This window comes from Herpailurus yagouaroundi, unplaced genomic scaffold (genome assembly GCF_014898765.1).
Source record: "Herpailurus yagouaroundi ecotype Mexico unplaced genomic scaffold, PumYag 187, whole genome shotgun sequence".
NCBI lineage: Eukaryota > Metazoa > Chordata > Mammalia > Carnivora > Felidae > Herpailurus > Herpailurus yagouaroundi.
Window position 1 is genome coordinate 25,731,263 of NW_024412418.1, and position 72,089 is coordinate 25,803,351.

General features: G+C 36.1%; 1 pseudogene; it reads left to right on the forward strand.

Moving 5' to 3' along the window:
- Positions 1 to 7,718: 7,718 nt before the first annotated feature.
- On the forward strand, positions 7,719 to 44,988 carry LOC121043742 (40S ribosomal protein S6-like; annotated as a pseudogene).
- The last annotated feature ends 27,101 nt before the right edge of the window (positions 44,989 to 72,089 follow it).

Genomic DNA, 72,089 nt, shown 5'->3' on the forward strand with positions numbered 1-72,089 from the left:
GCAGTCCTCAGATTGAGCCCCAAGGTGGGCTCCTCATTCACAGCATTGCTTGGGATTCTTTCTCTCTCTCTCTCTCTCTGCCCCTCCTGTTTGTGTGTGCTCTCTTGCTCTCAAATAATAAATAAAAAATTTTTAAACAACTCTGATTAATATGCTAAGGTTTCTCAAGTAGACAACATATAAGACAAACAGGCAATGTAAGCAGACAAATGGAAATCCTAAGAAAGTATGATAAAGAAACGTTAGAGATCAAAAGAACTGTGACAAAGATAAAGAATGCCTTTGATGGGCTAAGTAGTAGACTGGACATGGAAAGAATCTCTAAGCTAGAGAATTTATCAATAGAATCTTCAAAAATTGGAAAGCAAAGAGATCAAAGACTGAAAATACAAAACAGAATATCTAAGGTATATGGGACAACTAAAAATGTGTAATATGCTTAATGGAAATAAAAAGTATACAAATTGGGAAAAGGGAAAATTTTCTGTATTTGCAGATAACATGATCATCTCTACAGAAAATACATGAGAAATGACCAAAAAAATTCCAGAAAATTAAGTATTATTCAGCGTTAAAAATAAATGAGCTGGGACACCTGGGTGGCTCAGTTGGTTAAGCCTCCGACTTCGACTCAGGTCATGATCTCACAGTTCATGAGTTTGAGCCCATGGCGAGCTCTGTGCTGACAGCTCGGAGCCTGCGGCCTGTTTCGGATTCCCTGTCTCCCTATCTCTCTGTCCCACCCCACCCTCATTCTCTGTCTCTCTCTCTCAAAAATAAATAAACATTAAAAAAAATTAAAAAAAAAAAAAAAAAAAAAAGGTCAAGCCTAAATGCATATTGCCAAGTGAAAGAAACCAATCTGAAAAGGCCACAGACTCTATGATTTCAACCATATGGCATTTGGAAAATGCAAAACTATGAAAGACAAGCAAAAAAAAAAAAAATCAGTGGTTTTGGGTGGTAGGTGTAGGGCCGATAAATAGGTGGAGCACAGAAGAGTTTCAGGGCTCTGAAACTACTCTGTATGATACTGAAATGATTGACTGATACATGTCATCTTCCATTTTTCCAGCCCCATAGAATGTACAACACCAAGAGTCAATTTTAGCATGAACTGTGGACTTTTGGTGATTATGGTGTGCCAGTGTAAGTTCACCAAGTGTAATAAGACCACTTTGGTAGGGGATGTTGATAATGCATGAGTGGGACCAGGTGCTAAATGTGAAATCTCTGTATCACCCTTTCAATTTTGCTGTAAACATTAAACTGCTCTAAAAAAAAAAAAAAAAAAAAAAAAAAAAACAAAAGTATTCATAAAAAAAAAAAACTATTAGAAAACTAAAAATAGAAGGAAATTTCTTCAGTTGCTAAAGAACATCCATTAAAAGAAAAAACTAACAAAAAAACCCAAAACTACAGCTAACATCATACAGCAAAGACAAAAGGCTTTCTTCCTATGATGAGGGACAAGGCAAGAGTGTCCACATTTACCAGTGCTATTCAACAGAATATTATAACTTCTAGCCAGTTCAGTATGTCAAGAAAATAAAATGAAACAGTTACAGTTTGAAAAGGTATAGCCCCTACTTGCAGATGGCATGCTTGTTGATTTAGAAAATCCCAAGGTATCTACAAAAAAAAAAAAAAAAAAAAAAATCATTGAGTTCAGTTTTTCCACAGGATAAAACCTACCTATATAAATTGTACTCCTAAGGACAAGCAATAATCATTCCAAAATAAAACAACCAGTTGTGAATCTAATAATAGGTGTGCAGGACTTATATCCTGGAACTTACAAAATGTTGATGAAATAAATTTAAAAGGACCTCAATTGGAAAAACAGGCAGTGTTAGATTGGAAGGTTCAATATAGCCAAGATTCTCCCTAAACTGATCTATAGCTTTCTACACTGCTCCTGTCAAAATTTCAGCAAAGTTTTTATAGAAATAGAAAAATTTATTTTAAAGTTCATATTGGAAGAAAAAGGCCCTAAAATAGCTAAAACAAGTTTCAAAAAAAAGAAAAATGAAGTGGGAAGAAACACTCTTCCTGATGATATAATTACGACTGTGTAGGAATTGGCTGAGGGATATACATATCTACAGAACCAAATAAGGCTCTCAGATATGGAGCTATGCAAATATACCCAATTAATATTTTACTAACAATCTGACATTGAAATCAGTCTGGTGGGTCATATTCCATGATATTGGGTGCATTTCAACTTCCCAATTCTATCACAGATTTCCTTCTTATTTTATTCTAATAATAATGATGTGACACAAAGTCTATTTTAGATAGCATTGTGTAGCAAAAAATCATATATAATATCATTTTAGCATTTTATATGTATATACTACATACTAGAAAAATGCAGGACAATTTTAATACTTACATTATTAGTAGTGATGAAACCTATAAAGTAATGAATGGTTAATAATTAAGCAAGTGCTACTTTATGCAAAAGAAAAACCAACTAAGCCACAAACTTTATCCAGTTTACTTGCCACATATGTATTTATTGTTGCATTGCCCTAAAAAGAAAGCTGTGTCTTGAAGATAGACAATGGATGTTGCTGGTGATTGAAGGAGGCTGTTTTTCTGTGTGCAAGCCTGTAAACTATTTCTCATGAAACCCTGAGCTACTGCATCTATTCTCTCACTCTGGATAGATGGGTCCAAGATTGTCATTGTAAATAAAGTTATTTTAATTAGCATGCCTCATATCTGATAGGATTCATTGAGTGTGCCAAGAACTCCTACCCTGTGAGCATTCTACTTTGCACTCTGGAGTTTTTTCTAGCCGCCAACAATGGGGGTCACCTTCAATCCTGCTCCAGGTTTGGGGGAGAGTTTTATAAAAGCTATCTAAGAGAAAGCTTGAATCCTCTAGAGAATTCTAATAAATATGAGGGTGGGTTGACTTGGAGAAAGATTAGATATTGATGTACTCTCTGCCAGTGTTTATTTTAGGTTCTGCTTTTCCACTTACCTTCTAACACCTTAGGTCAGCTCCCAGCATCTCTTTCCTGAATTGTTACATTCAACACTCTAACTCTCTTTAGCTATTTCTCTAACCTATCTCAAATCAGCCTAACAAGGTTTTGTTCCTAAATCAGAGATTTTATTGTATTAGGTAATACACAAAAATGGAACCAAATTGAAATAAATAAGACAAAAAGTACTCATTTTCTTTCTTTTTTTAAGTTATTTATTTATTTATTTATTTATTTATTTATTTATTTTGAGGTGGGGAGAGAGGGGCAGAGAGAGGGAGAGAGAGAGACAGACAGAGAGAGAATCTCAAGCAGGCTCCACACTGACAGTGCAGAGCCTGACATGGGGCTCAAACTCACGAACCGTGAAATCATGACCTGAGCAGAAACCAAGAGCTGGACACATAACCGCTGACCCACCCAGGTGCTCCAAAAGTGTTTATTTTCTGTCAAAACTGATGACTTCGCATTTCCCTATAGGATAACATCCAAACTTTATAATCCAGCCTGCCTACATTCAGAGCCTTCTATCCAAGAACACTATTGCTTCCGGTCCCCATAACTACAGTGCACTAAATGCTGGAGACTCAGCATATCACTTGTTCTCCTATCCTGTCCTGCAAGTTCACCTTTGCAGGACTTAGCCCAGGTACTCTCTAAGGTGGTCCACATGACTATTGACTGTCTTTTCATGAACAGTTTAAAGGACAAATCCCTAAGGCTAATTAACTTCTGTGGAGTTGAAAGGTTATAGGCATCCTTTTCAATCTGCCATTTCCCCTGGTCCTTCCACCAGAAAATATGATCACAGAACCTTAAAGTAACTTCATGTAAATGTAAATGTAAATATTTTTGTGCATAATGCCAAAGAAGAGTAGGGGATTCTTGAGTTCCAAAAGACTGGGTGTGAAGGAAAGAACAAACACCTCAAAAAAATGACAGTGCCTTCCCTACTAAGAAAATATCCCACACTGGCTTTTCTAGTTTTCCATATTTGAGCAAAGGGACATTTGGAAATCTGTGTGCTTTTTATGGCAAAATTGTAAAGAAATGTTTTGACAAATTCTCCATGCAAATTCTTTTCTTGTTTGTACCTGGAATGATGAGAGAGGAGGAAGGTAAGGCAAGATAAAAAGATGGACGATAAGGTGCCTGGGTGGCTCAGTTGATTAAGTTTCTGACTCTTGATCTCAGCTCAGGTCTTGATCTCAAGGTCATGAGTTCAAGCCCTGCATTGGGCTTCATGCTGGGTGTGGAGCCTAGTTTAAAAAAAAAAGAAAGAGAAAGAAAGAAAGAGAATTAAAAAAAAGATGGTGAGACTATTTTATTTAAAAAGTGAGATGAGATTCAGAATTGTGGCCAACATACTCACCTTGATAAATGATAGCAAAGGCATGATAAGATTAGTAGCACTGCAATTAAAAACAACAATAACAGGGAGCCTGGGTGGCTCAGTCACTTAAGTGTTCAACTCTTGACCTCAGCTCAGGTCCTGATCTCAGTGTCTTGTGTTCAAGCTCCACATTGCGCTCCATGCTGGATGTGGAGCTTACTTTAAAAAAAAAAGAAACAAACAAAAAAGAATAACAACAACCAAAGAATCTGCACTCACCTCTTTAGAAGCACAGGCTTATTTATTATATTGTTAAACATGAGCAAAAGCATAAACAAGAAATGTAATTGCCCCTAATACATTCTTTCCTTCATTCTCCAACACTGACTAGAATAATTAGTAAATTTTCACCCCTTTATTTCTGCCTGGTGTAATCTATTTAAATATATAACCCTTGGTTAGATGCAGAGAATGTCTCACATAAAATATTTTAAGACAGAACAAGTACATGCTATTGAACACATTGGCCAATCTAATGTTCAAGTTCTAAAATCTACTTTGTGCTAAATTTGTGGCCTTGGGGGGCACCTGTGTGGCTCAGTCAGCTAAGTGTCTGACTTTGGCTCAGGTCATGAGCTCATGGCTCATGGGTGCTAGCCCTGCGTCTGGCTCTGCGCTGACAGCTCAGAACCTGGAGCCTGCTTCAGCTTCTGTGTCTCCCTCTCTCTCTGACCCCTCCCTGCTCATGCTCTCCTCTCTCTCTCTCTCTGTCAAAAATAAATAACCATTAAAAAAATTTAATTTATGTCCTTGGATAAGTACTTAACTATTTTACACACACATTTCTTCTGTATAAAATAACGCAAACAATTCTACTGTCCTCGCTATTTGGTAAGTATTACTGTCTTGTCTGAATGTATTGTCATATCTCTTGGAAAAAAGGTAATTTCTATCATTCAAAGAGTTGGCTAATATTAGGCAATTCTAGTCACAAAAATACTATCAATGTGGTGAGAAATATCTCGAATATTTAAAATGCTGGTCATGAGAGAAGAAGGGCTAGACGTAGTAGGTGTTCCTTCACAGATTTATCTAGGATAATGGAGTGGGCAATATGGAGAAGATGGATTGAAACCTTTACCAAAGTAGCATTTCTCCAATTTAGGTGTATCCCCAAATGGAATGAACCATCTGAGGGCAAACTGAAGTACCCAGCTTTGTAAACATTAATGCCAAACCAGAATAGCTCCCCCCAGGGCTGTCAGATTCATGTAATTGCTGGATTCAGTCATAACCCAATCCACCCATTACCCCCAGCTCCCTGCCTCACACACACCTAACTTTGAGACTCTGTCAAATGGTATGAAAAAAAAAAGTTGGCCATGTTGATCTGCTGGGTGCCATAACCCAAAGGTATCTCCTAATATTTGATAATCATAGTTTGCTAGGAGAAGAATAACTGACATCAAGCTGTTGAAATTTGTCCTGTTCACATATAGAAAGTTATATCCTGCTCATATTTCTTAAGTGATTTATTTTATACAATGAACTAAGAAAAAGGATAAGGAAAGTAATGACAACAGAAATTGAGATTCAACAATCAGTTAAAGTACTAGGTAGTTTAATACACATTATATATCTTATTCTAACTAAAACTCTGCAAAATGTATATCAACACTATTTTAGAGTTGATAATTGGGCTAAACATTATAGGTAAAAGATGAATATATAAATGTATGTTTTACAGGGATCCTGGGTGGCTCAATTGGCTAAGGGTCCACCTCTTGGTTTCATCTCAGGTATGATCTTGAAATTAATTAACTGGAGCCCCACGGGGGGCTCTGTACAGGCAACGTAGAGCCTGCTTGGGATTTTCTCTCTGCCCCCCTCTCTCTGCCCCTCCTCCAGCTCTCTCTCTCTCTAAATAAATAAATAAATTTTTAAAAAGTCTCTTTTCCTTAAAGAAAATCAGTACGGAGAGTAAAAATGGGAAAGATTAAAAAAAACAGTAGTATTTGGTATGTTATAAACTAAAACTAATATGGAAGTTATGAACTAAATGAATTCAGTGAGAATTGCAACAATTCAGCACAATGGACTTTTGAATAGGAAGTTCTGGGTGTGAATTTTATTTAGAATTTCCTTAGGTATAAAATCAGTGTGAAACAATAAAATCAGTGTGATAATATTTATTGCAAGTTATCACTTGCTATCCATATGATATTGGGCTAGTTACTCAATCTCTTTGAGCCTTGTGTTTATTATCCACGCTTCTAACATGATGAAGGAAAGCACACAAAAATAGAACTCATTTCATGGGATTCATGTAAGGATTAAATGAAATAACACTAAAAAGTACTTAAATAGTTCCTGGAACATGCTACATTCTCAATAAACCTTATCTATTATCACTATTTTGGCATTTTTCCTTACGTACACAAGACACACATACACACACATTTGCTAAATGGTAGTTGTCTACCAATTAAGGTTATTGTGACCTGTCTAATTTATAAAAATAATTCATTATGAATTAATCTTTTCAGTCATATTTATGTGTATCAGATGCCTACCTCAGTACTTTTGCCTGTCAAATAAATACAACAAATATTCTCACTGTTGGCTAGAACATAATTAAATCATTATTTGGGGGTGGGGGGACACTTGGGTGGTTCAGTTGGTTGAGCGTCTGACTCTTGATTTCAGCTCAGGTCATGATCCCAAGGTCATGGGATTGAGACCTGTGTGGAGCTCTACACTGAGCACGGAGCCTGCTTCATTTTCTCTCTCTCTCTCTCTCTCTCTCTCTCTCTCTCCCCCTCCTCCCTCCCTCTCTCTTTCCCTCTCCCTTCCTCCTCCTCTCACTCTCAAATAAGTAAATAAATAAATAAAATTAAATAAATCCTCATATTCTTTACTTGCAATCCTTTTATAATAATAAATTAATGCATAATTTTGGATGCAATTTAAAAATGAAAATACCATCAATATATTTATGAATAAATTTCTTTCTACTCTGGAACTTCCTCTTTGAAGCAAATAATCTTCAATTATACTAAAACTTTATATGATTAGAAAGACAGGAAATAAATAAATGGTTCAATATTGGATGATTAATTAATGATATCACAATAACATGACATACTTTTAGTGATGGAGCATTTCTTAAAAATGTTTAGAAATATTAAAAATGTTTATAGGATAAAATGCAAATTGTTTAGATGATTACTATGACTATCCAAAATCAGCTGTTTATTGTAAAAAAGATTGGAAATGAAAAGATAAAAATTTTAATACAGTTATCTTTAGGTGGAATACTTCGAGGGTGATCTCTTAGGTAGACACCTCTACTGCTCATCATTTTTGCAAATTTCTGGGGACGTGTAATGACACCTTATATAACTGAAAATCTTCATGCTTCTGGAGGTAAGCTTTCTGAATACACTGATGAAAATCACAAGTGTTTTGATGCTGCTAAAGGGGATATCGGGGGTTGGACTGATTGTGCACTGATCATAGAACATGGACGTTCCGCGTTTTGGTAAATGTCTACTAAGAAGTAACCTATTCATTACTCATCACAGACCTAAGAGCCCAGAATAAGCCCTTTGTAATGGATACACTTTGGAATAACCATAAGATGGGGAGGGAGGCAGAAGAGAGAGGAAGGGAGGGAAAGAAGGAAGAAAGAAGGGTGAAAAGGAGGGTGGAAGAGGGAGAATGAAAGAGAAAATTAAAACTATCAAATTGCTCATTTCCTCCTGCTCTTTTTATTTCTATTCCCCCTCCGCCCTTCAGCTATGACCCTCTTCCTCTCCCTCGTTTTTTCATACTTAGCAAAGGAGGAGAAAAGGACAATAAAATTTAATCCACTAGCAGTAAATCAAACTTCTAATACGTATTAGAATAAAAATTCAACCTGGGTGGATCTGACTTGAAACTTCGTGCTATTTCTAGTCAGCAGCAACCAGACTCTGGGAAAATACAGCATCAGTTAAGGTAAAAATATGAGATTTGACATTAGACAGGCTTCAGCTAAGTTTTAGATCTGTTGCTTGATGATGTATGACCTTGGAAAAACTTAAGTACTCAATTTTAGTGTCATCGTCAGAAAAAGGTTAATAATGTATAGCTCATAGGATTATTGTAAATGATATATTTAAGGTAGGCATTTAATGTGCCAAACATTTAATATTAGTTCAATCTCTCTTTCTCTTTCTCTTTTCTGAATCCCCACTTCCTCTTTCCTTTCCATTTTCTCTTATTTTACATTTTTACGATTAAGTTATTTTTAAACTAGTGCATATCAATCTACCAATCTAGCTATAAGTAAAAAAAAATAGTTTTATAAGAACAGAATTATTCTGTCACTTTAAGAAGAAGTACAGCCATTTCTAAAAGCAGTGTATTTGCAAACAGGTGGCCTGTATACTTCTTCATATGTATATTTAAACCAGTATAGAGTTTGAGAACATAGGCTCTCCATTCTGCATCAATTTGAACCAAAGATTATCTTTCTTGAATACATAAAAAGTTGATATCTCCCCTTTATCCACATTAAACTAAGCAATATACTATAATTTTGAAATAATGAATCCACATGTATCTAGATATAGTAGGTCATTGATTAAATTTATGGAAGAAGTATTATTTATATTAAAGGAAACAAAAAATATGAAAGTAGTAAGCTTAAGAATTGAACAAAAGAGTACAGTGAAAGTCTAGGAACAGGTCATGGAAACAATTATCTTGATTAGTTAAAAATTCAGCTTGATTAGAAAAAGTACCTGCCTTTGGAAATTCACGTAATAAAATATGCAGTTTGATCAGGAAATCATGCACAAATTCAGCTGCTTCAACATGCAGCTTGCCCTTTTAATTATACGGGAGACCTAGGGAGGAGCACAGCTAGGTCTGTACATTATGAAATGGGATGAACCACGAATGCATCTTTATTAAAATGATTATACAACCTCTCTCCTACATACAAATCTCCACCAAAAGATATCAGAATGATCTGTTTATTTCTGTGCTTTTAGACAACAATCTGCCATCTGCCAAAATGTGACAGTCTAGCAACAAAAGTCTGCAAGGTAACACCAAACTCTTACATAAGTAAATAAAGATAAGTACTTACATAAATAAGGAAATCCCCCTAATTACTTACCTCTTTGCTGAGAAACAACACACAGTCCACGATGGGAGGGGTGTTATAGTGGTGTATTCCCAAATAGTCAGCGGAGAGCCATTGCAGTGGGGAGAGACACTCTTTGATCTGGATTTGAGTTTGAACCCCACCTAGTACCAGCTGTGAAAATAGAAGTTAAAAACAAATAGATTTCAAAACTTTGGTATTGTATGGAACAGTAAAATTAATTACCAATAACAAAACGAATAACAATAATTAGGTTACTAAGTGCAAAATTTGACTTTAAAACACTCTAAAGAGCAAACCCAACTACTACCTTTCATATGTTAACACTGAAAACACAAGATATATCCAATAGTAAGCAGTTTTTTATGGCATTACATTGGTTAAAACATAGCTATCAGTTCATCAGTCTAGACCATCTTATCTATCCTTTAGAATTTTTAAATTATATTTCAAACTTTAATATGCACCTGTTTGGTTTCAATGCAAATATCTCATTTGAAAATGTTTGTTGTGGGGCGCCTGGGTGGCGCAGTCGGTTAAGCGTCTGACTTCAGCCAGGTCACGATCTCGCGGTCCGGGAGTTCGAGCCCCGCGTCGGGCTCTGGGCTGATGGCTCAGAGCCTGGAGCCTGTTTCCGATTCTGTGTCTCCCTCTCTCTCTGCCCCTCCCCCATTCATGCTCTGTCTCTCTCTGTCCCAAAAATAAATACACGTTGAAAAAAAAAATTAAAAAAAAAAAAAAGAAAAGAAAATGTTTGTTGAATCTAATTTGTATTAAGAAGGGCAAGTACTGGGGCACCTGGGTGGCTCAGTCAGTTAAGCGCCCAAATCTTGACTTTGGCTCAGGTTATGGTCTCACAGTTTGTGGGTTCCAGCCTGTCATCAGGCTCTGTGCTGACAGTGCGGAGCCTGCCTGGGAGTCTCTCTCCCTCCCTCTCTCTCTGCTCCTCCCCAAGTCTCTCTCTCCCTCTCAAAATAAATAAATAAACTTAAAAAATAAACAAAACAAACAAAAACGGAAGGGCTTGTACCAAGAAGCTCTTTAACAGCTTATGTCTTGAAACAGACATAAGTAAAACCAATAGAGCGGTTAAGGTTTTGCAGTGATTTGTTGACAAGTCTTGGTTGAGTTTGTGCCTATCCTCCTTGTCTGTCTTACTTTGGTTCTATATGGCAAGAGAGGCACATTAAATTGATTCTAACTCATTTTCTGTAAAACCCTTAAAAAGCACTCCAAAATCAAAAGAAAATGCATAATTGATAAACAGAAACTACAGCAACTAAAATTGTCTATGACAGAGCAAATCAACACTCCATACCCACTTAATTAAGAGGGAGATGAGACTAGAAGCTGAAATTAAGTGTTTGTTTTCTAGAATTTACAAAGGAGAAAAAATCGCAACTCAATTCTAAGTTGCTTAGAAATGCGTGCTTTTTGAGACAATTTTTCTGTGATACCACCACCGATTGTTTCATTTATTACAAAGTGCACTTTAGTCGTGTTTATTCAGAAACCTTCAGATATTGGAATTAAATCAGGAGAAACAAAGAAGTTACAAAAGAAAAGTACGACTTTGCATGAAAGCAATAATCTGAGGCCAGTGGATGAAACCACTAAGATGTTAGACTAGGAATGAGTTTGGAAGTTTCATTCTCTTTCTCCATTACCTGACCTGCGGACCCTAGACAGTCTTCACTCCTTCTTTTCTCAAGTTTGTACTTAAATTATTATGTTTCTGAGATATACCTCTCCTATAGCTTCAAATACATGCACTTCTATTTGATAAATAATATTAAACATTTTCTATGACAAGTATGTTGATAAGTGTTGAAGGGAACATAATGATTTGTATACTCCACATTATCAAATTTCTTTCAACCCAAAACAAACAAACAGAGAACCTTTAAAGGTAATTAAAATTCTACTTATGAGACTTCTCACTTGATAAGATGATGAAGTTCCATGTCCATAAAGCACAGCTGTAATCTTTTCTTAAGTGTTTATTTATTTATTTTTGAGAGTGTGAGAGAGAGAGAGAGAGAGAGAGAGAGCACAAGAAGAGAAGGGGCAGAAAAGGAGACACAGAATCTGAAGCAGGCTCCAGGCTCTGAGCTGTCAGCACAGGGCCCGATGCGAGACTGGAACCCACAAGTTGAAGTCGAAGTCGTACACGTAACCAACTGAGCCACCCAGGAGCCCCATATGACTTGTAATCTTTGAATATAGTGTAAGATTAAGAGGGAACTCTGACAGGTGGAAAAAGGAAAACAAATGGTTAGTGACCCCAGGATTGGAGGAAGAATATGTCAGCAGCAGGGCATCATATGAATCCAAAATAAAATAAGGCACCCATTTTACGAAAATAGTACCTAAATATGCTAACCTCACCTGTTTGGTCTTAAGTAACAAACAAGCAAACAAACAACTGAACAAGGTATCCCTCTTGATTTATATTTATACAAGTTTCACTTTGTTGTATGTGGCATGCTTATGGGTATATTGCTCTTTCCTTGTTTTTTTCAATCTTTCTGTTTTTGTCCTCCTTCTGCACATTTGTGCTTTCTGTTATCCACTCCGAATATTCCCCTAAGCTAGGAAAACTAACTAAGCTGATTAAGCTGGAAATCAAGCTTTGGAGTGGCCTCTAAACTAGTAAATAAGCCATCACTCTGAGTTAGATGTTAAGGGTGGATCCAAGATCAGAAATGGGTAGCCCTTGTTCTCACAGAGATTATAAAAATCTCATTGTTACATAAATGACTTCAATACAAAGCAGATTAAATATTGCAAAAGGGAACAAAGAGTAGTGTTTTTATTTTTCAATTTTTGTTATTGAAATATAGTTGACATACAAAGTTATGTTAGTGTCAGGTGCACAATATGTTAATTCAACAATTTCATACATTATGCAGTGCTCACCACACAAAGTGTAGTCACCATCTGTCACCCTACAGTATTATTACAGTATTATTGACTATATTCCCTATGCTGTACTTTTCATCTCAATGACTTATTTATATTATAGTTGAAAGTTTATACCTTATAATTCCTTTCACCTATTTCACTCATCCTCCCCCACCTCCCCTCTAGCAACCACCAGTTTGTTCTCTGTATTTAATTTTGTGTGTGTGTGTGTGTGTGTGTGTGTGTGTTCATTTTTAAAAATTTTTTCCACATATAAGTGAAATTGTATGGTGTTTGTCTTTCTCTGTCTAGGTTTACCCATGTTGTTGCAGAAAAGCACACAGCAAAGGAAACCATCAACAAAGCAAAAGGGCGACCTACTGACTAGGAGAAGATATTGCAAATGATAAAGAACTTATACTACTCAACACCAGAAAGCCAATGATTTAAAAAAGGCAGAGGATCTGAACAGACATTTTTCCAAAGAAAACATACAGATGGCCACCAGACACACAGAAAGATGCTCAACATCACTAATCATCAGGAAAATGCAAATCAGAACCACACTGGTATATCACCTAACACCTATCAGAGTGGTTAATGTCAGAAAAACAAGACATAACAAATGTTGTGAGGATGTGGAGGGAAGGGAACCCTGTGCCCTATTGGTGGAAATGTAAATTGGTACAACCACTGTGGAAAGCACTATAGAGGTTCCTCAAAAAGTTAAAAATAGAATTCTGATATGATCCAGTAATTCCACTATGATGTTTATCCAGTAAGCAAAAAGGCTAATCCAGAGATGTGCACCCCTATGTTCATTGTAGCATTATTTGCAATAGCCAAGAAATGGAAACAAATTTTGTTTTGACTGAAAGGTTTAAAATCAAATCTATTTGGGATAATAAGAAAATTTATGTTGGGCTTTTTTTTTAAACTTTTAATGTTTTGTTTGTTTTTGGAGAGAGAGTGAGCAAGTGAGTGGGGGCAGACAGAGAGAGGGAGACAAAGGATCTGAAGCAGGCTGCACACTATGAGTGCAGAGCCAATGCAAGGCTCAAACCCATGAACTGGGTGATCATGTCCTGAGCTGAAATCAAGAATTGGCCGCTTAACCTACTGAGCAACCCAGGCACCCTGTATGTTTGGCTCTGAAGGATAGAACAAAGTTTGACAAATTTGGCAACAATGAGGGAGGGCATGCCAGGTAAATGAAATAACATGAACAAAGACATAGAGGTGGGCAAGTCAGAATTACAATCAAGAAACAGTATATTGGCCAATTTGGCTGGTTATGGGATAAGATGGGTATATACCAGGAAGATAATGCTTGAAAGGAAGAAAGGGGGTTCAAATGTTTAGCTAGTGAGTATGTACTTAAGTAATTCATGTGGAGCCAACTACATGTTTTTAATGGAGGTGTACGTCATCATTAGGTTCCTGACAGAATGATGTGGCAGCAGTCAGTGCAAAAATGGAAAATTGGAAATGGCAAAGATTTTGGTGGATGAACCCAGTTAAAGAGCTACTTCAGATCAGTAGATCTGGAAGGGCTGAATTAAGGTGTCAACAGTGGAGATGTGATAATAGTACACTTCTCTTATTTGGAGAAAGAAAGATTAGAACCTGTATAACTTGGGGGAGCCTAGGTGGCTCAATTGTTGAGTGTCCGACTTCAGCTCAGGTCAGCATCTCACAGTTTGTGGCTTTGAGCCTTGCAAGGGCTCTGTGCTAACAGCACAGAGCCCATTTGGGATTCTCTGTCCCCCTCTCTCTGTCCCTCCCCTGCTGTGCTCTTTCTCTCTGAAAAATAAATAAACATTAAAAAAAAAGAACCTGCATAATTTGGAAAAGTCAACTTAAATAGAGTCAAAAGGAAAGGGTATGTATTTAGTTTAAATTAAAAAAAAAAGATTTTAAAGCACTCACAACTTTCAGAAAAGATTGAGAACAGTAAAATGCAGAATGCAAGAGTCAGGGGAAGCATTTATTCCAACTAAAATTTATTTGACATTCAATAGGTTTTTCCTATGGCTGAAAAACTGTAGGTACATTTAGGGTATAAAGCTGGTAAGAAACAAAGAAGCATATGTAAACACTAACATTTAAACAATTTGTCTCTCCTGACATTCACAACAAAACTCTAGCTGCAAATAGGCTAGGTTAAAGAATGGAATTAAATTACATTAATTTGCATCAGAGCATTTGTAGCATGTTTTATTTTTGTTGAATAATCACGAAATGGAGTAAATAGTCCAACTTATTTCTCTAAATAATATTTATTGTATAATTATATTATAACTACCCTAAACAAAATTAAAAATAAAGCTCATCAACTATTTTAGCATTAGCTATTTTTATTTTTCTGGGTTGTCCATATCCTTATGTGTGCATATTTTATACAGGTATAATTATGATGCCTATAGTATTTTGTATTCTATTTTTACACATATAAATTATAAGTGTTTTTCATATTGCTTTGTGGTTTATACATTTATATTTAAAATTTAAAAAAATTTTTAACATTTATTTATTTTTGAGAGAGACAGAGATATAGAGCACAAGCAGGAGAGGGGCAAAGAGAGAGACACAGAATCTGAAGCAGGCTCCAGGCTCTGAGCTGTCAGCACACAGCCCGATGCGGGGCTCAAACCTGTGACATCATGACCTGAGCCGAAGTCAGACGCTTAACAGACTGAGTCACCCAGGTGCCCCTACAGATTTATATTTTAAATGTCCAAACAATATTCCATTGATTAAATTTGTGATTCAAATGTAGATTTATTCTTCAGTGGTTGAAGTGTTACTCTTTTGAGGTTTTCAATCATTAGAATTAATATTGTGCTTAACATCAATCTGCATACTACAAGCCTCTTCTCTACATCCTGTCAGTTCATCTCAGGTGTTTCCCTAAACCTCTCTGCTAGACTGCTAACTACCCACTCGGAGGACATTTTGCCTTATTCCCCATTGTATCTCCTGAACCTTGCATGTACTGTGCCCCTAAAAAGTGCTTGTATTATGTTGTTTTTGTTTTTGTTTTTGTTTCCTTTTCATCACTCATTAGAGTAGGGAGAAGAGGAAAATAAAGAACATGTACCGAATGGAAGGGAAGTGAATGTAGGAAACATCTACAAGTGATTGAGTACTTCCATTCCAGATTTTCCAGTTACAAATTTTTTTTTTTTTTCTTCTTCTATTCTTCCTTCCCAATCTTCTGGAACAGGCTTTGTTCTAGTCCTTTCCCAAGCTTGTCTCTCCCATTCTCTCTTACTGCAATATCCTGATGTTCTGTCAATAAACTCCTTTCCTTTTTTTTTTTTTTAATGTTTATTTATTTTTGAGACATAGAGAGGGGGTGGGGCAGAGAGAGAGGGAGACAAAGGATCCAAAGCAGGCTATGTGGTGACAGCAGTGAGCCCCATGTGGGGCTTGAACTCACAAGCCAAGGGATTATGACCTGAGCCAAAATTAGACCATCAACCAACAGAGCCACCCAGGTGTTCCAAAACTCCTTTGTTTAGTTGAACTTGTCCAGAATCAGTGTTTTTGCTTGTAACCAACGAGGTCTGTGTACATAATTGATCAAACCAATGAATCCAAATGAGAGAATTTGTTCAGCTGTGGAGAGTAACAGCAGTAACCCAGCTCAGAGAGTAACAGCAGCCTATCCAAGACAGATGGCTATATTACCTCATTTAATATATTTCTAAGATAAATATTATTGTTTTAATTTGCATACCTATGTTTGTTAATTGTATTATCTCCTGCAAATATTGTGTATTTAAGGGAATTATCCTAGCTTTTAATGGGGAGTCAGAAAGAAGAAATGTGTCCAGAATGTAAGGTGCCTTTGCCATTTTCATTTTACAATTTATTTATTTGTCATGCTGAGTTGAAGGTCCTTGTTAACCACACAGAAGACTAAAAAGGTTGAAATAATGACGCTGGTTTACAGAGAATGGGCAAGAATGGCAGGGTCACTTCAATCTTCAATTAACGCTACCCATTTAGCAACTGACAAGCCTGACTTGTTAACTTGTGTAAGAGCAGGAAAGTTATCGCATCCACTTGACAAGAAATAAAAAGCCATATTTAAGACATGGTGGCTGCACTAGGTGGTAACACTATATTATATAAGTGAAACTTGCCAAGACAGTAGAAAGAAAGTGATTAATGTATTAATTAACTAGATGGTGAAACCCTTTTATAATGTATCCATATATTAAATGACCATATTGTATACTTTAAGTGCTTAGAATTTTGTCAATAAAGCAGGAGGCGGAAAGCTATGTAAGAATTCAAACAAGGAGAAAGATTTATATACAGCTTCTCCATTCTCAGACTTTCTCTACAGAATGAAACATAAAGATAAAAAAATTAAATTTCCTTAAATTTTGACAAATATTATTTGCTGATTACAGGGTGACTTCTAATTACACAAAAATGAACATAATCTTCAAAATGAGTCTCTTCTGAAAATGGGATGGCTATTTCTGGAAAGAAATTTTATTGACTCTGATACATTAATGCCAGAATAAGATACCACTGAACTCAGGGAAATACAATGAGTTTTGGGGTCAAGAAAAATTGTATTCTGACTCTGGCTTGGCAGTTAGAAGCAATGGGACACCATCCCAACTGTGTAACTTTTCAGTCTCGGTTTCCTTCTCTGCCAAATGGGGACAAGAAAACCTTTAGCTTCGAGTTTTTTGTTACAAATGGAGAAAATGGGCATTAAATGCTTGGCATCTATTCGACACCACATTGTAACAACTGTTATTTGAAGTCGCTTATCTGAACAAATAGGGTTCTGCATTCCTGGAGAGATGTAGGCCTGAGGAGACTGGCTATTCCTTCCAGTAATTTAGAAACATTTTAAAGACTCATTCCCTCCACTTGGAATGTTTTCTAGGACCCAAGTCAAAGCTATACATTTAAATAATTCCTTAGTAGAGTTCCCATGCCTTCATTTGTATTCTCTTCTGAAAAAGCCCAAAACCCAAAGTTAAAACCTGCCTGAGAATCCATGTTAAGTATTCTGGAAGTTTCATTTATATAAGATGCTTTCTAAACTGATCAAACTTGAATCCATAGTAGGTACTTGTCAAATCCAAATTTCCAGGAAAAATGATGTCATGGCTCCTTTCCATGTCCTTAAGTAGAATGCATAGCATGCAATCACACAAATTATTTTGCAATAATTTTACCTGCTTTTTAATATACTTTAGTACATATTTTTCTGTAAAATAAAAAAATGTGAGAAATCACGTCTAAAATTCTTTAAGGGGAGTAATCTCATTAAAGGAAATAACTAAGTGAGGCCAACGCCAATCTCTCAGCAGTAGAAGTATCCACAATGATGATCTGCGTTGTGATGGTGAAGGTGGTGATGCTGGTCATTAGTTTTGACTCCTCTGGGCTCTCAATTTAAACATATTAATGATATATATTAAATACTTATTTTACTCCAGGTAGATTTATAAGCATGGTGCATGCAAACCTTCATTTAATGATCTCAAAACTCCATAAGAGAGAGCCATAACAGAGGCACCACCTCTGTTTATCTTAGCTAACCTAGGGGATAAGAAAGGACAAATAACCTCAGAGTTAACAAGGCACCTTTCTTTTGTTGATCATCTCTGTTCTGGGCTGCTACACCTGCAGTGCAGCAGTCTATAGCCCAATTTACCTGTTTACCTAATTTGGTCCTTTCTTCCTGTGAAAGCAGCTTTCTGCTATAGTACTAAATTGGGGGTGCTTCCACCCTAAATATCTAATCTTGTTTATTTCGTATACCTATGTATTGAGCACCTTTCATCCCTCTCTATTCTGGGGGCTCTGCAGCCCCTCTGTATTCTGGGGTGCCTATGCACCTCCCTATTCTTGGTTGCCTTGTCTTGTTTACCCAAACTCGGGTGTGAGCATCCTATGGCTTTGTAATTCTTTATGCCTTGTTAACCCATTGGTGTCAGCCCAGGGGATATCTAAGCTTATTCCCCACACCCATCACCAGGTTTATGGATAAAGAAATTGTGGAATATGTATGCAATGGAATATTACACTCAACAAAGCAGAACTGGTACACATACAAGCAACATTACAGATATATTTCACAAGCATGCTATGCTAAAGAAGCCATACACCAAACACAATAGGTTTATACCCATAGTGACAGCAAGCAGATCAGTTGTTGCCAGGTGTTGAGGAGAAGCGGATGGGATTGCCTTTAAATAAATATATGAAAATTTTCTGGGGTGATAGAAATGTTCCATATAATTATGATTATGATTGTGGTTGTATTTGTCAAAATTCACCTAATTGTTCACTTAAATTGGGTTCAATATATATTTTTCACCCAGGAATTCAAGAGTGAGAAAATACGGTATCAGTTATAGTTATTCATTAGACAGTATCAGCAGAGGAAGTCCATCATGGACTTTGAAGCATTCCTTCATGGTCTTTCTGATTATGCCAAACTTCAAGGCTTGTCAGCCTTCTGACAATGAGCACTATCTATAAATATTTGCCTAGACTACTAACTAGAGCAAGGAAAACATAGGGTGAGCACCATGAAATTGTTTGCTCCCTAAGGAAATTTGCCTTTTTTAGTTGTGAAGGCCAATAAATGAAATGGAATTTCCAAGAAGCCAACCTAACTGTAGGCAGACCATTCTAACTCCTCTTGTGATGAGGAACACAGACATAAATGCAGTTATTGGTATTATGATGTGACTGACTCATCTCAGCCTCAGAATTTCTGGCTAAAATAAAACTGTGAGCTTTTGCAGGGCAAAAATAGTGCCTCTTTCATCTTTGTAAATTCCCCCCTGTGCCATCTTATTGGGAAGAGGCATGGAGTGTGATGCAACTGTTCATGTTAGGCAAAGTCTGGAAATGAGAATGTGTGATATTGCCCACATTGAGTATTAAGTAATTAATGATTTAGGAAATAAAACATAAAGCTTCTTGCAACAAATATTATTTAAGCACATCTGAGGGGAATATTAAACTCAAGATAGATTGAAATATCTTTAAAAGGGTACCCACAGTGAAGGTAAAATGAAGGTGGAAAAAAGAAAGTTCATACATAGCAGTGACTGAAAAAAAAAAAGTTGCATTAACTGTGACCAAAGTTATTATTCTTTTTTTCTAGTCCATGAAGATAAAGCTCTTCCTTTTGATCAATTTTGAAATATTAAATTCTAATGTGTTAAGGCTTTTTAAAAGGTACTACATTTGGTTAATCATGGGTCTCTCATATATACTCAAAACTCACAAAAGGAGAAAATAGCAAAACAGTAGGGTTTTCTTTAAAGTCATTTGGGTGACTCTAATGTCTAATAATATATAATTATATTATGACTCCTTTCCACATATATCTAAAAGGAAATAAAATCCCACAAAGTTTTAATTAACACTTGTATGGTTTTTTGAAGTCCTTAGATGAAAGATACTAACAGAGTATAAAGTATTATAATTAATATTCTAAAAAAAAGTTAGATTTTAATTTGCTTTTCAATAGTTAGAGTTCCAAGATTTGAGACTGTGTGATACTACACATCAGGAGAACTGGTTATAATTAGGCACAAAGAGATAGTTCAAGTAAAATTGTTCACATTGACTCTGAATTTAATTACTAATGGAATTTATGAAAAAAATCTCAAAAATTTTTTTGTGCTGAGGGTGAAATAAAATGACATTTAATGTGACTGTCTCAGGGTTCTATCTAACATGTATTGACATAGGAAAAAGTGGATCAGGTAGGGGGATATTGGTCATTTGGAATTATAATATACTGCCCATAAATAAAGTAATTAAATTAACAATAATGATTATAATGAAAAATTATGAAATGACAAATTTTCCCCTTGACCCTGCATGATTATGTGAAGGAAAACCTTTATAAATTTATGCATTTTTGAAAAGTATATTTACATGTCAACAAACACTTATTGAAGGCTCTTAGTGAACAATGTGCTAGATACTGAAAGGGTTCACACATTCGGACAAACTGACACTATTTTATACTTGAAGGAAAGGGGAAATTGTTATGTAATAAGTATAGCAATTGTTAGCTAATACTTGCTGTACGAATTTGGGGCATATTATTATATTTCTGTGCCATAATTTTGAAGTCCAAAAAATGTATATAATTTAATATAAAATTCAATTCAGTCCCTTGAAAAAAGGAGCATAAAACAACTATTTCCTTCTCTTTCTAAATAAAACATAATAATTCCATTTCCTAATATAGACAAGGAAGGTATATTTGAGGATGAGTTCATCATTTGCAGAACTTGGAAACAGATACTCTGCACTAGAATTAAAGCTTCAGTACTGGGTTGGTTTTGTGTAGTACTTTCTGCATTATAAGTTTCCAGCAAATTACTTTAATTAATATTTACCTATTATTATTAGTAGTAGTAGTAGTAGTAGTAGTATTTAATGGGCTTTAAAAAATAGAAAACATATTTTCTGTGCTACTCTGAATATGAAAGTGGTTAGTTAGACAACATTTTCAAGAAATTCAGGAAATAAGTGAAAAAATAATAAGGAATGCTTATGCAATAGAAATTCAAGTTTATTTTTTAATTTTTAAAAAATGTTTATTTATTTTGAGAGAGAGAAAGAGAGAGAGCAGGGGAGGGGTGAGAGAGAGGGAGACAGAAAATACCAAGCAGGCTCTGCACTGTTAGCACAGAGCCTGACACGGAGCTTGAACTCACAAACTGTGAGATCATGACCTTAGTTGAAACCAAGAGTCAGTCGCTTAACTTACTGAGTCACTCAGGTGCCCTTAGAAATTCAATTTTAAACCCATATAGTTTGCTTCATAAATACTAAAAGAAATGCAGACTGCATTTAGTTAAAGTCATGGAGAATCTCCCTTAGGCTATCAGGATAGCATAGTAATGTTTCCTGGACAATTTAATTTGGTGATTGAGAAGAAGCATTCTCTATGAAAACAGATTTGTAATGAACTTGCTCTGTAAGTAGGCGTCTTCTAGAAAGTAATTTACTCTGCTTTGGATATTCCAAACTAAGAGAACAAAATGAATTTAGGTCTCTAAGCATAAAAGTCATTAACTTGTATTCAGATGTGAGTAGGAAAGAGGGTAAGTGAGACTGAAAGGAAGAAATTATGGGCTACAAGGGTGGATTGGGGCCAGACTATAAGGAGCCATATTTAGACTTGATCAGGTAATTGCTGACCAAATGGAAATTAATATGGCAGAATTTATCCCTTAACTTCACATGAACATACAAAGTTCCCCAATGATCTGGGTACAAATCAGCCAATGACCACGTAATAATCATGAGCAATAGGGGTCAGAAAACTTTATCCTTACTGTTACTGGACCCCCAAGATCAGGTTCTTGAGTCTCAATGTCACAGAAATGAATACTGAACTGGAGATAAAGAAAAAAGGCCGAGTTTATTAGAGAGAGCTTGCATGCAAGGGAGCTGGCAAGAAAGATAAACGTTGCCCCCCACAGGGGTAGCATGCCAGGCTTATAAAGGCACTTTTCCAAAGGGTGAGAGGCTGGGAGTGGGGAAGTCTGTCAGTCCCACGGCCATTATGTTGTTGCTGTTTAGTGGACACGAGACGATCACAGGATGCCTTTCTCCATGGTCAACATTCTTCCAGAGCTCCTGGAAAATAGAAATACTTGCACCAACAGGCTTTAAATGGTTACTTTTGATTTTGCCCAGAGAACCATCCCTCCCCATCAACTGTTATCTCTCATTGTTCTCTTCCCCAGAAGGAGATATCTGTCTCAAAATGTACGAAAACTTTTAACCTTTGCCTCAGACCAGCAGCTTCACAGGAATTAGGTCCTTCTTGCTTCTCCTATACTGTCTCACTGATGTGTTGGTGTAAATCAGGGGCACATGTACGTGAGGGAGGTGGGCTAGGAAAATACTGACCACTATAAAGAATTGTGGAATTGTGTCAATAAGCTTGAGCTGGAAACTTAGGGAATATGTTTTATATTCAGGTGCAGGTAACAAGCTCTCACTTAGAAATGAGTGCCTGGGGTTCAAAAATAAAGATGAGTTATTAGATGGAAAACTAAGAAATGTCTAATGAAAAGCAGAGCTGAAGCCATGTGAGTGATTGTGCAGGGAAAATGAAAGCAAAGAATACTGAGAAAGTCACAAGTTGTGGAAGAGAGACCAGGGTGCAGAGCCAAATGAATAGGCAGACAAACGTGTAAGCAGATCATCAAGACAGTGAGCCATCCCAGATGAGAAGGCAACAAAACAATTTCCATGAGGCAGTTGTGTCTACAGTGTGATGGGCTAAGGAGGAGTCCAGGAGAGACAGGTGAGAAGAGGAGCCATTTAGTTTGTCTTCTTAATTTATAATTATGTTATCTTTCTGTCCTAGTCTATAATCCAAACTGTTTTGAAATTCTACTTTTGCTGTCAAAGTGTAGGAACAGAGCCAGCCTTTAGTTACGGTTTAAATACCTGATGTCAACATTAGAAATACATCTCGTGGTTGCTGTTATATGTTATTCATCAAATGTTCACTGAGTTCTTAATATATACTAATTGCTTTTCCATGTACTACAGGTATAATGATTAAAAAGAAAATCCCATCCCTTCACGAAGTTTATGTTCTAAATGGAAATATAAAAAGTCACATGTAACTATAAAAAGGTAATTGTAGACAGCGGTTCTATGAAGAAAACAAAGCTGCAAAAGAAACTAGAATGTAGCAGATATAATTAATGAAAGCAATTTTTTATCCTTCTCTGAAACCACCCCTTGGCATATGATTAAGGTGGTTTTTCCCCCATCAAGAGGTGAAATATACTTCCCATCCTATTGTTCCTGAAATTGGCCACTTAATTTACATTGGCAAGTGAGATGTCAGCATACATAATGTAAGCAAACACTTTTAAAGAGCTTATGCTTGGATTTTCTATATCACTTCTGCATCATCATAAAAAGGCATGCCTAAAGAACAAAGTGGGAAGACCCCTCCTACTCGGTTTCAAATTGTATTATAAATCTACTATAAACCAGACAGCAGAGGTACTGGTGAAAGTATAGGTGTATATATAGATCAATGTAATAGAACAGAGAACTCAGAAATAGGTCCACATAAAAGTAGTGAGCTGATCTTTGAAAAAGGAACAACACAATTCAGTGGAACTGAATGATCTGTTCGACACATGATGCTAGAAAAAGTGGGCATTCATAGGCAGAAAATTCAACCTAGAAACAGATTTTACACTTTTCACAAATATTACTCAAAATAGATCATAAATCCAAATAAAAGATAAAAGCTCATAAAACTTCTGGAGGAAAAAATAAGAGAAACTCTCCGCAGCCTTGGATTGATGATGAGTTTTTAGATACAATAGCAAAAGCATGGTCCATGTGAAAATTGATACATTTTTATTTTCATAGCCAGAAAACAATAAAAATGTAAGAATAAATATTAAATGTATGTTGGTATGTGAAAGAAACTAGTCTGAAAGGGCTACATTGTGTATGATTCCAATCATATTAAGTTTTTAAAAAGACCAAACAATGGTGTTGGTAAACAGATCAGTGGCTCCTTCTGAACCTAAAGAGGTCAGAGGAAGAGAGAAGTTGAACAGGTGAAACACACGCAATTTTTAAGGAGGTGACACTATTCTGCATGATACTGCAATGGGGGAATACATGACACTCTCCTTTTGTATGAACTCAAAGAACTTTAAGCACAAGAAGTAAAACTTACAAATTAGAAACAAACCACGTAAGACATTGGAGGATCATGGCATGGAATGCAGGATACAAAAGGTACCAGTCTAGCTGCATTACAAATGTGTGAAACAATACCACTGAAAGGAGTTGGAATATAAAGGAGCTGACCAAGGCATCGTCATCGTGGAAATAAATGGAGTGTCTAATAGGACTAGAGGCAAAAGGAACCGTACAGAGTGCTCTTCTCTAGATGGCAGAGTTGTTTCTCGAAGGGGCAAGATTTAAGAATCATGACCCTAGAATTGAACAATTAAACAAATAGATGAAGATTATAGGAACCAGGTTTCTTCTTGGTGGAGTGAGAATTTTCAGATAAACAAGAAAAAGGAATTTAGAATGATCCAGATAGTAATGGGTTAGAGTTGGAATCATCAGAAGGAACTCATATTTCACTTAATAAATTTACTTAATAGCTATACACAGAAATGTTTATGAGTGGGACTAAAACAATCACCCTTCAAGAGCAATGCCTAAACCTAGTGGCTAAATGTTGGTTTCTAAAGCCACCCCCCAATAAAAGTACTAGAGCTCCTTAGAGAAAAGGCTTGTTCTAGGACAGGCATTAGAAATATACAAGAGAATCCCAAAGTGCCAGAAAGTCAGAAAGTGCTTCACACACACACACACACACACACACACACACATACACACCACAGTATTAGAGGTATGTAAAAAGTATCCAAAACCAACTGAAATGGGAAGAGTTCCTAATTGCCCAAGTTCAGACAATTTGGACAACAAAAGAAATAAAAAGAATTTTGCATTATAACCCAATGTGTAAAATAAATATCCATAAGACCGTAGTGATATAAATAAGTGACTGAAGACATAAATTAATGAGAGAGGATAAACACAACCCTTGTTCAGGAGAATTCCAAATTATCTGTAAGATACTCTGCCTTCAAGGAGGTGGAGTCTAACTCTTTACCTCTTAAGTGTCTTCCTTCAAGAGTAACTCCTTTCCCAAAGTACAGACAGAAATGGGAATAAAGTCACTTTATAGTGATCTCAGTATAAAAGTCTCACAAACAGCATTGTGATTAAGTTCAACATCAACAGTGGCAAGTCATGTTGATAGTATGCACTTTTGATAGTAAGAGGTGAAAATGACATTTTATCTCTGTGGTTTTCCACCCCTAAACATATAACATGAGTCTAATCATGAGAAAAACATCAGAAAAAGCCATTTAATGGGCATTCTGGAAAATACTTAACCAATACTCCTCAAATATGTCCATGTTCTCAAAACAAGGATAATCTGAGAAACTCACAGACAAAATAAGACTAAGATGGCTTAATGACTAAATGTAATGGGGTATCTTAGATGGGATCTTGAAAAGAAAAAGGATATAAGGTGAAGAATAAGAAAAGTGAATCAAGTGTGAATTTTAGCTAATAATAATGTATTGATATTGGTTCATTAGTTCTATACCATAGTTCATATGTTAATAATGGGGAAATTGGTTATGGAGTAGCTGCGAACTCTCGTTGAGTGTCACATGTTCCATTGTAAAGCTGAGATCCAGCCTTCTAGAAGTTTTTCACAATTAATGTACAAAACTACTTATACAGAATCAACTCTCCCCGTTTTCTCTCTTTGAATATGCTAATTATTTATTTCTAGAGAGATAGCAGAGCTGAGCTGGTAGGAGGTGAAACTTGGAATAAGAGAGCTGGAGTTTAAATACTGACTCTTATCACTTTCTGGTTATGTAACTTGGGCAACTTACTAACCTCTCTATGCCTCAAGTCTCACTTCTGTAAAATGAGGATAATGTCAGAAACCTCCTCATACAATTTTTAAAGAATTAAACTAGTAAGCAAATTAAATGAAATCTTGCCATTTTCAACAACATGGATGAAATTGAAGGGTATTATGCTAAGTGAAGTAAGTCAGAGAGAGACAGCTATCATATGTTTTTACTCATATGTGGAACTTGAGAAACTTAATAGAAGACCATGGGGGAAGAAAAGAAAAAAAATAGTTTCAAACAGAGAGCGAGGCAAACCACAAGAGACTCTTAAATACAGAGAACAAACTGTGGTTTGATAGGGGTGGGAGTTTGAGGGGTCAGGGAAAATGGGTGATGGGCACTGAGGAGGAACTTGTTGGGATGAGCACTGGGTGTTGTATGTAAGTGATGAATCACAGGAATCTACTCCTGAAGCCAGGACTACACTGTATGTGAGCTACTTGACAATAAATTATTTTTAAAAATTAAATAATAAAATAATAAATCAGTATTCATAAAGCACTTTGAATATTAGCTGATACATATATATATATATACACACACACATATGTATCAGTATACTATGTATATATACTTATCATATATAAGTAAAAATGAATTTGGTTTCTAGATTTCTTTTGCTTGCTATCGATATATCATAAAAAGAGTCAAAAGAAGCAATCTTGCAAGTTTGTGATCTGGCAGGGATAATAGATTCTAACAGGCATTGCAAATGTGTCCAGAGCTACAGACCCATAAGCTCACAGGATTTCCACTATTTAAATTGCTGAGGGCCTCCGTGAACCTCATATAAACTAGCTAAGGGATCTTGGGGGTTGAATTATTACAGAAAGAGTAAGTCAGGATAATTACTGGCATGGTGATTAATGTCCCATGTTGTGATAGATTTGATCCTATTCCTAAAAGAATCATCTGCTTGCATTATTGTTGCATTAAAGTCATAAAACATAATAAAAGAACATGATTCCAGAGTGTTAAACTAACAGAAGACGTATGAAGGCCAAGAGCCTTTGTTAGATTTGTTTTATTTTACAGGACGTTAACTAAAAAATTACATAATTCCAGTATGAATTTTTCTGATGTTTATAGGTTATAATATCATACAACCCAACTTCAAACACAAATAAAATCTGAAATGTAAACAGAAGCACAATAGATCCAGAAAAAAACATAAATTATAGGGTGTGATGGGGTGTGGCTATAGGGGTGCAAGTGGAAGGTGGGAGAAAATTGCTCTGGTAATAAGGTCATAATATTCAAGGAATTTGCATAGTTGAGGTGTAAATTTAATTCCAACCTTCTTCTAAGCCAAATATAAAGTAAAACATAGCCTGTTTTACAATCCTCATCATCAAGGAATAGAAAAGATACCAGAGACATAGAAGGAGCAAAACTATTCCAAGCAGTAGGCTGTAAAAGAGAATTCTCACAAATCAAGACCATAATTCCACTCAAGAAAATGAACTATTCCAGAAACCGAGATAATATAGTCCAGATTCATGGCTTTTCTTAAGCCAAAGATAACACTGAAATATTTTGTTTTACCTCTCAACACACGCAAAGTGGCATGAAAAGTCAGAACTTTCTTTTTTGCCGTTGTGCACCCTCCATGTCACGTGTTCTTACACTAGACGATGAACAATGAAAGCCAGGGAGAGTTGGTTCTGCACTCTGTGATATGTGAGGCTAGCACAGTTTCCTCAGAGGTACATTCTTAACAGCTAGCAGTGTCTGACACACAGTCAATATTTTGTATAAATAGACAATTTTAAATGTCTAAAAATCAGTCTTGAATAATATTGAATTAAACTAAGGGGATGTAGGGGCAAGCACGGATCTCTGAATGTTGCCTAAATTCTAATTTATCTGACGACAAAGCCTGGTGGGGAAGTCTGACGCAACAGAAACTAAGAATCAAGATATTCAGACCTGCAGACTCCTTATGGCACTGCCTCCTGATTGGAGAGACAGCTGGGATCTGTAGTACTAACAGGCAAGATCCAGAAGGTCAAGTGGATCAGATTTTTCAAACACGTAGTTAAAAACAGATCCAGGGAATATTTGGTTTTTTACAAACACACCATCTCTCCAACGTCCTAATGAAAAAGTACAGAATTTTTCCAAAATTTGGGGAACTTTGATGACACAACCTTCAAGAACTTTAGTCACCGCAGCACGAGAAAGAGATCTTGAGAGCAAAGCAAAGACAACAGGATGTGCAACAGGTTTGCATCTGGCAAAAGTGAACCAAGATCAGAAAATTCTAGGAGAGACCTCTATATACATGAAGTTGTTATTTTAACTATTATTTAAAAAAAATGAACTTGTCAGTCACTTTGGAAACAATAACAGAGCACAAATGTGTTTCAACATGATTAGAACTGTGAGTAGTGGGGGTGCCTGGGTGGCTCAGTCGGTTAAGCGTCCAACTTCAGCTTAGGTCATGATCTTGCAGTTTGTGAGTTCGAGCCCCGGGTCGGGCTCTGTGCTGACAGTTCAGAGCCTGGAGCCTGCTTCGGATTCTGTGCCTCCCTTTCTGCCCCTTACCCACTCATGCTCTGTCTCTCTCTATCTCTCAAAAATAAATAAATGTTAACAACAGCAACAACAACAAAAGAGCTCTGAGTAGTGATCTCCAAACTGGGTTGTAGTCACCCTAGAGGTGCATAAGATGGGTTGTGGAAAGAAATTGCTCTTCCTCCTCTTCCTCCTCCTACTTCTCTCTCTCTCTCTTTGTATGTGTATATATATAGATAGATATAGATATAAATATAGATACATATATATATATACACACACACTCATGCGCACATTACATATAAAAATATATTTAATGATTTATACATGTATATAAATAATATGTTTATAAAAATAAGTAAAACAAATAATTTAATAACATCTAGATCATATGTGCATGAGTAGTGTGTGTGTAATTTCTGTTTTTGGGAATTTGTTTATAATGTAATAATATACCATATTAACCATAATAATATATGAATAATATCTCTCACTTATTGAGTGTTTAATATATGCCCACATTTATTGTACGCACTTAACATATATTTAACAGTTCAATCCTCACAATAAGGATTTCAGTGTGTTTATGCATGTTTTACTTAATAAAATAGTTAGCATTACTACCCATCTCTTAGGATGAAGTTAACAGTAGTACCTACTGGTAAAATAACTTACCTAAGGTCACAAATCTAGAAAATGACAGAGGCATGATTCAAATCTAAACAGTCTGACTCCAGAATTGGTTTCTGAGCACAACAGGGGTATATGTATATAATATGTAATTAATAAAATATGAACATATCTAGGGGCATGTGGTCAAGAAATTTAATGGGAATAATAAGCTTTTTAAAATATTGAAGACCAGACAGACTATCTTAATGTGTTTAAGATTATTCATCTAATGAGACTTATGAGTTAATGAAATGGGAGTACTTACTAGTGGTTGGAAGAATGACAATAAGAGTGAATTGTTATTATATACCATTCAGCTCCTTGTAAGTATTTACTAAGCATATGCATTCTGTTCAGTAGCACTGATCTACACCCTATGGTAAATATTTGATATTTATGGCATACATCTATAGATCATGTCTGCTTGTCACTTTACCATCTTTTTAAGGAGGTTGAAAGTCAACAATCCCTGAACACACACACACACACACACACACACACACACACCACGTTAAAATTAAGATTAACTTTAACCTCAGGTTTTGCTGAAACATCTGGTCCTGTCAATGATAATATCTTGTGATTAACATTGAGAGAGTTGGCCTTGAATCACTAACATATGTGTAAGAAGCTGATTTAGTTTCTAAATTACACAGAAATAGCTTGGCATAACATCTGGTTAATGTGCTACTAAAAATGAATTTCATTTTAATAGATTAAAGTTATATAAGTCTCCTTTGGGAGAAGGAGCAGACAAATTGAATTTTTCTAAAATGTAAGAATTATGTGTAATACAAATTTCTGTAAGTGGGAACATTATTATTGAAGTGGGGTATGTATATATGTAACAGTTTAGACTTATAAAAATCTAAAATAATGACTATTTTCTCATGTTTTGTATCAATTTCCTTTTTTTTCTTTCAAGAGAACGTGTTGGTTTTTTATGTATGTATGTATTTATTTATTTATTTATTTTTGGTATGTATTTTGGGAGAATGGAGGGATCTGCTCTACCTCTAGCTTTGATAATGGATTTTGGAGGAGATTGCTTCATATATACAACAGGGACCTATTGTTGCTTAAATCTGTCATTCTAATATTTCCTTGAAGGTTCTCCAATTTTCTGTGGCATCTGTCGTACAGTTGGTTAATTTGAAATACCTTGTGGATGATTAATTTGAGACATTGAAGACACCTCTTATGCCCCCCTCTCTCATTCATTTGAATAATAAATATCTGTGGATAGGCAAGGTGAATAATTATATTATGTGTGTATAAATACGGATACATTTTTCTCTGGAGAGGATTTGTGGTTTTTACAAGATTCTCAGATGATCAAGCATTAGGAAAAGAAATAAGTGTAATGCTGTAGATCAATATTGAATTTCTTCAAAAGCCATTCCAGTAGTGATTAGTTTTCTCAGGTCAGAACTAAGTTGTTACAGGATCTAAAACACTCAATTAGTGACTTCAGTTAATTCATCTGGAAGGCAAGTACTTTGGACTATGTTTACTGTTAGTGTCTTTTCTAGTTATAAGAGTCTATGCATGTTTGGGTTCATTACAAAGTAGTAAACATTCCTAGCTCATGTACAGAAATAAAATATTCTCAGATTTAAATTTACCTAACCAATGGATATTTATTTCAACTTTTTTTTAATGTTTTTTTTTTTTTTTTTTTTTTTTTTTTTCTGAGACAGAGAGACACAGAGCATGAGCAGGGGAGGGACAGAGAGAGAGGGGGAGACACAGAATCCGAAGCAGGCTCCAGGCTCTGAGCTGTCAGCACAGAGTGGGGTTCGAACTCACGGACTTGTGAGATCATGACCTGAGCTGAAGTCGGATACTCAACCGACTGAGCCACCCAGGCGCCCCTTATTTCAACTTTTTAAAGTTATTATTATTTATTGACTTTATTAATAAGTAATAACTTTGTTTCTAAAGTTACTGTTATTTCTAAAGTTAAAATTATTGTTTCTAATAAATGAGCTAATTGTTAACATTGTAAACTTTAATACGTATTTACAGATTTTCCATGGCATAATGATATGCAATTCTATTTATTAATGGAGTCTTGATGAATCCTCAGTTGACTTTTAGCTATTTTAAAGAAATGACAATGCAGAAAGATTTGTTAAATCTTATTTCATATCATTCCTTCTTACCTAAAGTCTATTCTCTTTAAAACAGTATGTACATACACACACACACACACACACACACACACACACACACACTACACACACACAGAGTGTATGAAAAATGATGGTCCTGTTATATGTATAATCACAAAGAATGGAAGCTTTTCTGGAGTATCTAATCCCATGAGGAAAGTACAGCAAAAAGTTTTAGATATAATTTCTTCATAATATACATTCTCCTCTTTCATTCAATTTTTCACAAATCTTTAATAACAACCTATTAAATTAATGGCATTTGTAATTTTCAGGCTATTCAAGAAAAGAAATGTTTTGTGTCTTTTTCTCCCTTCTTTATTTTCTTCCTTTCTTCACCCCTTTATTTAGTTTTATTCTTTATTTAGCTAGAGAAGAGACAAGAAAAATACAAAATAAGATAAAATCTCAGACTCTATGAGGGTTATAATAAACAGGTTTTTCAAATAGTCTCATATTCACATAAACCTCTATCTTGCCTATAGCAGTGTACCAAAATGCATTTTGAAGCTATATTTCATGTATCTGGAACTTCACCTTTACTATTAGAATTTATTGTCAGAAAAGATACTTTTATTTTTTCAGTGGTTCTCTTCTTAGCTACTCAATCTGCTTCAAAGTGGTGATTGTCTTCCCTACTAAATTTTAGGACTAAGCATGTAACAATGTATTTTTTAAGTTTTTATTTAAAATGCAGTTAGTTAACATACAGTGTAATAGTAGTTTCAAGTGTACAATATAGTGATTCAACACTTACACATAACACCCGGTGCTCATCACAGCAAGTGCACTTTTTAATCCCTATCACTTATTTCACCCACCTCCCCCCAGCTCTTCTCTGGTAGCAATCTTTTCTACAGTTAAGAGTCCATTTTTTGGTGTCCCCCTCTCTCTTTTTTTCTTTGCATGTTTATTTTGTTCCTTAAATTCCACATATGAGTGAAATCATATGGTATTTGTATTTCTGTGACTGACTTATTTCCCTTTGCATAATACTCTCTAGCTCCATCCCTGGTGTTGCAAATGGCAAGATTTCATTCTTTATTTTATTTTTTTTTATGGCTGAGTAAACATTAAAAATTCAACACCAAGCATTTTGGGCATCAATCAATTATGAAAATGCTCATAATTGAATTTTATATTGTATCTTCAGAGCAGCCAAGCTAAGTCTGGAATGTCAAGATCACAGCCACATTGTGCTGTGCCTTGCCCCAGGTAATATCCATCTATAATAAAAACTTTGGTTTTCTTTTTTTGACTGACTATGCCAAGCTTTGTCACATCTCAGGACCTTTGCATGGCCATGTTCCTTCTGCCCCAAAGACTATACACTTAAAAATATTTACTAGCTTCTCAATTAGAAATATTTACTGCCTAACTCTTACTCATTCTTTGGCTTTTAGCTCTAAATCCATTTTCTCAAAGATGTGCATCTCTGATCACTCCACTATAATTTTGTCATATTACTGTGGGGTTTTTTTTTTAGTATGTCATATTTTTCTTTCAAGTATTTTTACTAGGTATATTATAATATATACAGCAAATTACATAGCAGCAGACATCAAACAACAAAACTGTGCTACTTTTATGCTTGAGTCCTGGAATGCTCTGTTGGAAGTGTTATTAACCACTAAGTTTCTGAATAATAGTAAGTTCAGGACAATTCAGAGGAATGGGTCAGGATGACCTAGGTAGTGACTATTTACCAAGTGTTACAGAAGCATTTCAATATTTGAAGCATTCTCAAGTTTATACTGGCACATATAGTTCAATAACAGTCTTCACAAATTTTCATTTGTCTCTCTACCTGTGTTAGTCTTTATTGTTCATCACTCTCACTAGATACTATTCTCCATCACAATAAACACTGCCTCTGTTTTAATAGCCATTTAAACTGTAATAATTAGAGATGACTAATGAATAAATAGATGACTGATGCTGATGCTTGATACTCGACTACATATTCTACTAAAAGAAAGTTCTACATTCTCTTCCGAAGAATCTAGAATTATTGTTTCTCAATTTGCATTTCAAAAGCCCAGTCCATATAAGTAGGGGTAGTCAGCCTAGTTTAGCAACTTGGGAAAGCTTGAATTTACCCCATAACAGAATGAAGAATGCTTCTCTAGAACTATTATGGTTCACCATGAAATTAACCTGACAGAAAATGGCTATACTTCCTTCTACAAAGCACAGGGATGGGTGGTTTATTAATACTATGAAGAATCATGCTGAGAAGCCAGAGATAAAATATATAACAAAATTGTATAGATGTTAAAATTACTAAGTCAATTGTGAATATATTCTGTAGGCACTTTAATCTAAAGTAATTTAATCTGATTGAAGGTAATGGTCCTTTCTATTTGAGCAAATCCTGCCACTTGAAGCCTGAACAGAGACAATTTTTGAGTATGTCACTAACAAACCTAATAGCTGCATTGATGTTTATGTGCCAAATCCTTTTTTTTAATTTTTTTAAATCAATATCTTAAATTTTATTTTTTTTTACATTTATTTATTTATTTTTTTATTTTGAGAGAGAGAGACAGAGCACTGGGGAGGGACAGAGAGAGAGAGAGAGAGAGAGAGAGAGAGAATCCCAAGCAGGCTCCGTACTGTCAATGCAGAGCCTGATGAGGCACTCAAACTCATGACTGTGAGATCATGACCTGGGTGGAGAGATCATTACCTGAGCTGAAATCAAGAGTCAGATGCTTAACTGACTGACCGACCCAGGCACCCCATCCCCTAAATACTTTAACAGTGTTTGCTTTAACTACAAGAATTGTCTCAGACAAAGTTAGCAGGCAATTAAATTACCAAATATTAGCCTTTCAAATTCCCCATCATTCCAAAACTGTTTTCATATGAATTCATTTTTACTAACTCTAGGGATTTTAATACATTCTTCTGTCTTGTTGCTCAATGTTAATTATTTGTTATTTATTTTCCCTTGAATCTGCAACATATGTGGAATCTAGTGATCAAAGTAGAACACAAACCCTATAATTTATCTGGAGCCTCCAAAATATGGGGGCACCTGGTAGAGAGGGATTAGAAAACCTTGTGAATTTTATGTTAGTATTCAGTGTCTTATGTAATTCTATATAAGACTGTGTTCAATGTCTTACATACGGATTCTCTATTGTGTATTCAATATGCTTTTTAAGAAAAACATGCATAATGTTTATTTTATGCAAGTCATATTTCAAGCAATTAAAAATATTGTTACCTTTAAAACAGCTTTCAATTTAAAACTTTAATTAAAAAAATTATAAGTGAATATTCCAATTTTCACTTTCTCCATGAGACTCGTAGAGTCTAAGGAAGTTTTATGGCTAGTAAATTACAAAACATAATCATAACCCAAGTCTTAATGATCTAAACCTCAATTTCATTTCCCTCTACTTCATCTCCTTTAGCCCATAGTATTATTTTGTCAAAGAGGCCTCATCGGTACCTTGTGGATGCTGCAACCTTCCCTTCCTTTGTTCCCTCTCCAAACTGCCTAAATATCATTCCTCTTCCTTTTTAAATGTAACATTTAACTCTTTGATTTACTATATAATAATGTTTATTGAGATTTATTTATTTGTTTACTAATCAATGCCTGTCTCCACTCTCTCTAATATAAGCTAGATCAAGTGAGGAATCATGTCTTCTTTGTTGTCTGATGTGTCATAAACATTTAGAATATAGAAAGACCTCCATATATATTCAATTAAATGAGTATGATAGTTACACTGTAATATGCTATGGCAGGTAACTGTAAGGTTTTAGATCCTATACTAAAAATTGCTATCAAAACACTTCATTGGAATTGAGTCAGTGTTCAATAAGCAATAAATATAATAATAATATTAATATTAATATTAATATTAAAGATATATGGTCTCTCTCTTTTTTTTTTTTTTTTTTTTTTTTTTTTGTAATCAGACTGCTACCAATTTATTTGACATCTAGGTATCTTGTTTCCCAGATGTAAAGCTTTCCTCAATTCTTGGAGTCATTTTCTGTAATATTGTTGAAATTTTTTGGATCTCTGTTGATTTTTATTCTATTTATTCTATGAACTTGTTACATCACCAGTTACCAAGATTTGTGTGTTAAAAATTTGTTACTGTGTTTGTGGATTTCTCCATTTATCCTTTTAGTTTTGGGGTTACCCTTTAATCATTTAACAGATAACTTCCAAAATATATTTGTTAATGATGCATATGTTATACTTGTATTTTCAAGTATACCTCAACATAAACGTTAAGATTAAAAGAAGATTCATGGAACCAGTAGCAATCAAGAATTATTTATTCAAAAAAGGATATGTGCACATATGACCAAGAACAAATTTCTTCAGTGTGTAAGCTGGGAGGGAGAAGTTGTGGAATCTGGCTTAAGACTCCTGAATCCTGATATACATATTCCAAAAATTAATTAATTAAAATAAATATTTATTAATTAAATGGAGTTAAAAATTTATTTAATAGAGTGCATTTACTAAGTGCATAAGGAAATATCAAGATGAAGAAATTACACTATTATTCTAAAAACGGATTTTGAGGAAGAGTGCAAAGGCCTGGGTCTAGTCCTGGTTCCATCTCCAAGCACATAGGTCTGAAAATGATAATAGTTCTCAATGTGTTTATCACTTCTCTCCCACAGAGAAGGAATGACAATGCTGTTCTATCAGTCTGATGGGTAGTGCTAATAGTGAGGAGTCAGATCAAGTTAGATCCTATAAGTTTATGATAAGCATAAAATATTTTACCAATGCAAAACATTTTTCAAAATTGTTTGAACTCTTAAAAACATTTACCCAAAGAAACCCACTAATTTGAAGGGATATATGTACTCCTATGTTGATAGCAGCATTATTTACAATAACCAAACTATGGAAGCAGCACAAGTATCCATCGATAGATGAATGGATATATATTATAAATGGATAGATATATACGGATATATATATGGATATATATATATCCATTATATATTATATATACATATATCCATTATATATATTATATATACATATATAATATATATATGACTATTATTCATCCCTAGAAAAGAATGAAATCTTGCCATTTACAGCAACATGGATGGAGCTGGAAAGTATAATGCTAAGTGAAATAAGCCACTTAGAGAAAGATAAATACCATATGATTTCATTCATATGTGGAATTTAAGAAACAAAAAAAGTGAGCAAAGGGAAAAAAAGAGGCAAACCAAGAAACAGACTCTTAACTACAGAGAACATACTGATGGTTACCAGAAGGGAGGTGGGTGGGAAAATGGGTGAAATAGGGGATGAGGATTAAAGAGTATACTTATCGTGATGAAATAAAGTAAAAATTAAATTTTAAATTAAATTAAATTAAATGATGAAAAATGCGAGACAGTGAATGGAAACCTATACTGTGACCTTCTTATGCAGTGGAATAATACTTCATAATTGTAACAATGACCTACTTAAACCCACAACAAAATGAATGGATCTCAGAAATATTATGCTGAATGAAACAAGTTAAATCCAAAGTAATTTGTTCTGAATAAATTTATTCATATGAATATTCTAGAACAGGCAAGATAATCTATAGTTTTAGAATCAGAAGAATGTCTCTGAGGTGATCGAAATGTTCCATAATCTGGTTGCATTAGTGCTTATATGGATTTAGATATTTGTCAAGCATAAAGCTGTCCTCTCAAATCTACGCACTTTTGTATTTTGTATATAAATCATACTTTACTAAGGTATGTTTCAATAAACTGTGTTTCTTCAAAAATAAATAAAATAAGCCACTTAAAAATTAGAAAAAAAAAACAATAAAATTAGACATACAATGTGAGATTCAGCAGAAAAAATAGTCTTTCATTTACTTGTTTACTTTAAATTTACATTTTAAATGCTTAATAATGAATTTTAGAGTAAACATCTTTGCTTTATAGGGTCTGAATATAGTCTTTATTTTTGATAAAGGCCTTTCAGCTAGTTATTGCATATGAACTTAAAATACACATCCTTCATAACGAGAGTTTACACCACTCTCTGCAAAGCGTGATCACATTCTGTTTGCTCCTACATGACTAGAAGATTGACACACAATAAACTGTTCTGTTTGCCCTTAGAATAATCTTCTTGAGTTTAGATCAGTGATTTTGGCTTCAGTAAAAATTCTTTATCATTATAACCCCATTTCTTAGCCTTATTGCTTCCCCACGGACTTCTGAAAAGGCTGTTTGTCTTTTCTGCTGATCTACTTCATCTGGCATTGCTCTTTTCTAACAGAGAGTTTGCATACATCAAATTTGAGCTCTCATCTAGGGCAAAATATTCATCCAGCTAATCTTCACAGTTACTCACATCGGTTTTATCTACTGCCATCCTCACAGCACTTAATTTGTTTCTGTATCGTGATATGGAATTCACAACCAGAAAATTAACAAATAGACTCCTTCAAATTGAATTTGTTTTACTAAACATGAAAAACAAATTTTTTTTGGTTTAACCTGGAAGTTTAGTATGTTAAACATTGCAAGGAGACTCTAGAAATTTTATTGTTCCTCATCCTTTAATTATCCTTTATTCGCTCATTTATTCATCCATTGCTTCACTAGTGTTTCCAATTACCAACCCATCTACTTGCCATCCCCCCTCCATTAATCCTTTGTCTTCCATTCACTACATACCTCCAATGCTTTATCTGTGCATCCATATAGGGTATATCTATGTGCTTACCAATACATCCATCATCCATCCTTTATCCATCCATTCATCTACCTAACTCAGCATCACATAGCAAGCCAATATTACTTACTAAACCTGACTGTAAGTTTGGCATTAAGCCATAATAGATATTTCAGTAATAAGAAAGAATTTCATAAAGTTTATCTCAAACAAGAGAGGAGATGAAACTTATTAGTTATTAAATTTTTAAAGATGTAAATGATTTCAAACAACTTTTTGATGTTCATCTTTTTGTCTCTATTTACTTAAATCATGAATATTCAGAGAAACATGGTCACACCAATAAGCCATTGCCTGTGAAATCTGAGGAAAATATACAGATATCCCAGGTCCAACCCAACCTTTCTGTTGTAGAATATCCAACAACTCAGTCTGAACATCAAATATTTTGATAGCACCACATGGATCTGGGTGTATAGCCAACATTGAGAACTACTGGCTTCAGAGAAATCCTATGGTGTGTAGTTTTCATTCAATAGTAAGTTACCATAACTCATCTCAGGAAAAAAAAATATATATATATTACATATATTTATATATGTAATACATATATATAATACATATATTATATATATAATACATATATATTTATATATATATATATAAATCAGGCTTATCATACAGTGTAAATCTCACCTTGTGCAAAGATATACAAAAATCAATATAAGCCAGCATATTTAAAGCGTGTGTAATTACAGTTGTTAACAAAAACCTACATGTTAATGAAAGAAGAAATAGTATGTTTTATAACAGACTTACATTTATCAATAAAAAAAAGGTTAGATATCTTTATGTTTTATTCTCCTTACAGTTTTATAGGAAACTCGTTATCCATTTTCCAGGAAGCAATAATGCTGAAGATATACTTCTGGATTCTCCTGGAACAGTTCATTAAGGCAGGAGGGGTGTTCTTGTGAATGGGGGGTTGAGAGTTTAAAATCCATTGACTTTTTTTTCTCTCTATTCAGCACAGTTAAGGTAAAGTCATCTGTTCCCTAGTGATTTCTCTTACTCCTCTTTTGAAACGTTTCCCTGTGTAATAAGCATCTGCCTCCAAGTCTTTATGACAAGCAGAGTTGATTTGCACCCTAAAGTCTGCTATCTAGAAGCATTTTTGGAGCCCCTCCCTCTGTATAAAAATTAGACTGTAATTTGTAGTGTAGTCTAGGATCTGTCTTTTAAACCCACTTCTCATATGAAAATACAGATTTAAGGTTCAAAGATAAGAAAAGGAGAAATAAATGTTACATGAAACTTTTATGGCCTAATACTCGCTGCTGGTAAGTTTGGAAAGGTAGCTGAGGGGGTGGCTCATGGAGGGCTTTGTACACCATGATAAAAAGGCTGGGCTTAATCTTCCAAAATCTGGGGAGATCTGAGGCATTTGAGAAGGGAGGAAATGAGCACATCTGCATTTTGGACAGATAACTATTCAAGCTCCATATGGGAGATGCCACCCATGTTCTTCAAGTACATGGTGGAAGAGAAGACTGAGGCCGGGGGACCTGTGTGGTAGGCCCTACAGTGATTCAGAGGAGATGATACTATCTGGAAGAGAGCAGTGACTGTGGGGTAGCAGAAGAATATTTAGAATGATTTTTTATTTTGACTTTGTGTCATCTTAAATACATGTGCAATCACTATTGGAATATCTCTTATACCTCCTGCTTCTGATTTCCAGAATTAGACAAGTAAGATCATCTGCTTCTTGTTCTGGGGATTTCTGATTATGAAAATAACAGGGAGAAAGATGTAGAAGGGATGTATTTTGACATCTGACTATGTTGCTAAATCTCTGAAACCGGCAAATGGGAGTCTACTCTGAGAAATATACTTGTCACCAGTAGCATCCGGAAGGTCATTTTGAGAGGTTTTCCAGGTTACAAAGGACTTAGAATTTCACCACAAAGATTTCAGGGGAAATAATTTGCTTTTGTTGCTTTCAACATCATTGACCTGAATCAGAACTTTGTCTGGATGCAGTTACGAGCATATAAATCTCATTTAAGGTGCTCTATCCATATCAAATTGCAATTAAACTTAGAAGGCTACTACTACTCATGAGTAGTAAAGTTTAAGCCTGTCATACAAGGCTCCCAATACCTTTTGAACTCCAGACAGAACACAACTGATACCTTGTGTTATTTATCTTATCCAAGCTCTTGTTGGATTTGTGCATTTGTTCATGCAATGACCTCTATGCTCCCCCATTCTTACACTCGGCTGATTCCTTCTTCTAAATTCACTTCAAAGTTTAATTTATCTTTGAAATAGTTCTTACACTACTCTTCAACCATTTCAGCCCCCTCACACTATCCCCATAATCTATGCAGTTTTCCAATTCCACATTTTTCCAGTTTATTTTGAGAATTTGACAAATTTTAATACACATATGATCAGCAAATCAACATTTAAGTTTACTTAAGAGAAGCTTAAGTAAAATAACAAGATTATTGTAGCAAAAACTCCTACATATATAATCAAAGTTAGAGCTTTTATCTATTATTCCCAGAAAAATGTATTATTAGCTGTTGATAAGAAAAAATAAAACCTTTTAGATCTTTTTTCCAGATAGCAATTGGCAGCAGCTAAGTTAATAACTGCATTTAGTGCTTATTCTCAATATCCATTTCTCTTCTTTAATAAATAAGCTTATGTAAAACTTCTACTTGGACAAAATAATCAGTGCTAATCTCATTTTAGAAAAGCTTTATAAAGATCTTGCTTTTTGATAAGCTGAGTCCCCTCTTGAATGGGCTGAAGCTTTTGCTTCTACAGTGTTAAATAAACAAAACAAATGCTTTACCTCGAGTGAAATGATTAAATTGCTCTCAACTGACCTACAAGGGCAGCTATGTGGCTAGAGGAAATATTGGCCTGGAATACAGTTCCACAAAACACAAAGATTGAAAAGTACAAGGTTCTGAATTAAAAAGGTGCAACATATTTCTTGAAAAGGAAAGAGTAATAGTTTTAGACTCTGATAAAGTAGTCTGAAAATTCCTTGAGAAATACAACATTTTTGAAAAGTGGATAGCAGTTCATTAATAATGAAGAAAGAAAGTGAATTTCAAATACAAGGCTTAATCGAATGTCTTGCATAAGAGTAGTAAAATAATGTTTATTTTTTTATTTTTTTTTTCAAACGTTTATTTATTTTTGGGACAGAGAGAGACAGAGCATGAACGGGGAAGGGGCAGAGAGAGAGGGAGACACAGAATCGGAAACAGGCTCCAGGCTCTGAGCCATCAGCCCAGAGCCTGACGCGGGGCTCGAACTCACGGAGCACGAGATCGTGACCTGGCTGAAGTCGGACGCTTAACCGACTGCGCCACCCAGGCGCCCCTAAAATAATGTTTAAATTCAAATACTCATATACTTTCATTGAACCTATCAAATAACATTGAAGAGCATATATCGATCACAAGAGCTAAAATGGGACCCAGACGATCTGAATGAAAACAAGCATCAGTTACATTTTTTCAAAAATGATAAGAAATTATAAAATATTCAGAAGACAATGCCACACACATCCATACATATGCACACATATACATATGACATAAATTGTAAATACATTATTTTATAAGACTAATATTTAAAGTTACAAAATAATTTTTAAATTATTTTTTTCCTGTCTCTTTTCACCAGTAACTCAATTTTGCTCCCTCCCTCAGTGGTATTTCTTTCTTTTTTTTTTAATATATGAAATTTATTGTCAAATTGGTTTCCATACAACACCCAGTGCTCATCCCAGAAGGTGCACCTCCTCAATACCCATCACCCACCCTCCCCTCCCTCCCACCCCCCATTAACCCTCAGTTTGTTCTCAGTTTTTAAGAGTCTCTTATGCTTTGGCTCTCTCCCACTCTAACCTCTTTTTTTTTTTCCTTCCCCTCCCCCATGGGTTTCTGTTAAGTTTCTCAGGATCCACATAAGAGTGAAAACATATGGTATCTGTCTTTCTCTGTATGGCTTATTTCACTTAGCATCACACTCTCCAGTTCCATCCACGTTGCTACAAAGGGCCATATTTAATTCTTTGTGGCATTTCTTTACTGAGGGATATCGGTCACCTGGTTGAATGCAAGAAGCTGTCCTATCACAAAAGTGTTTGACAATAGAGGGTATTTGCACATCAGAAACATACTCACAACAATTTATTCTCAGTAATCAATCTATTAATTTCCTCAGAAAAAAAGTCCAGAAAAGCCTCTTGCCAAAAAAATGAAGTTGGTGGCATCCGGACAGAAGTGAATTGAGTTTCTATTTTTCAGCCTTAGCTGGATAAAAACAATTGGTGCCATTCAGTGATTAGCAAATGAGCAAAAGAGCAAATTGGATAGTCCACTGGAATGATCCATTATGTCTGAACACAGGTATGGAAATATATATATATATATATATATATATATATATATGGGGGCTGTTGGCACTCACAGATCTTACACGTTCAGGTAAGGTGCAATACATACCTAGATAAGCAATTAAAACCACGTAGTTTAATACACACACATATAAATAACATATACACAAAATAAATGTGTACACATGTAGTTTTAATTACATATATAATATATACCAAATGAAAATTACATACATATTAAAAACAATGAATTGGATCTATAATTGTTGTCCTGTTTTACATTATCATATAAGAAATTCAGGTAGTAGACAAACATATGAGTTTTGATTTCATTTTTTAAAACAACCATGCAAAGTGTATATGTACCTGTGTTTGGCTACATGTAATTTCAGAAATAAGGGAATGCATATACTAGTTTGTTAAATTTCATCCTATTATGTCACAATGGATGGAAAATAAAACTCTATCAGTAATTATAATTCAAATTGAGATAGATAAAGATTCATAAGAATGTTTTTTTTTTTATTTTTTTTAATGTTTTCATTTTTTTAAGAGACAGAGACAGAGCACGAGCTGGGGAGGGGCAGAGAGAGAGGGAGACACAGAACCCAAAGCAGGCTCCAGGCTCCTCGCTGTCAGCACAGAGCCCTACACAGGGCTTGAACTCACGAACGGTGATATCATGACCTGAGCCAAAGTTGACTGCTTAACTGACTGAGCCACCCAGGCACCTCACCACAAAAATGTATTTAAAGACTATCAGGCAAAATGTGCAAATGGAAACCTCCTTATATATATAAACCTCCATATATATATATATATATATATATATATATATATATATATATAAATCCTTTACAGGTTTATGTCATTTTAGTAGAGTTTAGTATATCAATATAGTTACAAAATAATCTATAAATCTATCGATTTTAATACAGACTTCAAACTTAAATTTATTTATTTATTTATTTATTTATTTGATTTTGGTTTGAGAGAGAAAAGGGAGCTTGTGCACAAGCTGAGGAAAGGCAGAGAGAGAGAGAGAGGGAGAGAAAGAATCTCAAGCAGACTCCATGCTGAGGCACCCTGTGCTGAGCTGTCAGCAGAGCACAATCCAGGGTTTGAACTCACGAACCCTGAGATCATGACTTGAGCTTAAGTCGGGTGCTTCAGGCTACCCAGGCACCCCTATTCTATTATTTTTTAAGTTCTTAAGGATATTCTTAGTGAAAAGGACAAATTAGACATTCAACAAGTGTTTGTTGAATGAATTTAATACACAATGGAAGGGTGGTAACCTCAGTCTGAGGACCTTAAATCTAAAATGCCAAGGTGTGCCTGGGTGGTTCCATTGGTTAAGCGTCCAACTCTTGATTTGGGCTCAGGTCATGATCTCAAGGTTCATGGGTTCAAGATCCACATGAGGCTCTGAGCTGACAGAGCAGACCCTGCTTAGGATTCTCTCTCTCCTTTTTTCTCTGCCCCTCTCCTGCTCACTCTTTCTCAAAATAAATAAACGTTTTAAAAATAATAAAATAAAGTGCCAAATACAGCTCTTTTTTGTGGTAACTGGTGGGTGATAGTCTGCTTAAGGTTGAAGCTGAACATCTCTTTCCCAGCTACTGGCTGCCAGAAACTGATTGAAGTGGATGATGAATGCAAACTTTATACCTTTTTTTAAAAAAGATTTAATGTTTTTATTTATTCTTGATAAAAAGAGACAGAGTGTGAGCAGGAGAGAGAGAGAGGCAGAGAGATAGGGAGACACAGAATCTGAAGCAGGTTCCAGGCTCTGAGCTGTCAGCAGAGATCCTGATGCGGGGCTCGAACTTGTAAACCGAGAGATCATGACTTGAGCCAAAGTCAGATGCTCAACCAACAAAGCCACCCAGGCTCCCCAAACATTATAACTTTTATGAGAAGCATACAGCGACAGAAATTGCTGCTGATGTTCTGAGTGAAGAATGGAATAGTTTATGTGGTCCATATCTCTGGCGGCAGTGATGAACAAGGCTTCCCCATGAAGTGTGTCTCGACTCATGGCCATGTCCACCTGTTGCTTAGTAAGAGGCATTCCTGATACAGAGCAAGGAGGTCTGGAGAAAGAAAATGGAAAATCTATCCAGGGTTGCATTGTGGATGGCAATCTCAGCCTTATCAACTTGGTCATTGTTAAAAAAAAAAAAAAAGAGGAGAAGGGTATTTCTGGATTCACTGATACTACTGTGCCTCGTCTGGGGCCTAAAAGAGCTAGGCAAATCTGCAAACTTTTTGATCTCTCTAAACCTGATGTCCACCAGTCTGTTATGAGAAAGCCACCAACCAAAGAAGATCAGAACCTAGAACCAAGTTTCAACGTCTTATTATTTCACGTGTCCTCCAACAAAAATGTTATTGCATTGCTCTGAAAAAAAAACAAACAAACAAACAAAACAGCCTACTAAGAAAAATAAGGAAGAAGCTACAGAATATGCTAAACTTTTGTCCAAGAGAATGAAGGAGGCCAAAAAAAAAAAAAAAAAAAAAGGCAGGAACAGATTGCCAAGAGACAAAGGCTGTCATTTCTGAGAGCTTCTCCTTCTAGGTCCAGTCAACAATGAGAGTTTCTAAAAGTATGAAATAAATAAGATTAAACATCAATAAAATAATGAAATGAAATGCCAAATATAGTCAGACGTATTCACACCACTGGCTACTCAGTATGGAATGTGCTCAGTTGTTTCTTTAATCCAAATACATTCCAAATATTACCATTTAGCAGAAATATTAGAATATTTTTTCTCAAAATATAATATTTTAGGAATAAGTATTAACAAAAATGTTTTACATGTGTCCATATGCTGAATATATTTGTACCTTCTTTTTGATATTTAGATCTCTATTATGAAAGTGAATTAATTTGTTAGATTCGAATGATGATATTTTTGCTCCTCTGTGTGGCCCCAGATGTGTATAATGTATATAAACAATTGTAAAAGGTATTTTCCTATATGTACAATTTTGTCATTATAGAATATTTAAATTTATATATTCAGGAGTAAGCATTTTTGCAATGACTTATTTTAGATAAAACAATTAAAGTTATATTACTGTCTAAATGAATCATCTTCTCAGTTGATGCCAATGAACAGTGTCCCCAGAATCTCATACTTCATTTATGTATGAAGTTCCCCATGACCCAATTCTGATGTGCTCTTGGGGCTCAACATCTACTCATTACAAATCCTTATTCATAAATCAGGGTTAAGTTACATACTGTTTGCTATTCACCACTGAGCACCTGCCTAGTTTACAAACAATGATTCCATTTGGTCATTTTAACAAGCAAAATCATGAGTCTATGTCTGTGTGTAACATCCATAAATACCTTATGGAAAAATGATTGCTATCTAATCATGTGTATAACATTCATACAGAATCACATTGTTCAAAATGAAATCATTTAATTGGTTGGCTCTTATAGATGCCACATCAATTGCCTCTTTATTGTGTGTTTAACTTGTTTGTTCTGTTATTATTAAATTTCAGACATATTTTGAGAAGTGCATGTTCTTGTTAACATAGCTATGTCCTAATATGATTTCAGGATGCTCTATTTCCATATGATCATATTTATGTGTGGTGGTCTAATTTTAAAATTCGTAATTAGCAGTGCTTTTAGTACTAATACCATTTTTATTTCTAGAGGGCATCTTGTATACTATGTGGTCCAATCAACTTCCTTTAATTAAAATGCAATAATCCAAATTAAAGCAGGAGCTTGAATCGGGTGCCATAGACCACTCACCCATCCAAAATACATAAAGAACTTCTACAATATCAAAAAAACAAAAACAAAAACAAATAATCCAGTTAAAAACTGGACAGAGAAGCTAAATAAACATTTTCCAAAGAAGATATTTGGATGGCCAACAGACACATGTAAATATGCTCAACATCACTAATCATCAGGGAAATGCAAATCCAAACCACAGTGGGATCTCACCTTATACCTGTCAATATGGCTATTATCAGAAAGACAAGAAAATAACAAGTGTAGCTGAGGATGTGGGGGAAAAAAGAACATTCCTGCAATATTGTTGGAAATATATATTTTTACAGACACTGTGGAAACCAGTAAGGAGGTTGCTCAAAAACTTAATAGCAGAAATACCAACTGAACCAATAATTCCACTACTGAGTATTTACCCAAAGAAATGACAGCACTAATTCAAAAAGATATATACATACCCCCTGGTTTATTGCAGCACTTACTATAGTCAAGATATGGACACAACCTAAGGTTCCATTTATAGATGAATGGATAAGGAAGATGTACATAAATACACACACACACAAACACATACACAGGAATATTACACAACCATAAAAAAGGTGAGATCTTGTCATTTGTGATGACATGGATAGACCTAGAGGGTATTAAGCTAAGTGAAATAAATCAGGCTGAGAAAGAAAAATTCTATATGATTTCACTCCCATGTGGAATCTAAAAAACCAAACCAATGAGCAAACAAATAAAACGCAGAATCAGACCAATCAATACAGAGAACAAACTGATGGTTGCCCAAGGGGTAGGAGTGAAGCGATGGGCCAAATGGGTCAATGGGAGTAGGAGGTACAAGTTTCCAGTTAGGTAATTAATAAGTTATGGGAATAAAAAGGAAAACAGCATAGGGAATATAGTCAATGATATTTTAATAGCATTGTATAGTCACAAATGGTATACACACTTGTGGTGAGCATAGCATAAGGTATAGAGAAGGTAAAATCATCATGTTTTATACCTGAAACTAAATAACATTGAGTGTCAACTATACTTAAATAAATTTTTTTAAATAATTCAAATTGGAAAAAAATGTATTTTCGTTTTAGCGAAGGTAAGTTCATTTAGATCTCTCCTGTACATTGTCATATTCCAAGGTAACTAGGCAGCACAGTGAGTGTTTTAGTAAAAAAAAAAAAAAAAAATTTACTGTTTTGGCCAATACACCTGGACTGGTATACAGGAGACTCAGGAACCTCAACATGTCTCTCCATGTAGCTACCTAGAAATTGGCAATGACTGTGTTGCCCTCTGGAAGGCAGGAGTTCTAGGTAACAGGGTGAAGCAACATATTTCCATCATGCTAAATTTCATACTCAGAATTTAAAAGCTAGCACAAAGTTTCTCAAACCTTAGAGCACAACACCAGAGTGGCCTGGAAGACTGTTAAAAACACAGATTTCTTTGAAAAGCCCCCAGAATCAGTAATTCTGTGATGGGTCCAGGTATCTTGCATTTCTAACAAGTTCCCATGTGATATCAAAGCTGCTGGTCTCAGGACCACACTTTAAGAAAAATCAAGTTAGAGACTTTTATTCTTTTCAAGGATATTTGTAACTAGGCATCGTTATCAGAAGCCAAATTGCCAGCTGATCCAAATGTACCTGAAAATTATCTGTGGTGAAGGGAGGGAGGGAGTGCCTTATCAAGTCTCCCACTGTGATTTTCTTAATCCCAATCACATTAGATCCATGGATAGCACAGGTAACTGAAGAGAGGATTTTAACTCTCAAACCATTCACTAATATATCTCTTTTCCCCTCCTGATACAGTTTGTTTGTAATTTCAGGGCCAATTACACTTTGCTAGTGTATGCACATCAAGAACAGAATCTCTGCACTTTGCAAACACAGATGAATCATATCTTTATCTTCAACTATGGATGGCTTTTAATCTTATCAAAGCTGTGTCCCTTTTTCACAAAAATCAACACTCACTTGTTGAAGAAGCGCTTCATGGGTAATATAACTTACCCACATCATAATTTAAACAATCAAAATAATGTCCTCATTTTAATATAAAAGAAATATGAGTGGGAAGTTATAACAAATTAAGACCTATTTCAATATGTAAATGAGTAAGTGTGACTACTTTGAAAACCTAATTAAGCGACTGGAGGTTTGCACCTATATGTAAAGTAGTCATTAATGCAACAATTTCCAGCGAAGACTGTCACAGGCGAGTTGTTACAACTCAAATCACATAATTAGCAGTGCTCTTACTGACATGATTGTGTGGGATTTGAACAGTCCTTGGTAAAGCTCTGAGTGACACAGGTATTATTTTCCTTTATTTGTTTTGTAGTTGAACGCATTTATTTATTGTAAATTAAACAACTTCCAAAATAGATAAAATCCTCGAGAAACACTTTATGCTGATCTATAGAAACAGTCTATAGTCTAGACTCAGGTAATAGGTGAATGTGTTTGTGTGTTTCATCCTCATGATCATGTGGTAAGGATTTGAAAGCCATGTTGGGTGTGGAACAATACTTCTTTGTTTAATATAGTCCTGGGCATTGTAGGATGACCCGTGCCACCATTTCTTCCTAATCATTGTGAAAACTGCAATAGTGTACTCTCCCCTACAATTCCCACAACACCTTTTGTGGGTGTTACCACCAATGTTAAAAATAACAGATTCTAGATAGATTTATAGGTGAGTAATCCATTTTCACTTCTGAGGACTTAAAGTAATTGTAGTCAGTTATAAAATATTTGCCCAAAACAACATACAATTTCACCTGAAATGGGGTTCTTATCTTGCCTATAAAATTCTTCATCGCCTTTTGATAAAACTATTCACTTTTTAAGCGTTAGTGGAGGAATTCCTTCCCTAGGAATACTCCTCTAACTCTCCAATCCTGATCCTGTGCCTTTCCTTTATTTTACACAGACTCTTTCTTTGCTCTTACACTTAGCATATAGTGGTGAAATGATCAGTTTACAAATCTACCTCACCAACTGGGCTCTCGAGCATTCCTTGAGATGATAAGAATATAGTCTCTAAAACATAACTAAATACTAGGCATATTGCAGGTATTTGAAATTAAGTATTGCCTGACTTTGAGTTTTCAAAACCTTAAAACATAAACCTTAAACCTTAAAAATAAAACGGTCAGTTATTTCAATAACAAAGTGGGTTTATCAGTAAATGAATTGCAGTTGGGGACAAACAAGCTATAGCAAAAACCATAGGCAAGTCCAATAAGCAAAGGAAAGGAATGTTACTTTATAGAGAAAAAGGAGAAGGGTTGTTTCAAATGGAAGCCCATTGGAGGAAAGTGAGGGTTCATGGTGATAACCATTTCTCATTGAATTGCTGGGCAAGGAAGGAAACTGTCCTTCCTCCTGTTGAAGTAGGAAAGCAGTATGGACTTACAAGGTGCATCTCTTCCTGTTGAGGTCTGTAATTGATGATCCTTCCTGCGGGGATCTGTAATTGAGATGGAGTGGTATTGCTGCAGGCTCCCCCTTGTGGCCTCTGACTCCATTTTAAATGGGGCTGCCCTTTATTTGCACACTTCCAAACTTGACACCCTTGTGGAAAACTAGTATAGCAAAACCTTGGATTGTGAGTAACTTGTTCTGAGAGTTAAAATTTCCAATAAATTTTAACTTGATAAATGAGTGATGTCTTGCAATACAAGTAGTACATGATGCTGAACATCACATGATCACAACTGGGCAAATGGTTCTTGAAATTTGCTTTGCTATGCGAGTGCTTTGGATTACAAGCATGTTTCTGGAATGAATTACTCTCATAAACTAAGGTTTTACTGTACTTCATAGTATTCTCTCTAGATCTATTTTTTTCCTCCCCTAAAATAGCAATCCTCTTGGCAATAGAATCTGCTCCTTCTGTCATTATATCTCTGCCTTTAGTACAGTGCCTTGCCCTCCTCGGTTAGACATTGAGAGTACATATATGGCAAGCCATTCACTACAGAGGATTATTTTGTGAAAGACAAGCTTTCCTTCATCAAACATGTATTAAGCCCTTGTATGTTCCAGGCACTGGGGTAACAGAAGTAAAGGTGAAAAATTGTGATCCAGTAGAGGAGGCTGACAGAGAAATCCCAAGCTGTGAAAGACATAAGCACAGGAGGTAACTGAACATCAAACCAGCGGATGCCTGAGCTGAAAGTTCATGAGAGTGAAGATACCAGCCAGACAAGGAGAAATGAACAGAGCAAAGTATGTGTAGAAGTCCTGTGGCTACATACAAGGGGCTGGTGAGAGGCATGAGAGATAAGACTGAAGAGGTAGCCTAGCCATGAGCTATGTATGGTCCATGCACCAGATGAAAGCTAATCTTTGAAAATATTTACTGGAAATCACATTATCATTCTTACACTTTAGAAAGATAAGTATTCTGGATTCTTAATTCATTTTTATGTCTGATATGGCACTTTAAGGGGCATCTGGAAGTTAACTTATGCACAGTGTTTACAGATGGAGAATAGAATGATCCTGTTTATGTTTTGCTTCCTTTGGACCAAATTTTAGTAGATTGATTGCAAATGTGCACCGAATTTTCCCCATCTGTATCTGTGCTCCTTTTAATAGACTCCACCACCCTCCTAAGAAGAGGAGGAATCTATTTCTCCATACCTTAGATCTGAGAGGCCCCTATAACTTCATTTGGCTGGTAGAAAGAAGCAGGAAGAGCTGTGTGCTAGTTCCAAGCCTAAGGACTCAAAAGACAATAATTTCTACTTTTATTCTTGAACCCCAGACCCCTCTCTCCAGTACCGTCATCATTTTGCAGACCTATAGCAAGCAGGATGGGATATTGAACAATGAGACCACATGGGGGAGAGTCAGTTCACCTCAGTTAAGGGCATCTGAAACCCAGGTATCCCTTCCTTGACCTACCAAGTGACCACATACCCATGAAGAAATCCAGCTGAGGTCAGTTGAGTGTGGCACCAATGAAAAACCTGTCAGCAGATGCAGAGACTTATGGGAAAATATAAATGTTAATTGTTAGAAGCCATTGGAGCTCAGTAGATATAGAATGCACATTATTATAGCAATGGATAACTGGTACACAGACACTGCACAGTGTTTTAATACATGGCGTTACTTAATATTCGTATCTACTTTGCAAGGCAAATATTATAGTCTTCATTTTGTAGAGGATAAATCTGAGGCTCAGACAGTTAATCTTCTTTCCCTCTTGCCACCAAAATGATAAATTGCAAAGCTGAGCTTTAAGTTTTCTCTAGCTATTGATAAAGCACAGAATCTTCTCTGTCAACTATGCGGTCTTTTCAAATTTCTCTATCTTAAGGAGAAAAAACGTAAAAAGTCAAATACTTTAGGTCTACAGTGTAACTCATGGACAAACGAGCTGAATCTCAGGGAACAAAACATATATCCATTGATTTGATCATTAATGAATTTTTATTCTAAGAAGGCTACAGCCCCCTGGAGAGGCAATGTAAGTAATTATGCTTTAAAAAGCATCTTGGTTCCTAGAAAAGAAACTGAAAAAAAAAAATACATTGTGAAATCATTAGAAAGGGTTAGTAATTCCATCAGAATTACTGCCAGGGGTATTCTCTTCCCCGCCTACCCAATTAGGAAGCACGGTGACTGACTGCTGTGGTTGAAAACAGATAATCTCTCCTCTCAACCTACAGGAAAAGCAAATTGTTTTTTTGAATGTTATCAGGAAAATTATCATTCCCTTTTCCCCAGGCCCAGAATAGAGACGTATGCTACATATTTCCACATTCATGGGGAAAATGTGTTAGCTTCTCAAGCCACATTCAGGTAACTTGTTTAAATAATAGTGTTAGGAGGTCAAACCATTGTTAGTAAACTCAATATAGTAAAAGTATCAGTTAATTTATTAAAGAGAATAAATTCATGCTTGGTTTATAATGTTTGCTTTAATTGAAACTTGCCAAATATTTGCTGTCATGATACGATTGAATGTTATTCAACCGTAAAAAAAAGGGGTTTGCCATTTGCCACATGGATGGACCTAGAGGAAATTATGCTAAGTGAAATAAGTCAGACAGGAAAAGACAAATATCATACAATTTCACTTATATGTGGAATCTAAAAAAACAAAACAAATGAATAAAAACAGGGATATATTGTAAACAATATCAGAGGTCTAACCATCAAGAAGCTAGTAACTCATCTCAGCCACAAGTTACACGCTGTGTATTTATACAAATATTGAGCATTCCGAGACACATTTTTTTTTCCTTTCTCTTCTTTAAAAAATTTTTTTAACGTTTATTCAGTTTTGAGTGACAGAGAGATACAGAGTATGATCAGAGGAGGAACACAGAGATAGAGGGAGACACAGAATCCGAAACAGCTCTAGGCTCTGAGCTGTCAGCACAGAGCCTGACACCGAGCTCAAACTCACAAACCATGGGATCACGACCTGAGCCGAAGTCAGATGCTTAACCAACTGAGCCAGCCAAGTGCCTCTTTTCTCTTCTTTCTTTCCTTTCCTTTCCTTTCCTTTCCTTTCCTTTTCTTTCCTTTTCTTTTCTTTTTTTCTTTTCTTCTCTTTTTTCTCCTCTTTCTTTCTTTCTTTCTTTCTTCTTTCTTTCTTTCTTTCTTTCTTTCTTTCTTTCTTTCTTTCTCTTTCTCTTTCTTCCCCTTTCCTTTCCTTCCCTTCCCTTCCCTTCCCTTTCTTTTTCTTCTTCTTTGCAGATTGTGAGGCGCTCCTTTTACAAGTACAGAAATCCCAAGCTGGTCCTCCTTTCAACCTATGAGCTTGTCTTTCGTGTTCTCTTGCTTGGGCATATTTTGTTCTTACAGTTATTGGAAGAGGAACTCTCAGCTGCCTCCACATTTTTTCAAGTTCAGAAAGCAGCAAACTTCTGCTCTGAATCTCTCCTGCTGTTGTCCCAAGAAAATGTTTATATTCTTTTTGAGCCAACGTATTTCGCTTTCATTTTCTTTATGGGCCTTTTTTATTTTATTTTGCTATTGCTATGTGTTATACAACTGAGTCTAAACTTATGGAATCCACTATTAACTTATTTTTGAAATTATTTTTTTAATTTTTATTCTAATTCCAGTATAGTTAACATACGGTGAGTGCTTTATTGGTGTCAGGTGTATAATATAGTGATTAACCCGTTCTATATATTACTGAGTGCACATCATGATAATCAGTGTATTCTTAATCCTTATCACCTGTTTCACCTCACCCCCACACCCACCTCCCCTCTGGTAACCATCAGTTTGTTCTCTATATTAAAGGAGTCTGGGTTTTTTTGGGTTTTTTGTTGTTGTTGTTGTTGTTGTTGTTCGGTTGGTTTTGTCTCTTTTTCTTTGTTTTGTTTCTTAACTTCCACATATGACTGAATTCATATATTTTTCTTTCTTTTACTGACTTATTTCACTTAGTATTATACCCTCAAGATCCATCCAAAGTAGTTGCAAATGGCAACATTTCATTCTTTTTTTTAATAGCATAGTAATAGATATACACATACCACATCCTTTTCATCCATTCATCTATTGATGGACACATGGATTGCTTCCATGTCTTGGTTATTGTAATTAATTCTGCAATAGACATAGGGGTGCATATATTTCTTCAAATTAGTGTTTCTTTGGTAAACACCCAATAGTACATTACCGGATTGCATGGTAATTCTATTTTTAATTATTTGACGAACCTCCACATTGTTTTTTCACAGTGGCTGCAGCAGTTCTCATTACCATCAACAGTGTGTGAAATTTCCTTTTTTCCCACATCCTCATTCATCAACACTTGTTTTTTGTGTTTTTGATTTTAGCCATCCTGAGAAATGTGAGGTGATATCTCATTGTGGTTTTGACTTGCATTTCACTGATGATTAGTGATGTCGAGCATCTTTTTACATGTCTATTGGCCATCTGTATGTCTTCGTTGGAGTAATGTCTGTTCATGTCTTCTGCCCATTTTTAAATTGGTTATTTGTTATTTTTATGTGTGTGTTGTGTTGTGTAAGTTCTTTATATATTTTGGATACTAACCCTTTAACAGATTAGTTAGATTTGTTAGTTAGGTTTATAAATATGATATCCCAGTAGGTTATCTTTTAGTTTTGCTGATTGTTTCTTTTGCTTTGCATTAGGTATTATTTTAATGTAGTACCAATAGTTTATTTTTGGTTTTTGTTTTCCTTGCTTCAGGAGACATATCTAGAAAAATGTTTCTATGTATGATATCAAAGAAATTACTGCCTGTGCTCTCTTCTAGGACTTTTGTGGTTTCAAGGAATCCACCATTAATTTCCAAATATCCTTTGGGGTGCCTGGGTAGCTCAGTCAGTTGGGCGGCCAACTTTGGCTCAGGTCATGGTCTCGCAATTCAGAGTTCAAGCCCCTCATTGGGCTCTCTGCTGACAGCTCAGAGCCTGGAGCCTGCTTCAGATTCTGTGCTTCCCTCTCTCTCTGCCCCCCCTCCTGCTTACACCCTGTCTCTCTCTCTCTCTCTCTCTCTCTCTCTCAAAAAAAAATAAATAAATATTATTTTTTAAATAAATCAATCAATACATAAATAAATAAATATCTTTTGATTTATGATATGCACTTGTATATCACTCGTCTATTCCTCTTTATATGTTTAGATATTTTTCTAAATCTTTTGAAACGATTCTGTCCAGCAAATAATGAAATTTTCTTCCTTTATATAATCAAAGATAGTCTCAATTCAAGTTACTGGGATCAAGAGTTACTCTCCACCTGCTTTCTACCTCCTCAAGTTTGTTTCTTTTGGCATGGCTAGAAAAGATCAGTGTTTTTTTAATTATATGGATCTACAATTCAAAGTCTATTCCTATCCCCAACTATGTACCTACATATAATTTAATCAAAAACTAAGTATATATGTATATAAACATTTATTATGGTTTACATCAATTATGGTTTACATATATAGTTTTACTTTCATCATATTATGTCCCTATTGAAGAAGACCATAATGACATCTAATTGTTTGTTATATCAAGTATCAGTTCCTCAGGCATTTTTTCCAAAAACACTGTTCCCCCTATGTTATTTTCACATTAGAAGCATAGCATTCTCTTTGATTAATAAGTGAATTAAATCCAGCAAGTATATGCTCATTTTTTTTCTCTTTTTCTGTGTAGGATAATGTCTGGAACAAAACAGAATTCAGGCCCTCAATCATTATTTTTTTTTCATACAAAGGTGCTAAAGTAAGTATTCTAAGAATTATTTTAAAAAGTATATTTATTAGTTTTATAAATGTTTGGGGTAAGATTAAATAATTATTTTAAGGGGTTTTCAGAAATGATATCTATTACCTAAAATCTATTTGATTAGAGTAAGGATATAAAGTACACTGTGGAATATAGAATGAGCTCTCAGTTAAATTCAGCTGGTCTGAAACCATGGCTCCATAAATCACTGGCTGTTTGGACTGACCTCTCTGGCCTAGAGGCCCTAGTCATGGGTATGAGAATGATGATAGTACCTGTCCCTTAGAGTCAATAAGGGTATTGAGATAACAGAGCTGTAAAGCACTTAGGAAGCATTTTGGAAAAAAAAAGAAAGTATTCAATAAATAGTAGCTGCCCTTATTCATTATTATCAGTATAGATGTCTATAGTTTACACATTTCTGTTTGCCTTTCCTTACTCATAAAGACTGGCTTAGAATATCTATTTACCACCCCACCTTGTACTTTCCAAGTTGAACATGACCTTCAAACCCCAGATGCAAATTTCCCCCTTCTAGAAACTTAAAAAAAAATGTTAATGTATTTTTGAAATAGAAAGAGAGACAGAGGGTGAGCAGGGGAGGGGCAGAGGGAGGGGAGAGGAAGACAGAAACCAAAGCAGGCCCCAGACTCTGAGCTGTCAGCACAGAGCCCAACGGACACATGGCTCAAACTCGCAGAGGTCAAGATCATGACTTGAGCCAAAGTCAGACACATACCCACTGAGCCACCCAGGCACCGCTAGAAACTTCTTACTGAATAGCCCCTTATCACTGCATTCTTCTCAATTCCATATTGTTATTGTTGCTTTCAGCTTGGTGTTTGTTTTTTTCCTTTAGCTTTGTAATCTGAAGTCTTTTTAAAAAGAACGAAGTCTTGAAAAAGGTTATGTGTTGCATTAAATCAAAACTATGTTTTTCTCAATGCCACAGACAGTGTTCTTCAAACAGAATGTACATAAGAAAATTTTGGCTTAACACATACAACCAAACCTGAAACTGTGCAGTAGTAGAATATGTAAGCTACACATTGACCCATTTATAAATAGTTCTCAAGGTATGCATTTATTTCATCTGTGCCATCATATTCCTCAGTGCCGTACAGAATTTAAGTCTAGAAAAAAAAAGAGTAGTCATTTCTTAATGGAGAATCTGCTTGGCTGGAACAGTGCAGTGAGATAATATTCTCAAAGATAAGGATGAAATTTTATTTAAGCTACCTGAAAATAAAGTACAAGCCCAATAATTTCTTAAAGTTTAGCGTGCTACAGAGTGAATACTAAATTAATTATACTTAGACATATGTGGATTTAAGACATTGAAATGGAAAAAAAAATTATAGTAGTAAGAATCTCCCACTGTTTAATGTTAGCCCGAGGAATACGTGGGGTTGATAAAGTCTGTTTTGTACACTCTTTAGAGAGACACACCTGTTTACAAGCTGGTTCCGTGGGCAGGTCAAGTTGGTATTGATTGAAACCCTGGTTCTTGCTTAGAATACAGCTTGGAATGATTAATATCATTCCCTTTCCTAGGACTGCTGTATGTCATCTATTGCAGAGCAATTTGGATCTACTTAACGTGGAGAATAGAACAAATTGAGTTGTGTTGTCTTTACCACTGGTTAGATGTTTTCAGTTTGATGTTCGTTCAAATCATTCTTGAGTCTGAGGAGGGCTAACAGACAGTTTAAGATTCACTGCTTAGCGTTTTCCATTAAACAAAATTAGCTCAGGGATTTAGATGGGAAAGGATGAAATCAGTTTGACAACAGTCAAAATGCACCTTAACTAGCACAGCACTTACCTGCTACAGCCATCATCTTGCACACATGCTTGCTTAGTCCTGTCCACAAGCTTTTGTTCATAACTTTAAATCCTAAATAAGTATGCCACCAGTTTGTCTTCCTTTATCTAGCTCTTTATTTTTATTTATTTTTTAAATATTTATTTTTGAGAAAGCATGTGACAGAGAGAGGAGGACAGAGGATCCAAAGCAGCTCTGTGCTGACAGCACACCGCCTGTTGCGGGGCTCAAACTCAGGAACCATGAGATCATGACCTGAGCCAAAGTTGGACGCTTAACTGAACTAGCCACCCAGGCACCCCTTTCTAGCTCTTTAAAAACAGAATCAGGGGCGCCTGGGTGGTGCAGTCGGTTAAGCGTCCGACTTCAGCCAGGTCACGATCTCGCGGTCCGTGAGTTCGAGCCCCGCGTCGGGCTCTGGGCTGATGGCTCAGAGCCTGGAGCCTGTTTCTGATTCTGTGTCTCCCTCTCTCTCTGCCCCTCCCCCGTTCATGCTCTGTCTCTCTCTATCCCAAAAATAAATAAACGTTGAAAAAAAAAATAAAAAAAAAAAAAAACAGAATCATATCACAGTAATTGCATGCCAAATGACCAAGCATGTTGTGAGAGGAACCATGCCTGCTTATAGGAAACACGTTGCCCTGTACAAATGTTCTCTTTTGAAAGTCAGTTACCTATATATGAACTTTCCACATGTGAATGGATATTTTCATTTTCTAGGCATCATTGTGTGTCTACATTACAGAAGCATTATAGATGATTCTCTTATATGATGATACTTGAAGTACTCCAAGCTCAAGGCTACCTTTCTGCATATCTACAATGGTCTCAAAAAACACTTCAAATATCACCTTTGAAGTTATGCTCTTTATTTATAGTTGCATTACCATACACTCATTCCTCTGTCAAGCATTCGTTGGATATTTGTATGAACCATGTATAAAGGCATACGGTACAATACTTTATACAAAAGTCCTCATTATTTACTAGAAAATGGATATACATGGTACAATACACTAACTTATAATAGAAGCTACTAAAATAAAATGATATATTTAAAATAAAGCATATTGGACCTTCCCAAAAATTGCATATTCCCTGGGAAACAATATCAGAAAATATTTGGGAGTTAACATCAACAATTAATGGTGAATAGGATATTATTAAATTTATATCACAATTATTTTTTAATATTTATTTATTTTAAGAGAGAGAGAGAGAGACCAAGGAAGGGGTAGAGAGAGAAGGAGAGAGAGAATCCCAAGCAGGCTCTGTGATGTCAGTGCAGAATCCAATGCAGAGCTCGAACCCATGAACTGTGAGATCATGACCTTCACTGAAATCGAGAGTCGGACACTTAACCAACCCAGTCACCCAGGCACCTTTATATCACCATCCTTTTTTCAAAACCTGTTTTTCTAAGTTTTTTGAGCAGCTTTATTGAGATGTAATTCCCATGCCATATAATTCGATGTTTTTAGTATATTCACAGAATTGTACAGCCATCAGGACAATCTTATTTAAAATATTTTTACCACTGTGAAAAGAAACATTCTATCCCTGGACACAGGTGGTAGTCCAGTTGTTTAAAATATATCACTGGTGCTGAATGTACTAATATCCCATGAGACACTGGACTAGCAGGTGCAATGTATCAGGTATTCAAGGTGTGTGAAACATTTGTAGCTATAAAGAATGGTGAGATCTATGGCTATTACAAAGTGCCATTTATATACAGAAAAAGGTAACGAACATTCCAGGATGAGTAACAGCCAGTTAAAATAAAGGTATGAAATCCAGGGGGACTTTTTGGTGAGCTCTCATCATCCACTGCAGGAAGATGGGAGACATAAAAGACCAAGCACAGGACCCACTAGAGAGACTTAATATCAAAGACAGCTAAATGCTGAACTAAGACAGGTCTGTATTGACAAGGCAAAAGCCCAGGCTGAGAAAACCCTGACTCACATGATGAAAACATCTGAGTGGGTGCCTGTGAAGATATTTTTTTAAATTTTTTTTACACTTATTAATTTTTGAGAGACAGAGAGAGACAGAGCACAAGTGGAGGAGGGGCAGAGAGAGGGAGACACAGAATCCGAAGCAGGCTTCAGGCTCTGAGCTGTCAGCACACAGCCCGACGCGGGGCTCAAACTCACAAACCCTGAGGTCATGACTTGAGCCGAAGTCGGATGCTTAACCAACTGAGCCACCCAGGCGCCCCATGAGATTTTTTTTATTCTCCTGAATGCTCTGAATCCCTTCAACTTAAACATATGGCTGACCCCTCCCTGTTAAGTGGCAGCAATGATCTCCCTCATGATTGAAGAAAATGTAGATGCCTCCCCTCCACAAGAAAACAGCTGCTTTTAAGACCTGCCCCTCTTCCCCTCCGCTTTACTAGGTCTATAACTAAAGTCAGGTCACAGCATGACCCAGCTTGAAATATGCTGAACTGGATAATGGAAGAAAAACCCTAATACTCCAAAGACCTAACTAGCATGTATATCTTTTGATTTTCCACCACTACCCAACCATTTGTCTATCACACACAAATCTACATTATCAGTTAAGTTTAGGATAAACCTTGCTATGCTAATCATGAATGATTCTATAATGTCAGAATCCGGTTGACTTATCCCCATCACACTGGTTTCTTTGCTACACATCTACCAGGGACAACTACTCCCCCAGCTTCATGAATTCTTCTCTGTGGGACTCAGAATGATGGAACAGCCCAATTTGGAATAGTTTCTCTACAAATAACATGTAGGAAGGATATACTGGCTCTTAAATCTCCATCTTGGATGCTATATGTATTACTTCTACTCACATTTCATTGGTGAAGCAAGACTCATGGCCAAATTGGTCATCAAGACAGATATGTATTTTAGAATAGAATTTTAACAGAGGATATTTCAAACACTAATATAATCTGTCACATCTAACTATTTTATTTGTTTATTTATTAAATGTTTATTTATTTGTGAGAGAGAGAAAATGCAAGTGGAGGAGGGTCAGAGAGAGAGGGAGACAGGATCTGAAACAGCTTCAGCCTCTGTCTGAGCTGTCAGCAAGAGCCCAATGTGGGCTCTTGAACCCATGAACTGTGAGATCATGACCTGAGCCAAAGTCGGATGCTTAACCAACTGAGCCACCCAAGTGCCCCTTTAACAATTTTTAATGACTGAATAGTAGTCCACAATATGAATGCACTCTAATTTATGTAACCCTTTTTCTATTGATGAATAGTTTCGATAGTCTCACATGTTTCACATATTTCATTAGAAATAATACTGAACAGAATATGTATCAATACATACACACTTGTCCATATGTTATTTTTAGATCAGGTTTGATAAATGCAAAGAATATACAATTATTTTTTTCAGATCTGAATACCTTCTGATCAGCCTTTGTATATCTGCCTTTGTCTCACATTATTTTTTTTCCTCTTCCTTGTTTTTGTAAATAGCTTCATCATTCCAAACGTACATGACAAAAAACTTTCCTAAAAAAATGCATAATTTCAGTGGTAAGGCAGAGTACAAAACTACCTTTACCATTGGTCATTAAAAAGTGAACATTTACGTGTCTAGTAAGGGCTATCCTGCCTTTGAGAGAGGAGGAAGCATGGTCTGCCGTGTTCTGATATGCTTTTGCTTTGTTCATCATTGTTTCATGCCTTTTCTCCTACTGGGCACAAGTTACATAAGAAATCAATTATTTATGAGCTTTGTGACTACATCGGGTCTAATAATGAATTCTGATCAACCCTGTGATAATCTCCATTCCCTTACCCATCCCAGGTTCTAACACAGAGCTGATGTTTCTTGCTTCCATGAAGTAATGCCATTCTTTCCAATTCATGAAACAAAATAAATCAAAGTTTGTGCAACACTCTTAATCCGGAGAATAAGTATCAAGGAAATATTATCATAAATAACTCAAAAAGTGCCAAACATAATTGACTGTAAATATTTTAAAACCCACGTGCTTATTTGTGGTTGTAACAGTCTTTGCAGTGTGAATTAATCACGTCTAGCATATAGGGTGAAATCACAGTTTAATGTTCAAGCTTAAATAGAGCATTTCATGGTGTTATCTAAACAGTATAGTTTAAACCCTTTTCAATTACAGGCATATAAATCTTTAGTTTTTTTTCTTCATTCATCATGAGAATTATGCTGGAAATCACTTAAGACCTTCAATTAATGACAATAGCTTGAGGGTTTCTGAAAATAAGGGAGAATGACATGGGTATGTTCTCTCAAGCACGTGTGTAGGAATTAGACTTATACAACAGTTGGAAAACTTTCTCTTCTACAATGGAGGAACGAGAAGATAGTATGAGTGTGGATGATGGCAGGTTTCCATCTCTGATATGGATCTGCTAAAAGTCTTCAGAACTGATAGGCTGAAAGTGGCAGAACCTAGTGGTTGAATTAAAGTACTGGCATCAGGCACCTGAGGTTCAGACTTGTGCTTTAATACTTAGGGATTTACCATTCACTTTTAGATACTAAATATGAATCCACAGAGCATTCATGGGGTATACCTTGTCGTATACCATAGTCATTAGCATTTCTTTTACAAAAGAGAATATTATTGATTTGAAATGTAAAGTCTCTTGACTACCGCCACAAACAGGTATTATATGACACAGAAAAGAAATGAAATAGAAACTCAGTGTACTCTGGGAGGGTTTGAGAATTCTTCAAAGAGAGGATGGAGAGAGTTGTCCCCAGATTACCAGAGAAGCAAATAAGTTTTATAGAGGCACTGGTGTGGCTCAGTCTGTTAACCGTTGGACTCTTGATTTCATCTCAGGTCATGATCTCATAGATCGTGAGTTCAAGCCCTGCATCAGGCTCCACGCTGACAGTGCATAGCCTGCTTGAGATTCTCTCTCTCCCTCTCACTCTGCCTCTCCCTTGCTTGCCCTCTCTCTCTCTCTGTCTCTCAACTAAAAATAAAGAAATATTAAAAAATAAATTTTATAAAAATTGGGCAAACATATATAGAAAGAAATGTATGTGAAAGTCAGAGATAAATTTGGTGTATAGTGAGACACTACTTTGACTCTAATCGGAGATTCTTGTAAAAACTACAGAACAAGTTGCTAGATAGCAATTTTTTTAAATATATTGATTGATCTAGCCTTGAACGCCAGGATACAGATTGTAAGCTTTGGTAATTAAAACAGTTAAAAAAATAGCTACACATATTTAAGGTCTTGCCATGTGTCAGGCACTGGCATAGACAATTAACATAAAATATCTCATTTAGACTTCTCAGTAACACTAACAAGATGCTTCCATTGTCCTGATTATTACTGGCATATCAATTAGCAAGGCTATTAACTATGGCAACATAAAAGATAGAAATGTACCCACTGAAATTGGGGATCTGGCTAAGGAGATTTATAGACAAACATTAAATGTGCCAATTAGCATCTTTTAGAAGCATAAAAGAACTGTTAAATTTTCAAGCAGAAATTAGAGAAAAAATATATGCTAGGACCTCAGTCCAATCAACCAAAGAAATGCATGATAGGCAAAGACCAAATCCAGGGCAATGACAGTGAAATATGGCCACAGGCTGTCAGACTTTTCTTTGTGTGTCTGAAGAACTTGAGTAATTGCCTGTCAGACATTCTCAGCTAGGCAAAATAATTTCTACGAATCTTAGAGCCCAGAGTACAAATGTGAGTGTCTCAGATTTCTGGGTGGCTCAAAGACTTTTTTCTAATGAACAAATTGTAATTTGTTACATAGGAATCCCACAATGTTTTTAAGGGAGTTGTCCCAGTTTGAAGTAAAAAGAGCAAAGAGTTCCATTTTTGGGACCTCAACTTTCCATAGGTAGGTAACAGGCCAAGAAAGACTCTCAGCTGAAAATACAGGCCTTTTCTCATGGACACACATGATTCAAAGGACATGACCCCAAATACAAAGGAGAGAAACAGAAACTATGGAAAACAATGCAGAAGAAAGCAGCTCCCAAATAGGTTCTGACAGGGACCATTTCCTGCCTCAAGTCAGCAGTTTTGGTGACATAGGGCTGGCTGGATATCAGAATTGCCTTAGACGTAACTATGTGCCCTATGTTCCACTCACAGCTTTGTGAAGGGGATTGCCTATGGTGGCTAACTTGTCCCAATCTTAACTTTGTATATTAGGTCTATTTGAGGTAAATAACTTGTCACTGTAGTTCATAGGTCTGCATATTAAGAACAGAAGAACCTTCATCCACGTTTGGAAGTAAAGCAAATCATAAGGTCCTGGACTTTGAACCTGATCCCTTAACAGGGTGAGGCTTCCAGGGAAGTGAGTAAATGTATTTTGTAAGTGGAGAAGACATGGATTCCTTTACCAGAGGGTGAACTGTGGCAGATTGCACTTTAAATACGTATTAATAATCTTTCCTCAGCCTGTAGGCATAAGAGATGTTCTTCCCCTGTAAGATGAACTGACCTTGTGATCTGCTTTGGCAAATAGAATGTAGTCAGTTTGTATTATTTCTGTGTTTAGCCCTTCAAAGACATAAAACTTTCTGCTTTAATGCTCTTAGACTTCAGAAAATATAGAAGAAAACAGAGTAGAGAAGAGCTACTCTTCCATGTATAGAATTCAAGTGCCCATGCCAAAAATAAGCACTGACAGACGTATGATTAGACCTTCTCTGGTGCTGTCACATGATGACCCCAGTTGACGTGACATGGAACAGAACTACCAGATCAGCTTAGTCAACACATGAGACATAATAAATCACTGTTGCTTTAAGTCATTGTATTTGGGTCAGTTTCTTCTACAAAAATAGATAATTGAAATGGTTTATTAAGAAAACAACTCACTTTAAAGTGAGAAAATAGGAGGGGCGCCTGGGTGGCGCAGTCGGTTAAGCGTCCGACTTCAGCCAGGTCACGATCTCGCGGTCCGTGAGTTCGAGCCCCGCATCAGGCTCTGGGCTGATGGCTCAGAGCCTGAAGCCTGTTTCCGATTCTGTGTCTCCCTCTCTCTCTGCCCCTCCCCCGTTCATGCTTTGTCTCTCTCTGTCCCAAAAATAAATAAACGTTGAAAAAAAAATTTAAAAAAAAATAAAATAAATAAAGTGAGAAAATAGGGGAGCCTGGGTAGCTCAGTTGGTTAAGCATCTGACTTCGGCTCAGGACATGACCTCATGGTTTGTGGGTTCAAGCCCCGCATCGGGCTCTGTGCTGACAGCTCAGAACCTGGAGCCTGCTTTGGATTCTGTGTCTCCCTCTCTCTCTGCCCCTCCTGCACTCATGCTCTGTCTCTCTCTGTCTCTTAAAAATAAATAAATGTTAAAAAATTTAAAGTGAGAAAATACAAGGACTTCTTGTTTTCATTTTTTTTTGATATCCACTCATAAAAATCCCTTATAATCATCATGACAATAAGAGTATAAACAATGATGATATTTTATTCAACATTGTAGAGTCCATTTAAAATTTCAGTTCTGAATTTGAAGTTTATCTGCAAATAAAAGTTATATGTCTTTTGGTTCTTTGGCTAAACCTGTGCTATCAGTGGATGAAAAGGGAACAAAGCCAGTTTCTGAGTACAAATAACATTCTAATTTCAGGTGTAACTAATAGATGGAAAACACACACATTCTTTTTTTTTTAACTTATATGAAAGGGAGGAGTCTCATCTTAACCAGGCAGCTGGGATACATATTGCATCCTCTGTCCCAACATTAAGTTCTACTTTTCAGTTTGATAAGATTCCATTTAAAAGAGGATTTATTTTTATTTAAAAACTTAAGACCCTATTTCTTTAATCAATGGCGGAACTATATTCCACTTACATGCTACATGGAAACTGCCTTTTAGAAAGTTTATGCATTTTATTTTAATATAACTACAGATAAAATATATTCCTTGCTATGTATTAAGTATAAGTACGTGGTTAGTTTTATGGTAATATATCTTGGAAGGAGAAAAATGCAATTATTTATATATGAAAACAGGAACTTGGTCATTAGGTGATAGAAAATGGAAAGGAAAGGAATGGAATGGAATGGAATGGAATGGAATGGAATGGAAAAGTCTGGAGACCCTTGTGAGAGACTTTTAGTGGTGTAATAATTCGTGATGCAGATCTTTTATACAGTAGCTCAGATAGAAATCACAACGGCACAGAAACTTAAGAAGCATAATGTATTATTTCCAAAAATTTATCTCTGAACAAAATTTAAAAAATGAAATCACAACATCACATGGTTTAGCAGATCATTCTTTCTATACAGAAACCTTGCTTCATGTCAAAAGATAAGTATAACCTTCCACAGAGAACATCATGAACAAAGTAAAAAAAGAAAAAAACAACAAAAAACCCCCCCAAAAACCTTGACATTTGGATCATTCTAAATTGTCTGAAATTTGTTGTAAAGAACATGTCCAACTAGCTCTATTCATCAAGTTTCATTTAAAAGGTCACTTTAGGATGATTTTTTCTTCTTGTTCTGGAAAGCAAAAGTCTCATGTGACATTGTGTTACCAGTCTCTAGACTTGTACATGCCCAGGAATTTCACGAACAGCCTTCCTTCTCCCCCTCCTGTTTTTTGCCCTTTATCAAGACATAAATAATTTATGTTCCTTATATGTCTATGGCCAGGTATCCCCTGCAAATTTTTTTTTCAATGTTTTTTTTTATTTATTTTTGGGACAGAGAGAGACAGAGCATGAACGGGGGAGGGGCAGAGAGAGAGAGGGAGACACAGAATCAGAAACAGGCTCCAGGCTCTGAGCCATCCGCCCAGAGCCCGACGCGGGGCTCGAACTCCCGGACCGCGAGATCGTGACCTGGCTGAAGTCGGACGCTTAACCAACTGCGCCACCCAGGCGCCCCTCCCCTGCAAATTTTTTTGACCCTAGAAGGATTTATATTGGAACTGGCTCACAAAGCTGTTGAAAAAATGTAAAGGCCTTGAGCTTATTTCTTCCTCCAAAATTCATTTTCCTTGCCTTTCCCTATGTCTCACATTACTGCATCTCTCCTTCTGAGTTATTTGGATCTCCCATCTGTCTCTTCTCACCAGTCCCTGTGGTCTCCTAATAGTCACTGTCTGAATATTTGACCCATGATTACCTGGAACTGGCATCCTTAGTGCTTCTTTCCCATATATCACATCTGTAACTGCCAGACAATAACTAACAAGATAAAGTGACCAATATCAGCTTGACTATGAACTTCATTTCGCAGAAAAACAAAATAAAACAGCAAAAAACAAGTTTGGAATTTTGAAAGAAAGAGAATAATTTTGTTTTGAAAAATCAATGGCTCAATGTATAGATTTGCACATCTGGTTGGATCCTAAAGATTTTTGTTTAGCCAATGCTTCTGGTTGAGTCCTGCTGTATAGCAAATAACCCCAAAACATAGTGCCTTAAAACAGCACATTTTATTATACCTGGTGGATTACTGTCAGGGTCAGAAAGTCAGGCAGCAGGCAGGGGGATTTTAAGTTTCCACTGTCTTACGTTGGGAGCTTGCAAGTCACTGTTCCACCCTAATAAGTAAGAAGATGAACAGACTGAAAAATCAACAAATCTTCTTGGACCCATAGAGAGAAGAATACACAGGGCAAGTTGCTACTAGGACTGAAGAGATGAACAGGTAAAGACGGACAGAGTGACACAGTTTACCAGAGCAGAGACTCCTGAGCTGAAACCACAACAATAACCAGTGTCAAGACAGGAAAAACTGAGCACTAAGATAAAATTATGGACTTTGGGTAATAACGATGTGCCCATATATGTTCATTCTTGGTAAAAAATGCACCATCTGGGGAGTGATGTTGATCGCAAAGGAAACTATGCAGATGTGGAGGCTGGAGATATATGGGCAATCTTTGTACTTCATCTCAATTTTATTGTAAAATGTTCCCCCCCCCCCAAAAAAAAAAAGCCTTAATCAAAAGACATAAAAGAAATTCAGGCTGGGTCTGCTAGGTGATTCTTCCCCATCACATGGTTTTGATTAACATTTTTAGTCAGCTAGAAATCTTGATTGTCTGGAGCAGCCAGTTGGCTTTATTCATGTATTTGGTGTCATTGTTTGGATAGCTGGAAGGATGAGCTCATCTGGGTCTCTCAGCCAGAGCGCCTACACTTGCTATTCTCAAAGTAAGTGGACTTCTTATTGCTCTCCCAGACAGTGCTCACGGAGCAGGAAATGGAATCTGACAGTTTCTTAAGTTCTGGTCCTTAATTTCACAGGGCTTTCTTTTTTTTTTTAATTTTTTTTTTTCAACGTTTATTTATTTTTGGGACAGAGACAGACAGAGCATGAACGGGCGAGGGGCAGAGAGAGAGGGAGGCACAGAATCGGAAACAGGCTCCAGGCTCTGAGCCATCAGCCCAGAGCCCGACGCGGGGCTCGAACTCACGGACCGTGAGATCGTGACCTGGCTGAAGTCGGACGCTTAACCGACTGTGCCACCCAGGCGCCCCCACAGGGCTTTCTTTATCAGCATTTTATTGGCCAAAGCAGTAAGAGAGTTTGCTCAGAACAAAGGAAGGGATGTAGACCACAACTGTGGATATTGGGAATGTTAAAGAATACAAAAGATCTTGAATCTAACTCAGTAAAATTTTACCCAGATTCCAGAATAATGGGAGTGCCTGGGTGGCTCAGTGGGTTGAGCGTCCGACTCTTGGTTTCAGCTCAGGTCATAATCCAGAGCTGTGGGATCCTGCTCTGTGTGGGATCATGCTGAGTGTGGAGCCTGCTTAAAATTCTCCCACACTCTCTCTCTCCCTCTGCCTCCCTCCCCTGCTCATACACTCTCTCTGTCTAAAATAAAGTAAAGTGGGGCGCCTGGGTCGCGCAGTCGGTTAAGCGTCCGACTTCAGCCAGGTCACGATCTCGCGGTCCGTGAGTTCAAGCCCCGCGTCGGACTCTGGGCTGATGGCTCGGAGCCTGGAGCCTGTTTCCGATTTTGTGTCTCCCTCTCTCTCTGCCCCTCCCCCGTTCATTCTCTGTCTCTCTCTGTCCCAAAAATAAATAAACGTTGAAAAAAAAATAAAAAAATAAATAAAGTAAAGTAAAATAAAATAAAATAAAATAACTCACCAGTAGAGACTGTAAAAAGATAATCATTGGCGTGAGTTCTTTGAGGATGTGTAATGTTGAATAGTTTTTAAATTTTAAGCGTCATTTTCATTGCCCACAATGGCATGCTCTATAAATCCATGGAGTGAGTCTAAATGAGGAAGTTAGTTGGTCATTGCAGGGCTTGACTGAGGCAAAATATTGATGCAGTTCAGCCCACGGGGCTCTGCTGACCTCTCTAGCATTACCCAATACTACAAAAATGCTTTTTGTCTTAGCCATTTCAGATTTCTTGAACGCCTATGATTCCACCATCAAAATATACTTCTTATACTTCTATGGCAGCACACACTTGTCAGCATTCATTTCAACCAGTGAAAGCCAATTAATATTTTTTAATGTTTTTATTTATTTATTTTGAAATAGAAAGCACAGGCTGGGAAGGGGCAGAGACAAGAAGAGATAGAATCCCAAGCAGGCTGTGCACCATCAGCACAGAGCCTGATGCAGGGCTCAAATTCAAGAATCACGAGATCATGACCTGAGCCAAGATCAAGAGTCAGACACTCAACCAACTGAGCCAACCAGCCCCCTCTCCCCACATTAACATTTTAAATCAAGATTAAGTCTTACTTCCTTTCTTGACTCTCATTCTAGCTTGGTTCTTACTTTTCTGAGCTCCAACAGTCCACCAAGTATACCTCCATTAGTTTATCGTATACATTGAATTGCCATTGCAATTGTAGTCTTTTCTATAAGGCTCTAAGTACTGTTGGTCCACAGAAACTGATGTCCTATTATTTTCCTTTCTCAGCACATGATGTTAGTGCTCAATGAATGTTTGTTGACTGAACAAATGACTACTCTTATCAGGTGTACTTCCTGTTCGCCCTTATTTTCAACTCAACAATATTCACGACCATTCTGCAATTTATCCTCTTTTCCCCATCAAAAGGCAGCTTTCTTTCACCAGCCGCTTCACTGCTGGTCCCTCTTGATCCCTTGCTCCTAACTTATACCGTTCAAAACACAACGAAAAACCCTGTCATGGATCCAGGCTCAGATATGAGACCAAACCCTGGCTCCAATAACCTTACCTCCTCCCTCAGTTTCTCCAGTCTAGGAGTGAGAGGGACTTCCTACTGTTAATTGTTTCTGGATTTTCTCCCCTTCCCTTTTTGGCCTCTCATCTCTTCCATAACTTTTTTTTTCTACATTAAATTTCCTCCCATCATAAATATTTGCAGATGTTTTTGTTTTCTTGTTTTTATCCTGACAAATACAGTCTCTCAGAGAGTAGACTTTAGAGAGATGGGTAGCAAAACTTTCAAGGTCAGAATGAGGTTTTCCTGGTGTTTCCTTAAAGACTATTATGGTTCCACATGAATCTCTGTAATCATGTTGACTGCAATTCTTACTAGTAATCTGCTTACAAATTTAAGTAATAATAATGGACATGGGCCTAATGAATAAACAAAGTGGTTATAATTGGATACTCATAATCACTAGCATAACATCTTACTGTGTCCAGCTTTCAACTACAGAGCCAGTATTAGCTCTTAAATCTGGAAGCTTAATTTTGTTGTATTAAATGGGACTTAATGACCATTATTTGTTCTTTTTTGTGTTTGTACCTGCATTTGACATACCTGGCCCACATTTAATAGAAAGTTAATTCATTTTTTAAAATCTTTAACTTTCATTGGAAATTGAAGAAAAGCCCATTCCACTATTTAAAAAACAAATGTTTGTTATTAAAGAATTATCTTGTTACAACATCTTTAACTTGGAATTATTCTCAAGCTTTGGGAGCTAGATAATAGAAATGATAATTTCATCAGAATTGCAATTACCAATAAAACCAGTAATAATTAAACAGAAAAACATTTACTGAAGTTAGTTGACATCAATAATTAGATTATTTTTCTTCAGTATTGGTCCTGTAAAATACAGTGGCAAGGAGTGTCTATATAAATGTATATTTTCACAGAGATTTATAGTCTACTTAGAAAATATAACATGTTCAATACTCCCAATTTCTTTTTTTTTATGTTTATGTATTTTTGAGAAAGGAAGAGACTGCTGGGGGTGGGGGGAAGGGCAGAGAGAGAGGGAGACACAGAATCCAAAGCAGGCCCCAGGCTCTGAGCTGTCAGCACAGAGTCCGATGCAGACCTCGAACACAAACTGTGAGATTATGACCTAAATTGAAGTCAGAGACTTAATTGACTGAGCCACACAGGTGCCCCCCTAATTTCTAACCAATGACTAGCAATGCATTTTTAAAAATTCTACAGAATATTTCTAAAAGTGCACATACACAAATGTGTGTGTGTGTGTATATATATATATATATATTGTTTTACATTTCTTATTTTTTCATACAATATTTTTGTGAACATTGTTTTTTGTTTCAAGAAAACATTCTAGGGGCGCCTGGGTGGCTCAGTAGGTTGAGCATCCGACTTCGGCTCAGGTCATGATCTCACAGATCGTGAGTTCAAGCCCCACGTCAGGTTCTGTGCTGACAGCTCAGAGCCTGGAGCCTGCTTCTGATTCTGTGTCTCCCTCTCTCTCTGACCATAACCCACTCGCATTCTGTCTCTATCTCTCTCAAAAATAATAAATAAACATTAAAAAATTAAAAAAAAGAAAATATTCTACAAATAGATTAGCTGGATAAAAGATTTGATCATTTAAGGGATCATGATATTTGAATAGGGACCTAACAGATGAGAAGCATTCCATTTGAAAGGGACCTCATGTGCAAAGGCCCTGAGACAGAGACAGGCCTAACAAGTTATAGAAATCATAAGAAGCCAGGTTGGCAGGGACAGAGCAGTAAGGAAGGAAAAATAGAAAGGATAAAGACTGAAAGGTGAGTGGGAGGCAGATCATGTAGGTCGTCTTTTAAATCACTCTAAGGACTTTGTTCTTATTTCTTTTTTTTTTTTAATTTTTTTAACGTTTATTTTTGAGACAGAGCATGAACGGGGGAGGGCTAGAGAGAGAGGGAGACACAGAATCTGAAATACGCTCCAGGCTCTGAGCTGTCAGTACGGAGCCCGACGCAGTGCTCAAACTCACAGACTGCAAGATCATGACCTGAGCTGAAGTCGGACACTTAACCGACTGAGCCACCCAGGCGTCCTTGTTCTTATTCAGAGAGAGAAGAGAAACCATTACAGGGTTTTGAGCAGAGAAGTGACACAATCTCAATTATACCTTAACAGAAGTTTTAGCATCTTTGGTCAAGTGTATGTTAAGTGAGTGGAGAGAATTAGGAGGATGGGTTCATAAGAAGGCTATTATAATAATCTCGGTAAAAGGTAAAGAAGGTTTGGCTATAGGCTGAAGGTGGAAAAATGCTCAATAGTTCGGGATTCTGAATATATTTATATGTTAAGGCCAAAATGAATGTGACAATTGGACGTGGGATATGAGAGGGAAAAAAAGGCATCAAAAAATGACTCCAAGGTTTTAAGCACCAACAAAGAGGAAAATAGAATTGAGATTCACTATAATCATAGGGAATTTTTTTTCTCCAAATTTTGCCTCATAATCCATGTGCCCCAGATCTTGCATAGAAAATCTTGCTTACACTTGCAACCAATGCCCTCTGAAAAGTTTAGCACCATACAGCCTTGGCAAAAATAGGATTTTCCAGATACAAGCCCTGTAATTAAAAATCAAACAGCATTAACAAGATATAGTCGTTAATGTGCTAGATGCTCTATGCAGGATCTCTACTTTTACACGTTCTGTAGTGAGAATCTGACTT